This window comes from Mya arenaria, chromosome 12 (genome assembly GCF_026914265.1).
Source record: "Mya arenaria isolate MELC-2E11 chromosome 12, ASM2691426v1".
NCBI classification, from domain to species: Eukaryota; Metazoa; Mollusca; class Bivalvia; order Myida; family Myidae; genus Mya; species Mya arenaria.
This window is the reverse complement of record NC_069133.1, coordinates 56892192-56964280: the sequence shown is the minus strand read 5'-3', so window position 1 is coordinate 56964280 and position 72089 is coordinate 56892192. Positions and strand designations below refer to the sequence as shown.

The 72089-nt window shown below is 35.7% G+C and overlaps 2 protein-coding genes across 2 annotated transcripts; both read left to right on the top strand.

Moving 5' to 3' along the window:
• Positions 1 to 10004: 10004 nt before the first annotated feature.
• Positions 10005 to 21917, top strand: LOC128211963 (uncharacterized). Its single transcript, XM_052917134.1, has 7 exons — positions 10005 to 10161; positions 12758 to 12844; positions 13413 to 13475; positions 14707 to 14793; positions 17909 to 18184; positions 19909 to 19999; positions 20317 to 21917. Exons 1-7 carry the CDS (start codon positions 10095 to 10097, stop codon positions 21002 to 21004), a joined length of 1359 nt encoding a protein of 452 aa, XP_052773094.1. The 5' UTR covers positions 10005 to 10094; the 3' UTR covers positions 21005 to 21917.
• A 10138-nt stretch (positions 21918 to 32055) lies between these two features.
• On the top strand, positions 32056 to 67273 carry LOC128211864 (uncharacterized). Its single transcript, XM_052916972.1, has 16 exons — positions 32056 to 32479; positions 35938 to 35998; positions 37856 to 38015; positions 38332 to 38457; positions 42426 to 42499; positions 48668 to 48850; positions 50908 to 51084; positions 51406 to 51495; positions 52149 to 52265; positions 52482 to 52618; positions 52798 to 52895; positions 53150 to 53277; positions 53672 to 53755; positions 54528 to 54698; positions 64978 to 65134; positions 65503 to 67273. The coding sequence occupies exons 2-16, from the start codon at positions 35950 to 35952 to the stop codon at positions 65972 to 65974; spliced, it is 2223 nt and encodes a 740-aa protein (XP_052772932.1). The 5' UTR covers positions 32056 to 32479; positions 35938 to 35949; the 3' UTR covers positions 65975 to 67273.
• The last annotated feature ends 4816 nt before the right edge of the window (positions 67274 to 72089 follow it).

Below are 72089 nucleotides of genomic sequence, written 5' to 3'. Positions count from 1 at the left end.
GTAGTGACTTTACGAATGAAATTCAAATACATTTAATGAGAGGATTACTACACGACATTGCGCCCAATATATATTATAAATAGTACAAGCGTGACAACACATTGTATGTAATAGAAATACAACTTTACAAAATATACCCATCTGAACAACTGATACAAGCAAATAACAAAATGTCGATCGTACATTTAAAGGTTGACAACGATTCACAATGGACAAAAAGTATATAAAAAAAGATAGAAATTAAAGGTGAGTTAACAAAAATCTTCGAATTGATTCAAGACCAATGCATTTACAATCGTAATAGGGGAACTAGACGTATAATTGGGGAGCGACCCATTCTCCATATCTGTAAGATGGTTTCCTGGCTCGCCTCGGCCTGGGCTGCAGATGTTTTGGGCAACCGAACTAGCATATGAGCCTCGTCCTCAAATGATGTAGCGGAAGAAGACATGGTTTCAGAGGAAGACGAATCAGAATCCTCAGAAGGATCTGCTACAGCAACAGCTCTATATATTCTTATTTGTTTGTTATAAAAAACATAACCCCCTTAAAAATGTTACAAAATGTTAAATATGAAAAAATGTGTTGTTTAGATTTTAAGTGCAAATACAAATACTGCTTTAATTACAGAATTATCCAAACAATGCTTTCTATAACCTTTTTAAAATAGTTTGTGTTTGAAATGAAAAATGAATTTGACAAACATCATGTTTAATGATCAAAGTTAACTAAATTTCAATTAATTCATATTTTTTACAGCTTTGCTAAAACCAGGTATATACTTAAAGAGATCTGTTTAAGACATTTGACAGTTAAATATACATATACACATCTATTCTTTACAAATTTAGAACACCCACAGTGACCTTTTTGTCTTGCCTTTTGATAAAAAGGTTGTTTTTATACATCTAGTGGGAAATAGAATAGTATGAATAAATTCATGTTAACATTTTCTAGACTTTTAAAGGCCCAATGTGTTTCAGTAATGTAAACATATTATTTAGTGTATGTATATCTAAATGACCTCTCTTAACATTTTTGACATCAAGTATATTCTGAATTAAGCATGGAAATAGTCAAAACCAAATTACCATATCATGGGACTTTCTTAAAGACTCATTATGTTAGAGAAGTTTAAATGTTCGAGGCATGATTACAAACAAATGACTTCTAACCCTCACATAATATTTTAACTTACGGTTCGTACGTGTATGTAAGGGACTACTTCTTTTTGCCAGAGTGATAGGTATGAAACATTTTGGGCACCACTGAACTCTGAAAATGAGAACCAGAAAAGCTTGTCATACATTGCTCATTTAAAGCGCGTGTATGCCGGCGAGCAAATTGTACATGTTTTGGGCGGGGTTTGACATCCGATAACCAATGAAAATTCAATACGGAAACACCCGATGTACATGAACTTTTTAGATTGGAACTTCCATATATGGATAAGCGTTAAAAATGGTACTGCATTTCATAGGAAAGCATGTTTCACTTTGTGCAATACAGTATGTAGTAAAATGTTTTTTGTCATTTAAGCAGTTATTACATCCAACAAATTAACTAAATATGGCTAAAGCTAAATGCTTATGGAATCAAACTTGAATATATTAATCCGCATTTCACGCTTCAATGAACTTCAATGAAGATCTCAAGGGAGCATCGGACGACATTTTGTTTATATGGAAATGGAGCCGTAACAAATCATACTCCCAGTTTGGAAGCAGAGCAAATAAGTCTGATTAAATTCTGTAAAGGTGAGTTTATCTGAAATGCATGTTTTTGATTTTTAAGTTTTATCTATCTTCGCGTTCCAATCGAGGTACGGAGTTGACGAATATTTCGTACCAGTAACCACTACGCTCTCGTTTTTTAAGAAGCATTCGCCGACAATTCAGCTGGAAAGAATGTTCAAATATGACAGTGGTACGATATTGAATGGGTACGAATTCTCCGACATCCGTTTTCCAATACGCTTCTGACACCATGTAAATTATGCCATTTCTACTTTTATTTCACAGGGTTTTCTCAATTGTTGTTTGATAGCATCAGTTGAAACGGTTTAGTTTCGGTTTTACAACGTCTGTTTGGGATATTAAGCTGCTAAAAATGTTAAAAAAGATTCTAAAGTAGTAGAAATATTTGTTGATGTCATGCCGACGGCTGCGGCCATTTTGAATATTCTGAACGATCTGCATTATGACACATAACAAACAAAAACAAACCAGACACGTTACCTAGGCTATACTTACTAAACATGTGAGTCACAATGCTGTTCTTTTTTAAGATTGAATGAATTAGTGAATGAAAAAAAGAAAAGTAATTGGGCTAGTTTTATTTTATTGCAGTATTGTTTTTAACTGACAGGTAAACATTGCAAATTGTGATATTGTTCACAGGGAAATTATTCAGCGTCCATTTAATTTTTTTACATGTAGGTCGTATATTTTGTATATTCATGTGTCTTTCTGATCTTATATAAACAACTTATGCACTAGTCAATTGTAACTACTGCTACACCCCCCACCTCGGTCCGGGGAATAGCAAACTTAAACTGTCGGTCCAGTTAATCCCAAAAACATCCCTGCCCTGCAGAGACAAACTGCTGGTTAAATCCCCCCAAAATGCCCAAGCAACCCGGGAACATCCTAGGTAAGGCCCTTTTCCTGCTTTTTTGCAGCACGAAAACAAAAACCACCAGCATTTCCTCAGCTATCCCCGGACAGGCTTCAATAATGCGAGATCATGGATATTTTTTATCATTTGACATTTCTTATTTATCCCTGTCTCGAGTCTGCTTAGTTAAAACGTCAAGAGACTCGTTGACAGCCATTTAAGTGGACTAACCCCTGGACCTGGATTGATTGTGGTAACAATTGACTGGTGCATTACTGACTTTTGTATTGTATATAAGGGCTTTAATGATTGTAATTTATGGTAAGTATTTGCTGGTTGTTGGAATTACCGAAACTCTGCCCCATCCTCCAAAGCACACAATAGTCAGTACATTCAACAAGTGATACTCATTTTTCATTCCCACCAACAGTTCGCTATCGTTGCCAATACAATGAATTTATAGTTTCTTCGTTTAATGGAGTTTGGATTATATGTAACACAATGACCCTCGCCAATCTGCTAAGGTCATTGCTCGTTTTTTAGCTTCTAAGTGGTCAAAATGCTATAGCGTTATTTTCATTGGACCTTCATTACCGTTACCGGCAGGTGTCAATTAGGTATCCTAAGAATAGATGGAAAGGTTAATCTCTTTATTATATGTTAATAACGACCCTAAGGCTTGAATAATAATTATCAAATGATCTGCTTTCTGATAAAATCATATATTACTTGGTGCCGTCGAAGATCTATCAGCAACGGCCAAAGTCAACCGCTAATGGCTAATTTAATTACTGTCCAGATATGAGCTTAATTAGCTTGTTTACTTAAGTCCTATCAAAGAAATTTGGTCTAGTCCATTTTGACGTCACTAGACATATTGATTGACAAGCTCCTTTTTGTGGCGATAGCCAGTAAGATACTTAAGTATGGTCACGTGAGGTCAAATGTATCACCTGATATCATTAAACTATTAAGAAAAATTAGGAAACACTTCTGAATGGTCAACTGCAATTTGGGTCAATTGCGAAATATAAAAACACTTACCCAGAGCTTAAGGATAGAGTTTTTGAGAGTTGAAAGTTCTGGAGTTTGTAGTCGGCTTCTCGTTAGGATAGTCGAGAATGTAACTGGGTTTAAATCTTCAGGTCTACAGACCGAGGTCAGGCAGTCTGAGTCGAGGAGTTGGGCACCATTGCCTGTCCCAAATATACAAATCATGCGCAAAACCTTATGATTACCTAGAGATCATTATTTCACACATTTTCCGGAAAGCATGAATATAAATAAACAAACAAACGGCTAATGTTGACAAGTTTTCAAAGTTATAGAAAATTGAGAAGGTGTGAAAAACCGAGTTTTACTGTTTATATTTGACTACTAATACCTGATAAGGGCATATAGGAAGATTTCTACAATGCAATATGTAATCGGTGCGAAACTGAACTTTCAATTTTTTAAATTTCGAAATTACATTCTAAGACATTTCATAACAGACTAAAAATGAACTTTTGGTCATTCAAAACATCAGATCACTCAAGGTTTTAGCTCGGTCAATGGGGTCCTCGAGCAATCGCAGTTTTACTGTACAAAAAAAACCGTTAAGAACGTTAAGAACTGTATTTGACTAACAATTAACATACGGCCATTAAGGATAATAACGATTAACTTCTGAACAGAAAATTATTATTTCTTGCTTATCTCCTTAGACACGGAGTTATGCCGCTGGGTCATTAGATTTGACTATAATTTAAAGAAGAATAATCTTTCATGTGTTTCCGGTACAGATAGAAAAATCCGACCCGAGGGCACGCACGTAAGTCGTTAATGAGGCTTGCCACGCACCGTGCCCAAGGGTTAGATTTTTTTTCCCGACCGGAAAAACATGATTGATGAATACAACGTTGTTTACTGCGTCATGAAGCGCAGTAATTTTAATAACTATTGATATCAAATAGTGCCTCTAAAATCACATTTTTACGATTATTTATTTACAATTTAAATTTAAAGTCTTGCATATTTATGTATTTGATTGCGCTTTATTGAAATGGCATAATATACTTTTTGTAAACCATACAATAAAAGAAATTAAAAGTGTCACGTTGTTGCGCTCATACAATAAAAGAAATAAAAAGTTGCGCGTTGTTGTGCCTGACTAATCTTACATAGGGAAGGGGTGTAGAATGGGGTTTTCCAGCACTGGAAACATGACCGGAAACACACGTTCCTGTATGACAAAAAATGTCCTCAGAGTGCTCACGGAAAGTGGGTCCAACTCGTTGAGTGTGATGTACCCCTTCAAGAAATATAATGCCTGTTTAAACCAAAGCCTTCCACCCCCTTGCACACAATAAAATATATATATGATAATGAAAATTTAAGTGTTATGCGAGTAGTATTTGAGACCCTTTCATAGCACTTAGGCTTCCCCGCCCTCACCCATATTTGATATCGATCCCCCAACACAATTTAGTATAAACCCCAGCTTCACCAACACCACTCGAAACCTTTAGTGAAGGTCCTTATGAAAATAAGTGTTTTAGTAATTCCATCAACCAAGTATAGTGCATCTTTTTAGTAATCCAATTCCTTAATAACTTAATATAAATTTGTTATTGTTTGCGACAGGTTGGAGATGGGAATGATGTCAGACCAGCCAGCCAAACTTAAATTGGAGCAGACATCATGCGGTAATTTATTTGTATTTCAAAATTATCACTTTATGAAAATGTATCCAATCAGTTGCATTGTTTGAGCGAGTTTGATTCTTTTCAGTTTATCTTTTCTGTTTGTTTCATTCCTTATTGACTTTGTTTCATGCCGGTTATTAATTATTTCTGGTCGAAGCCATGAGATTATATCATCTTCTAATGAAACAACAACCTCTTCGTGTTTGTCTGTATTGTGAAACTATTTTGTTTGCTCTTTTATTTGAGCATTACATTATTAACTAATTCTATTAGCAGTTAAACAAAACTTCTTTTATGATGAAGATTGATACATTTGATTCCAGCTTTTGTACAAGAAAAACATATACTTCAACAATCAGGGCAACAAAATGAAAGGAAATTTCTATTTAAAAAAAAATACAACTAACTCTTTTCACCTCTCCAATTCACATATATTCATTTATTAAAGCTACACTCTCACAGATATACCATTTTTGCAACTTTTATGTTTTTTGTCTTGGAAAGAGCAATTCTTTTGCGTAAATAACTGCAAACCAATAATAAAAGATTACTGACAAAAGATCAGTCGCAGATTTTCATATTTCCGTTCGAAAATTAATGTTTTATGGCATAAACTGTTACTAACGGTTTCAGAAAAATGCATATCAATTTTTGAACTTAGATATAAAAATCTGTAATCTGATTTTTTCAGCACTCTTATGTAACTGGTTTCCATGGATTTTCGCAAAAATTGGCTCGTTCCAAAACAAAAATAAAAAAGTTACATTGAGGTTTTTGACTTATCCCTCAATACTTCTTAATACATTTCAACATTCTGTAAAAACACAAATGTTTTATAGCCACATGGTTGCTGAAGCTCTAGAGGACCTTTAAGGACAAAACTACTGCTCAAAAATAGTTCCGTCTGGAATTCCATTTCTCCTACCTCAGATAAGTAGATCCAATAACTTAACCATTCTAGAAATTCTTATCTTGCCCACGGGCGAAGAAAAAATGCCTGTATGGAACTCCTTGTTTATGGTCACCACATTGTAGTTACCTCCCTTGTTGAAGACTGTCGTCTGTAGCATCATGGAAACCTTGTCTTGTGGCTATATTTAGAACGCTAATTAATTATTTCTAACTTCAAATGTCACAATAAAACAATTTTCACGAACCTTTCAAGAAAAGAGCATTTTCAGTGAAAAGATATCCCCCGCCAACGATGGCTTGTTTGTGCTTGATGGCTTGTTTGTGCTTGAAGGTTAAAAAAATCTCAGAAAGAATAGGTAAGCACATTGGTTTATCCCTTTCCGAGCCAAATTATAAAATATCGCAAACAATGATTTTTTTATAAATCAAGGGCAATAACTCTAAGGAAAATTGACCAATCCAAAAGAAAAATAGACAGGCATCATCACAGTATGTTGGTTCTTATTTATTCCAAGTGTCATGAAATTCTACCAGCTAGTTGCATAGAAAAGACTGCAAACATGGATCTTTTAATAAATCAAGGGCAAATAACTCATATAGAAATTACACAATCCAAAATATAAATAAACAGGCATCATCGCAGTATGTTGGTTCATATTTATTTTAAGTTTCAAGAATTTCTACCAACTAGTTACTGAGAAATGGCTGTGAATGTGCATTTTTCAAAAAATCAAGGGCAATAACTCCAAGGACAATTGACCAATCAATTTTTTTTTGGACGGGCATCATTCCAGTATAGTGGTTTATATTTATTTTAAGTTTCATGAAATTATACCGGCTAGTTACTGAGAAAACGCAGGTGACGGACGGAAGGAAGGACGGACGGAAGGAAGGACGGACGGACGGACGGACGGACAACGCCATTTCAATATCCCCCTCCCTATTTCATAGGCGGGGGATAATAATGCTTTACTCTCCTTAGAACTATTTAAAGACCGATTTGACTATTAACATCATCTGAATCAGTGCGCGCATATCCATGACAGCCACAAATTATCGCATATCCATACTCTATTATTTTCACTAAGCACAAAAGAGTTCCAGCAAAAAATTCATTTTTACCTAATTTTGTTTAACTGAGGTGGGAGAAAAAGCATCTACCATAGCCGCTCGTGTAAGATAGGTTCATCCCGACCCTCGCGCCGGGTGTTTTGCGGAAACTCGGTAAACCTCGTTTCCGCAAAACACCCTTCGCTCGGGTCGGAATGAACCTATCTTACACTCTCGGCCATGGAAGATACTTAAAATCGCCTCAAGAAAATGTCTTCAAGTAAGGAGGATTTCTAAGCATTTGCATTTCTGACTTCTCCAAAATGCTTCTTTATAGTCAATTACCTTAGGAGTTGTTAAATACTCATTGCAAAATATCCAAACGCAATATATTTCATCTATTTTGTCTTGATCTTTGAATGCATGAAATTACACTATGTGACTATATCAAATTTATGACTACATATAGAATTGTGCATGCCTCAAATAATTGTTAACTGGCATTTTGCATACCTTCACAGTAGTAGATACATGTAGTACTTTTATTCTGTTAAAACATTGCTTTTATGTTATTTGCAGATTCTGATGTGCCAGCAGCCTGAAGTGGTCCAATAATCTGAAACTTGGAGTGGATGCAGCACAGACTCCCTTATTTCAAGAGAATGAAGATGTAAGACACCCCTGTCAAACTTGTTTGAATGTAAATAATACAACATGTGACATTTACAGCTAATATGTAATAATTGATCAACATATAGACAATTGCAAAACACAGTTCTGTTAATTTTGTGCAAAATTTAGCATTTAAGACCAGATACTTTCAGTTTTTGCTTGTTTGTTCGGTTTCTTTAATTGCATGATTTTTTTCAAGAAGCAATCAGTTCAGTATATAGTAGTTATGGTGTTTTGACTGTCAATGAATCCAAGATCACTATTTTTATGTTGTTGAAATGATATGTTAAATATTTAAGTTCCATCTGTCAGTAAAAAAACACATTGATTGTGGGGTCAAAATCAAAAATCCCAAAACTCAGAAAGGTGTTATTAAATGTTTAGAGATGGAATTTCTATAAGAAATGTGGCACATCCAGTAAATCTCGTTAGTACCGAGTGTGGCCACCATTTTCATGAATGCATGCAATAATCCTACGCCGCATCGACGTAACGTAACGCAATACCAGTGCGTTAAGCAAATTCCTTCATTCCTGTTTTAACGCCCGTGTAAGATCACGAACATTGTCAATCTGATGGTTAGCTCGTGCTTTGCGGCCGAGATGATCCCATATGTGCTCAATGGGGTTGAGGTCCGGGGAAACCGCGGGCCATGGCATGACGTTGACATTGTTTTGCTGCAAGAATTGAGTGGTGACCCTTGCTACATAAGGACAGGCATTGTCATGCATCAATGTTACACCAGGACCATGTTGACGAATAAATGGTAAGGCATATGCATTTAGCACGTCTGTAACATATTGCTGTGCATTAATTTTACCCTGTACAACAACAAAATATGTCTTCCGGATTCCCATGATCCCACCCCAGACCATTACGCTCCCTCCCCCAAACCTGTTCTTCTCAACAATGCAACAATCGGCGAATCTTTCATTCTTCCGTCAGCATGACTAACTGTGAACCAAGATTCATCGGTCAACAAAACTCGGTTCCAGTCAGCCCTTCTCAAAATCATATGACGTCGCACCCATAACAGCCTGGCAGCACGGTGATTTTGGGTCATTATCTGACCAGTGTACGGGTGGCGTGCCCTGATTGGTTGGGCGTTACGACGCAACCGGTTGCGAATTGTCTGCCCTGAGACACCGTATTGCCTAGCAGTGACTGGCTGCCAATTGACGTTGACGTAAGTGCGTCACCGTAATGAAACGATCTGCTATAGCCGTCGTTACACGAGGCCGACCTGGTCGCTGCCGGTCGTGAACAGCCCCAGTCTGCTGGTACCGGGATGCAAGACGATTAATCGTCTTCCGACAGCACCCGAACCGACGCGCGACTACTCTGGCGGACATCCCACCCGCAAGCATCCCAATTGCCTGATTTCGCTCGTTTTCGGAAAGCCGTGGCATATCGAAAACAGTGAAAAATTAAAGAAAAAAATTAATTTTCAGAATAGCCCCTATCGCATGAATGGTACGACATTAAAATATGGATGGCATGTATAGGGTGCACGTGCAAAACGTGCAAATGAACATCGCCAGGGTTTAAAATACATGTACAATGAACATGTAGCAACTACACAGATAAAGCTTCACCGGCTATAAAATAGGGACTTTTCTAGTTTTCCTGAGTATAGTATATTGGTTCTAGAAATAAGCTCAGTTGACACAGACGTGCCTTTCCCCTTTTTCTTTTTTCGATTGTTTCGAAAGATGTAGCTCAATGTTTGAAGCGTTTAAAGAACTGTCGATCTTATCCGGCTTTTGATATTGTGTAATCATTCCTATTATATTTTCTATTTTGTTTAAAGGTGTTGCCTGTTCGTTGTCACTTTACAATTGTTTTTAAGTACTATAGTAATTCTCAATGTTATAAACACTTGTTGTAAGCCATAAATAGCTTGAAATCCAGTAAAAAGCCGTAAACATTGTCAAGCTAATGATTTATATGCGTTGTTGCATTTATTCTGTAAGAGTTTCCCTTTTCTTCTCAAACACTTACACTTTACATAATTTGTTTAAGTAAGTACAAATAGGAAACTTGCTTACTACATTCTTTTAATTTAAGAATTTCCTTATTGATGCTCATTTAAAACTGCTATCAAATAAATAACATAGATGATTAATTCCATTCCTGTCGTTGTTGTGTTTTACAAAAATGTGTTCGACGAGCATAATTTTGGTTTTCCTAATAACGGAATATCTGATAATTTCTTCAATTATTGGTAAGATATTTGCGTTTATTTTTTACATTTTGTCTGCATATTTTTAATCGTTTAATTTCGATAATACTAAAATGTCCTTACCTCATATTTTCAATAATGAAACCTTATTTCAAAGTGAATAAACTTCAGGTAAACGCGCAACACATCGCTAATGGAATGGTGTCGCTTATAGTTAGCATTCAAAATCTGTTTGGAGTAATGAGGAATGCGGTAGTTTATCTCCTTACTCAAAACAGCTATTTCATAAGCAAGATTTACATTAAAATGTTCAATCTGAGACATACGCAGTTAAAATCATATTTTATGGACTAGTGTCATTCTATCCTTTAAATATTTATTTGTTTTCTTTTATTGCCAATATTTGTTTTTGTCTGGAAGTTTTAAAATCAGAGTTTAAAAATAGTTTAAATAAACACTAAAAGGCTAGAACCGTGCAAATTTATTTCAAAGAGTTGTAATTAACCATTGTAACACAAGTAATAGTATCGGATTGAATATGTATACAAATTGTTAAAGCAGGTACACGACTCCAACGGATTCGTTGTTTTCTTATCGTAACCTATAAGCGTTTTCACAATACAGTTATTTTAAAAGTAGAATTAACATTTAAATGGCTGGTGAAATTTGAGCCATGCGGCGAGAATTATGTTTGTTGGTAGTGTTTATTCTGAAATTTCAGTAAGTTTCCCTTCCAAATCTTTCACGAAATATGACTGCGAAATCGTTCTTCACTTATGTTGTTAGCTCACCTGTCACTTTGTGACAAGGTGAGCTTTTGTGATCGCCTTTTGTCCGGCGTCCGTCGTGCGTCGTCCGTCAACAATTTACTTAAAAGACATCTCCTCCTTAACCGCTGGGCCAATAATAATAAAACTTCATAGGGATGTTCCTTGTGTGGTCTTCTATCAAAGTTGTTCAGAGAATTCAATTCCATGCAGAACTCTGGTTGCCATGGCAACCAAAAGGAAAAACTTTAAAAATCTTCTTCTCCCAAACCACAAGGCTTAGGCCGATGATATATGGTTGGTAGGATCACCAAATGGTCCTCTACCAAGATTGTTCAAATTATGGCCCTTGGGTCAAAATTGGCCCCGCCCCGGGGGGTCATGAGTATTCTCTATATGTTTATAGTTAAAACTTCAAAAATCTTCTTCTCTGAACTTACTTGGACTAGAGCTTAGATATTTGGCATGATTCATCGTCTAGTGGACCTTTACAAAGATTGTTCAAATTATGTCCTTGGGGTCAAAATTGGCCCCGCCCCGGGGGGTCATGGGTTTTCTCTATATGTTTATAGTGAAAACTTCAAAAATCTTCTCCTTTGAACTTACTTGGACTAGAGCTTTGATATTTGGCATGATTCATCGTCTAGTGGACCTCTACAAAGATTGTTCAAATTCTGGCCCTGGGGTCAAAATTGGCCCCGCCCCTGTAGGGGGTCATGGGTTTTCTCTATATGTTTATAGAAAAAAAAATCAAAAAGCTCCTCTGAACTTACGTTGCTTAGAGCTTAGATATTTGGCATGATTCATCGTCTAGTGGACCTCTACAAAGATTGTTCAAATTATGGCCTTGGGGTCAAAATCGTCCCCGCCCCCTTGGGGGGTCATGGGTTTTCTCTATATGTTTATAGTGAAAACTTCAAAAATCATCTCCTCTGAACTTACGTGGCTTAGAGCTTAGATATTTGGCATGATTCATCGTCTAGTGGACCTCTAAAAAGTTTGTTCAAATTATGGCCCTGGGGTCAAAATTGGCCACAAAAACCTTAACTACTTTGAACCATCCAGATTTCTTATCAAACCAATGTGCAATATATGACAGGTGAGCGATTCAGGGCCATTTGGCCCTCTTGTTTTAATATCTTAACGTTGTGTAGAAGCAGGTTTACAATTGCGAGGCTTTCAATTTTCGTATCGTAATTTCGTTTGGAGACAAAGAAAATGTTAGATATTATAACTATTCTAAAAGCAAAATTATCGTTAAAATGTGTACCAAAATATGAGCTATTCAGTATGAAATATGCTATTAATTTATCTATTCGATGTGAATTTGCTTTTATGGGGTTATGTCTTTTTATCAATATTTAGTTAAGTCTGTCAAATTTGTAGTTGTTCGGTTATTATAAATCGGTGTTAGTTTAAAAATACATTTTAAGGCTAAAGCGTTGCAAACATAAAAAAGTGTTACAATTAACCATTGTAATTCCAGAAATTGCACTTCAATGAGTATCTTAATTGTCCAGGTGTATTCCCATTACATATTGAACAACCCTCGTATATCATATACAGTTCACGGATAGTTGTTTTATTATACACCCTTTTAAGCTGATAATATTAAAGAAAAATTGAAGGCCTTATTGTATAACTTTAAAGCTATTGCGCTCAACATTCTACTTGTACAGTAGTCTCTTAACTTGTGAAGATTTATCGTGATGTTAGACTCATTGTTTGCCCATGAAGTAGGACACTTAGATAAGCATATGTTATATCGAGGGGGTGAAAGCGATAAGGTTCTTTCTGCTTCTTTATTTAATGTCACTTAGAACCTTTTCGCATTCACCCTTCGAATCGAAAACTGTCATTTGTTGAAACAGGAATATCAGTCGCCATTGGACAAGATGAAAGCATCAGTGATGGTCATTCAGGAGATTCTCCTCCAGCATTAGATCTAGCGTTATCAGGTACATTCGGTTAATAATGATGATGTTGTATTTGATGTTATGTTTGTTGGAAGTGTTTATTCTGGTATTTCAGTAAATTTCCCTTCCAAATGTTTCATGATTTGTTCGGTGTGAATTTGCACTTATGGGCTTATGTCTTTTCAGCTATATTTATTTAAGTTTGCTTTCGCCAAATTTTGTGGTTGTTCGGTTATTATAAATCAGCGTTAGGTTAAACATACATTTAAGGCTCAAGCGTTGCAAAGGTAAATAAAAGTGTTGCAATTTACCATTTTTATACAAGAAATTGCACTTTTATGTGTATCTAGATTGTGCATGTGTAATGACATTACATATGGAACAATCCTCAAAAATGACATACAATTCACGGATAGTGCATCGATTATACCTTCCATTTTCTCTTGAAAGATAAAAGATCTTATTGTATGTCTTTAAAGCCATATCGCTCAACATTCGATCTATACATTTTCTATTAAATGCCACGTATTATCTTGCTATCAGAGGCAAGAAGTAATAAAATTGAACGAAGCATCTGCATTTGTGAAAAATGAATTCGTTTATAATACAGGAACATCAGTCGCATTTGAGAAAGATGGAGCCGAGGATATAGATTATTCGGGAGAACAATCAGGTACATTCGTAAGATAATGTTGTTGTTATGTACTCTGTTGTTAAGTTGGAAGTGAGTATTTTGAAATTTCAGTATTTTTTCCTCCAAATTTTCATGTAATGTAACTGTGTTATCACATTTTTGACTGTTGTCGCTTTGATGGTGTATATATTGTGTAGAAGCAGATATACAATTGTGACGGACGTTACCTATATTTGGAGTATAGTTGAAATGCATTGCATTGTTTTCGTTTACTTAATACTGCTATTTTAAAGGAAAATCATCTTTTAAATGTTTAAATATTAGCCAAATAGTGTGAAATTCATTTTTATGGGCTTATGTCATTTTAACCAATATTTCTTTTTTTCTTGAGTTTTCTTTTCAAAGTTTGCAACTGTTTAGTTATTATAAATTGATGTATAAAATTAGCTTAAAATACATATTTATGTTACACACTACAAATCAATTTCCCTATACATTCAAAACACTTCAGGTTGAAAATCAAATGCCATTTCAAGCGTTTCATGTATATGCTTACCGTACATTCCGTAAAATTCAGTTTAAACGCAATTGATTTGAAGAATAAAAAGTATGCCGCAGTTCTCCTAGGAATATTCACACACTTTGAACCGTATACTTTTTCAAGAATTATATGCTGCATCAGGCCGGAACACATTAAGTTCAGCTCCAGCAAAATCATTAATTATCTTTGAGAAATGAATGACATTTTTCTCTCTGAGTGCAGAAACTATGCGGAATTTACAAAAAAGATTAACTATAAAATATGTGCATGTCTTAGACATAAACAAATTATCAATCCAATGTAGCATTCTCAATCCTACATATAGAGAGGTAATCCAGGACCACATCCTATTATATTGGAATTATACCTGTACCGTGCATGTTTTATTAAAAAAACTTTCGATTAGTCCTTCATATATAAATACAACCAATACTAACTCCATCTTATAGTATTTGTCAGCAAAGATGTCATAAAATGTGATAACAACGTAAATCACATACAATTCACGGAAAGTGTATCGATAATACCCTACATTTTGCTAATAAGACCAAAGGATTTTTTGTATGGATTTAAAACCATATTGCTCAAATTTCTTAATGTGTAAATTAAAATGTAATTAAAATTTAAAACTTGAAATCTTATCTTCCTGTCAGACTCATTTTTGTACAAGAAGTCGGAAACTAACAAAACATCTGCATTTGTGAAAACGAAGCTTATTTGTGAATACAGGAGAGACAGCTACAATTGAGCTAGATGGAGAAGATGGAATGACTTCTCAAGGAGATTCTACATCAACATCAGAAGCAGCGGTACCAGGTATATTCGTCAAATATTATTAGGTTGTAATGTTTGTTGGTAGTAAACACATTTTGACATATCAGTAAATTTTCCTTAAAACGTTCACGCAATATAACTGTGTCGTCATTTTCTAAAGTCGCTTTCAATATGTTCACTATGTGTAGAGGAGGGCATACAAATGCGTCATATATTTTATTCCATTATTCAATATCTATATTTCAAGAGCAAAATTGTTTATCGGTTGTTATTATTCTCCGTCTTTTTCAATGTTTGTAATTGTTTAGTAGTAATACATCATAAAATAAGTTTGAAAATACATTATTCGTTAAAAGCTTAAACGTTGCAAACTTATTTCAAAACGTTGTATAATCAACAAAGAATTACAAGAAATTGCTGTTGTATGATTATCTAAATCGTCTAGGTCTGATAACATGTCATACAATTTACAGATACTGTCTCGATCTACTCTCCATATTGTATGCAAAGATCTTATATAAGATCTTATTGTATGACTTTAAAGCCATTATAAATGCGTTATTGTTAATTCCTGTTGCTACATGTTTGAAATACATATATATATATAAGGTATAGGTGCAGACTGCTCCGTCGACACAAGGCGTGTCATTTTCAGCATAGAGGAAAACAAACTTTGAGTTAGCTGCGTTTTTCGGTGAAATTGATATTTTTAGACATTGTGTATATTAACACTAGACGCTGAAACCGTGTGCAAAATAATTGATCAAAATATGAAATATAAACCAGAAACCTGACAAGTTGAAGGCAGGTAATCATCAGCGAGGGATTGTTTACTAGCATACCAGTGTATTCTGATTTTGCGACACCAACACCAAGCTTTGACAATTCCAATTTGTATCACTTATTGGCTAAAGTGCAATTTCTGAAAGTAGTGACTATGATCTCCATGATGTCTTATAGCCGTATTTCTGGGCTTTGTGAAACGCCAGATGTTTCTCGAAAAAGGAACAGAAGTGAGGGATAGCTGCGTGATATAATTGTTAGCCATAAGCCGTGGAATGTATCGATAATACTAAATATTTTGAACTTTTGTTTCAGCCAGGGTGTATCTTTTTTATTATGGGAGTTCAGAAGCTGCACAGCAGATTTGAGACCCAAATACCTGACACAATGTCATTTTTTCAAAGAAAATAGATCACTCATTTCAGAGTGTTGAGAAAGGTAATCATTGATGAAATGTTACCATGTTTATCCCAGCCTGTCAAACGCAGTATTGGGGACCCGCACTTGGAAGAAACGCTGAAGAGAAAACTACTTTAGCTTTTATTTGTTTATGTAATTGCACTTGCAGAAATTCATTTTTTGGTTTTAATAAAATATGTATGCGAACATGGTTTATTTAAAAAATTCGTAAAATTAAAATGTTTCCAGCAGGTAGTTGGGCAGATAGACTTAATGATTTACTTGGATTTTATTTAAATCGTGGATATAAAGGCAATATTTTGAAGAGCACTTGCTTTCTTGTTTTTGAAGATATATACCTGAAACAAAATATAGGGTTGAATATAGCATCCTTTCTTAACTAAACTTTCAGTGCTTTGATTTTTATGAAGATATTGCTAATTCATGTTATCTTTAAAACCTTCTTTTGCGAACACGTTTTTGGAGTGATTTGGCATGTGACTTCAATTTCTTCAAATATTTTACATTTTCAAATCATTTGGAAGGAAAGATTAGCGAATACATGTCGCTTTTATTTTTAATAATGTTTTCTTTATTTGTTCCCAATTTAAGTACACTGATGCTTTTTTATTATGAAACTTTATGATCGTACAGTTTTAAACCTTTTCTTTTATAAGGCAGGCTGTATGGGATATTTATAGTTTCTTACAATAACTGCATCGTACCTTTGAAAAGTTTTTGCATTAGGTGCTCTGAATTGTTTCCCTCCGTCTGCAGATAGAGTTGGGACCTCTTATCATAGAAGTACTTGGGGTTTACCTTTACGTTTATTATTATTTGTTTTATTGATAAAATTTCTCAAGTTAATGCATACTTTGATAAGATTTACCTTTTGCGTTTTATCTTTATTAAGGATTGTTGGGATAAGAGTGAGGTTGTGCACATAAACTGGTTTAAACCCCCAGTAAATTTACATATTACTGTCTTTGTTTGCCCTTATTGACGCTATCAACCATTTATTAATTAATATCGATCAAAGACTACATTCAAAACCATTTAAACATTTTGTATTTTTGTGTGGCGACTCCAAGCTTGAAATAATAAGACACTATTTTGACCTAGGCCTAAGAAGTGAAAGCTAAATTAGAAGCACAGAGTGCTGAAAGTGCCAGGTTATTTTTAATAGCTAAATGCAATAGTGTTGGCTGTTTTCCATGCTAAACCATATAAAACAAACTGTTTAACACTTGTGTTTTACTAGTAATAAGCTACGGTGCATCTATATGGGTTACTACAACTTATAGCTGTTTTAATGCAGTTCAGAATTCAGATTGTCCTCGGATGTTGTTAAATATTCTCATAAATCAAGTGTTCATAATGAAATGAATTTAGCAAGTGCCGAATAAATATAATAGTCTTTGACCTGTCATGGGACAAATGTAGTACAGTCGAAACCCGTTGGCTCGAATTCTATGGGACCGGCGAAAATACCTCGAACCTGGGGGAGTTCGAGCCAAGCGGAAAATTTAACAATCAGTTAAAAGAAATCGGTCCTTTAAATCCAGTTCGAGCCAACGGTGAAATCGAGCCAAGCGAGTTCGGGCCAACAGGGTTCAACTGTAATTGCAAAATCTGACCAAACATTGTATAGGATATATTAGATTACTTTGTGTTATATAACCAGAAAGAATCACCATTGAACTGTACACTTATCTGATGTAAGTTTTATTTATAAAATGTAATGCTCATTTTTACCAGGGGAATGTTATAGTGAACACAAATGAAAGTACAGTAGAACATTTGCACGTCATTTTGATGCAACGCACAAACAGCATCGAATTATTTTTGATCTACTCACAGTTGTGTCTTCACTTTTTCTACATTTCAATACATTCATAATGAAATCATAAAAACTAAGTTAAAATAAATTACAATTCTGTATTACAGCTGTTCCCCTCTTCGTTCTGTTTTACAGGATGCCCTAACGGTACATTTGGTGTGAACTGTGACCAGACCTGCTCATGCAACCAGACAAACACAGATATTTGTGACAAGGTCGACGGAAATTGCCAGTGCAACCCATCATGGAAAGGCACTTCTTGCGAAGAGGATGTTGACGAATGTAAGCCGCCTAAACCCTTTTTAGATCCATGCGTGATAAAGCCGCACACGGTGTGCGAAAATACCATAGGAAGTTATGAATGTAAATGTATTGCCGGCTACTGGGAAGAAGACGACACTGGCTGCACAGGTATGAACATTCGTTTACTCATACTGTGTAGCTAGAGAAAGATAAACCCTGATATTTAGGGAAAAAATGAATAAATTATTTTAATATGGAAATAAAATAGTCACTCTTCGCTGATGATGCTACTTATCTGATTGATTATTCGGACTAAACTGTCCAATCCTTCATCAAAACATTTCAATCCCTTTCAAAATGTTGAGGTTCAAACATCGACAAAAACAAATCTTAATTTATATAGCATACGGTGTTTATAAACGCAACAAAATTTTATTAATACGAATTATGTGCAGCAGCATTCTGTATTACTTTCTTCAAAAATAAACAAAAAGCACTCGACAACATACCAACAAATAAGTTCGTTAATGTAGTGCAGTATTATTAATGAATAAGGGCATGAGTTATTCGTTGGATCGTTCATAGCTAAGTCATGGGTGTTTCGCTCAGACATGACTTATACAGGCATTTTGTATGCATATTCAGTAAAACTCTACGACGACCGTCGTAATTGGGTTTAGTGCGTATAATCCCCTTCCCGACACCCTTTTGGTAATTGGGTTTAATGCGTATTATCCTCCTCCCGACACCCTTGTTGGTTATTGGGTTTAATGCGTATAATCCCCTTCCCACACCTTATTGGCAATCGGGTTTAATGCGTATTATCCTCCTCCCGACACCCTTTTGGTAATTGAGTTTAATACGTATGATCACCCTCCCGACACCTTTTTGGTTATTGGGTTTTAAGCGTATGATCCCCCTCCCAACAACTTTATGGTTATTGGGTTTAATGCGTATGATCCCCCTCCCGACACCTTGTGGGTTATTGGGTTTGATGCGTATGATCCTCCTCTCGACACCGTATGGGTTATTGGGTTTCATGTATATGATCCCCCTCCCGACACCTTTTTGTTTATTGGGTTTATTACGTATTATCCCCTTCCCGATACCTTTTTAGTTATTGGGTTTATTGCGTTATATCCCCCTCCCGACACCTTGTTGGTTGTCGGGTTTGCATGCGTATGATCCCCCTCCCGACACTTTGTTGCTTGTCGGGTTTGAATGCGTCGGGTTTCCCTCCCACCTTATGGGTTACCGGGTTTCATTGCGAATGTTCTTATTGTCTCTCTTATGTGTTCTCGGGTACATATGTGTAGGTCCTCTCCTCCGTATTGCTTTTTGGGTTTGTACGCATTTGATTCCCCTCCCGACACATTTTTGGTTATAGGAATTGTATGCTTTTGGTTCTCCTCCCAACTTATGGGGTACCGAATTTTTATCCCTCATATGTGTTATCAGGTAAGTATGTGTAGCACCCCCCCCCCCCCTCTCCTCCGTATTCGGTTTTTGGTTTTTATGTATTAGGCTCTCCTCATCTTTATGAGTATAGTACTTGTGTGCGTATGTTATCCCTAGTCTTAATTAACTATCGGGTATGTATGCGTATGGCACCCCTCCATCTAATGGATTGTAATTGTTCATTTTTCCACGGGTTTTCTTTCGGCCCTGAACAGGATAAAAGCCACCTATTAATTTGAATCATTGAAGGATTTTAGGAAAGTCAACACTTAAGTTGTCGTTCACGTGATATCACCGGCCACTCTAGTGATCGCTAAGGCAATTGTCCAATAATGTTGTATTATCAATCAGATTTAGTTTCAACGGATGTATATGGTTTTCTTGAATTGAATGTAAAAGGCGATGTAAATTAACGTTATACTATGTCATTACAGCAAAAGATTACTCCATGATCTGGTATATTGGCGGCGGTATTGGAGGCGCTATCGTGCTCAACGTCGGAATCGTCTGTATTGTCTTCTTTGTGTACGTTATGTCATTTCATAAGTTTAGATGAAGGACAATTTTAAGCCGAATAGAATTTGTCCTCGATCCATAGTTTAGAGTGATTAGAGTTTAACATTTAGTATGAACTTTGTGGTGACGTCGAACTTTTAATGATTAGTGTAAGAATTGATAGAGTTTGTCCATTTTCATGAATGTATTTTTTTCTCAAATTCAAACAGAAGCAGAGCCAGAACATAGAACATAATTTTAACACTAAGCCCTGCCAGACTATGCTTTGATAAATGCACATTAACAAACACCAACCTATATTTACAAAAGTACAATTGTCTCTTCAGACGGAGACGGAATCGAGCTAATGATAGTTCCCGGTACAAGGATGACAGTCTTGGCTTTGGGAAGCACCAGTTCAAAAAATCTCTATCTGTAACGGAAGGTCAAGCGAAGGAATATCAAGAAAACAATGCTAATAATAGCCCCAAGAACCATAATGACCCCTTCGGCCTTGAAATACACAAGCTCGAATCCTTTCTACCTGTATCAGAAGTTAAACCAAAGGAAGATCAAGAAAACAGTGCTATTAATAACCCCAAGAACCTGAACGACCCATGCGGCCTTGAGATACACAAGCGCGAATTCTTTCTACCTTTTAAACCAAAGAATGATCAAGAAAACAATCCTAATGATGGCTCCAAGACCATGAACGACATATGCGGCGGTGAGAAACACGAGCTCGATTCAGTTCTACCTTTAGCGGAAGTTCAGCCTAAGGAAGACCAGAAAACCTGTGCTAATGATGACTCAATGAACCTGAACGACATTTGCGATATGCAGCTACACCTCTTCGAATCATTTTTACCTCTACCCGAAGCCGAAGTTCAGGCAACGGAAGGCAAAACCACCAGTGATTATGATGCCCCCAAGCTCGAGTCCTTCCTACCTATAGCGGAAGATCAGACAACGGTAGGCCAAGAAACTAGTGTCAATGACTGCCCCAGGATTCTGAATGACGATTGCGTCGTTTAGACACATCTGTTCAAATGATTTATATCTTGAGCGGAATTTCAGGCAAGGGAAGACGACCAGAAAAGCAGTGGTGACCCCAGTATCTAAAGGACGTTCACAGTCTTGATATAAACCAGGACGGTTTCCCTCTATCCGAAGCCGAAATTTAAACAAATGATAAGCACGAATAGTTTAGCTATGTGCACCTGAAACAGCAATTAACATGAAAATAACATGCACATTTCACATGTTTTCTTTTCTTTTTAATATGTCTCATGTTAGATTGTTCATTCACCATTTCCCATCTGTCATTATCAATTGAATATTTCCCATGCTATATTTTCTATTCAACATTTCCCATGTGTCATTTTCAATAGAACATGTGCAATGTTTCATTTTGTAGAATGTACGAAAAATGATCAATACATTATTAACATTTGTGCATGCTAATCGTTTTTGTATAATGCTTTCAATATTACGGATATAAACTAGCTATACATTATAGACCATTAAATCTAAGAATGAACCTGTAAATAATGCATTTTATATTGTTGAAACATAGCTAAGCTTAATAGCTCGGACGAAGTTTTGAATCAATACAGTAATACTGACATTTTCCTTCTTTAGTTTTATTGTATTTTGTATGATTGTTGTATTTTCAATAATTGTTATTTATACTGAAATAGTGCAAGTTTTGTAAAACAAGAATTTGTTGTATGTGGGTATATGATATAAACTATGAGCATCTGTTTAACCGCATATAATAAGCGTAACCTTATTGCTTCTACTACAATGTACATGTGGTGTTACCGAAACATGCTTACTGATAGCAGCATACTTCTGAATATTTCAAACTAATGTTCAAGCTTTTTATGAAAACGAATATGTGTGTATCCTTTCCAGCCTCGAAATAAAATCCTATTCTTACTTGAAATGAAGGCTGTGAGGTTATTTCATTTTAAGCGTTCCAAGGAAAAAAGGTCTCGCCATTTAGCGTTTTAGCTATATCGATGCGTGTCTGGTCTGTTTGCGGTGTTTGTATGTGTGAGCGTTTGTTACGCTCGTTCACTGTCATTTGAGCCCTAACCTTGTGCCTCTAAAGAGGTTTTGTTATCAGAGGGTTTGACTACTTGACTTGTTCCTGTAGTTTTCATTTGATTCTTAAAAACCGATCATATGGACAACGTAATTATCGTGAATAAGAGAAATTATATTGCAACTATTATGCAAACGAGCTTGCTTAACTGGTTGTATGGGCATTGGAATTTACATCTAGTTCAGAATTTTAGAGCTTCCCTAAATGAAATGATACTGCAAAGGCACAACCTAAATGTTGCAGTTTCATCTCGGTATTACTAGAAGTGAACATTACTGTTGCTTTAAATAAATGAAATCTTTTCGGCTGTCTATGTCTCCACCTGTATAACTTACTTAACACATAATATTTAACGCTAATACTCCCTTTCTAAGATAAACAAACCATATATTCGATACCAATTTTCGTTATGAGTCCCTCTCTGTAATTCTATTAACGAGTACAGTAAATACATAAATATTGTTTTACAAATATAAAGCTAACGATTAATTGTTACATTGTGATAACAAAACTGACCATGCTGAAAACCAGGAAGATCGTTGCTGAGTATGGATTCAGGGCTATAGTGCATGTGTCACCAGGGATTAATATAATAATCAAATGTCTGCGTTTTTCATATAATTATTTGTAAGTCGAAGATAGTTTTCTTCATCTTCGTCCTTACTTTTAAATGATGCTACACCTAATCATTATTTTTGCAAGGCTACAATTATAGAGTACCTTACGGATATGCAATGCGGCAATAACGATGACGACGATCAAGATGATGATGATGATAATGGTGCTGCTGCTGATAATGATTATAATGCTGCTGCTGCTGCTGATGATGATGATGATGATGATGATGATGAACATTAGACGCGTCCTGTTCACCTGTGATTCAAATAAATGATATATATGACATTGTCCATGAGTTTTCTTTCATAAATAAGATAGTAATGACCTTAAGGTGCAGCGCGAGGAGAGGTAAAAGAGAAGAGCGTTCAGATAATGACATTGTTGAAAGTTTAAACAATGGTAGAGTATCAGACAGGAAGGGATTCTTGACAATGATAAGTTTGAGGCGTGGAATTGGTATAAGCATTGTGCAGAAAAGGGAAGCGTCAAGTACGACGTCACGCTGTTATTGCTACTTACGTTGTAAAAACATGACAGAGCGATGGTCGATCATTTTGTATAGTTTGGTTGAGTTTTATTCAAATTAACATTGGCCTTGCTGACGATTTTCCTGACGACCTTGGACGAGTTGGTCACATGATATGTTAAATATGATCGAATAATTCCACACATGATAGGTTATTCCATAACCGTTCTGTATAAATGCCAACGTCCTGACACACCTGCTTAGTCTCATCTTGCCTTGCCCTCAACGTACCTCCGAACATATATATTAAAAATTACACTGGCGTATACATACAGCACACTTAATTTGGGAGTTTACACTAAAGTGACGCATTCATGGAACTCGAGCTCACTGGGCGTTTAAACTAGACTCGCGAATTCATGGAACAGAAGTTAACTGGGGGTTTCAACTAGGCTGGCGCCTTCATGAAACAGAGGTTTACTGGATGTTTAAACTAGATTGGCGCCTTCACGGAAAACAAGTAAACATACTGGGTGTTTAAACTAGACTAGCGCCTTCATGGAAAACAAGTAAACATACTGGGTGTTTAAACTAGACTGGCGCCGTCATGGAAAACAAGTAAACATACTGGATGTTTAAACTAGACTGGCGCCTTCATGGAAAACAAGTAAACATACTGGATGTTTAAACTAGATTGGCACCTTCATGGAAAACAAGTAAACATACTGGGTGTTTAAACTAGACTGGCGCCTTCATGAAACACAAGTTTACTGGGTATTTAAACTAAACTTGCCCATTCAAAGACAGGAATTTACTTAGGGTTTAAACGAACCTGGCGCATTTATAGAAAACATTTTTACAGGGGGGTAACTGGCGGATTCATGGAACACGAAGTAACTGAGGTTAAACTAAATTGGCGAAATTATAGAATAAGAAACTGCTGGATGTTTAACCTTAACCTGCGCAATCATGGAACACGAGTCTACCGGGGTTCTGTTAAACTTGCGCATTCATTTAAAACGAGTTTACCGGGGTTCAGCTAAACTTGCGCATTCATGGAACACGAATTTACCAGGGTTAAGCTAAATTCGCGCATTCATGGAACACGAGCTTACCGGTGTTCAGCTTAACTAGCGCATTCATGGAATACCAGTTTACTGGTGGTCAGCTAACTATGCGCATTCATGGAACACTAGTTTACCGGTGTTCAAGCCTAACTTGCGCATTCATGGAACACGAGTTTACCGAGGTTCTGCTAAATTGGAGCATTCATCGAATACAAGTTGACCGGGGTTCAGCTAAACTGGCGCATTCATGAAACACGAGTTTCTCGGGGTTTTACTGAACAGGCGCATTTCTAGAACAGGTGTTTACTGTGGTTTAGACATAACTAGCGCATTCATGGGATACGAGTTTCTGGGAGTTTAAACTAGAATGGCACTTTCACTGAACACGAGTTTAACGGGTTTCATATATAATCTGGTGCATTCATGGCACAAGTTTGCCAGGAGTTTGAACTAAACTTACGCATTCATGTGAAATCTTGTGGGCTAATCTACTCAGTAAAAGCCTTGATGGGTTCGATATTTATTTCTTTATATATATAGAGAGAGAGAAGAAAACCCTATATTAAGCAAAGAGTATTTAAGAACATTATACGCACAATAATACACAAATACCAAATACAGAAGCACAAAAATACACAACTACGAACGACATACTAAATAGGAATTAAGATAGTTGGAAAGATTAAGAGGCTTACCAGAATAGCTAAGATGTTGTTTTTTATAGTTTTGTCAAATTTAGTTCAGAAATAACGAACTGTCTCATACGAGAAAAAAATGAAATGTAACTTGAAGAAGAAAGAAAAGAGACAAAGGATTTAATAAATACTGCATATACCTAGAATATAACAATTATGTTAGTCATAGTGTTCACTGTCATGACAGGATAATAAGTATTCGCACTGAAACAAATCATACATAATGGAACTTACACGCCTGGGAAACTCTCACACTAGCTATAACTAGACACCTGGTTACATATTCCCCCCGCCCGGGAGAGCATTTCCCCCGAAATGTAAATTAACCATATTTTAACAGAACAGAATGTTTATTATTTTATGCATATACAGCATATCGATTAATCAATAGAAAGTTAAGGCATAACGTAAAGAAATGTACAAATAAACACGATAATGAATGCATGTACAAAGTTATATTATAAACCCTGGTCTCCGATTAAAAAACAATACAACTAAATTTGTTAAACGAAATTTAACAAATGATAAAGTAAGTTTTATGAACATTAGAAATTATAGCATAAAGCAAAAGTGGCAATGGCATGATGAATATGGGAGATAATTGTTTATGATCTGTAACTTTAGATATTGCAGTTGTCGCCCTTGTAAACGAAACGGACAGCAGGTTATGATTAAATGATTTCAATTAATTGAAATACACTTAATTATACACACTTCAAGGTGAAAAGAATAATAATGGTCATCCTGGGTAAAACTTAAAAAAAAATGCGAATGTTTATCTTTTCAAACTAAATAGAACAAAAATGAGAATAATTTAATTTATCCATTTGAAATGTTATAACACAGCACAGAAATGATTTCTGCTGCAATTTAAGCAAAATAAAATAAAACACAGCAAAGCATATAACAATTGAACTAAGAAGCAAAATACACAAGAATTATAGAAACTTGAAATATTAATGCGAAAAATAATGTTCGCAAAGAACAATTTGGCAATTATATAGAAAATTGAAATTTAAGAGACACCACAGTAGTACCCTTACGAATGAAATTTAAATATATTTTATAAGAGGACAATGCGCCCAATATCTATGATAAATAGTTCAAGCGTTACAACATGTTCTATGTAATAGTAATAAAACTTTACAAAAGATACACATCTGAACAACTGATACAAGCGAATACCAAAATGTCAATCGTACCTATAAATGTTGACAATGATTCACAATGGACAAAATGAAAATATTAAAAAAGGAGATTAAACAATACTCTTTGGATGTATACAAGAACAATCCATTCACAACCGTAATAGGGAAATTAGACGAATAGCTTCAACTAGGGAGCGACCCATTTTCCATATCTGTAAGGTGGTTTCCTGGCTCACCTCGGCCTGGAATGTGAATGTTCTGGGCCTTTCCTAGATTCTTGCTTAACTTTGAAGACCAGGACATCTGGATAAGGGATATAATAGATTATGTATGATATATAATCCCATCTACCTCCCATCTCTGGCGTGTTTAACTTGTAACTTTTCTGCCGCCTTATCAAATTGTGATCTTATCCCTGCACTCTTGGCTGCAACATCCAATGCAAATCTTCTTTTTCAGTAGATCGACATTGTGAGTGTGACTCTGTGAAGTATTGTCATCAAGGTTAGGATTAATACCAAGATAAGAGTCAATAGAAAGTCGAGGATGACGACCTGAAAAAAAGAAAGTGAGGAAAGAAAGAAGTAGAATCAGGTCTTGTAGAATTGTAAGCTTGGACTAGAGGACCAATGTAACTTTCTTTTCCAGTCAGTCTTCTGATGCTCTTCCAAGGTACCAAGCATATTTAGAAGAGTAAGGTTAAACCGCTCGTAATTTTCATTGCTGTTGGGATGATACGGGTAAGTCCGAGACTTCTTGACATTGGCCAACCTGCAGAGAGCTCATTAATGAGCGTACAAGCAATAAATTTGCCTTGATCAGAATGTATCTGCTCTGGAAATGGAAAGAGAGCAATAAATTTATCAAAAAGAGCCTTTACCGTGGCAACACCTGTAGTCTTTTACATGGTATGGCATAAGCAAATCAAATAAAAGCTACAGGGACAAGCCAAGTAGTCAAAATAATACTCTTTTAAGAGGCACATGGCAAGGGCCCACTGATGATTCATTCAACCATGAAACGCCTTCCTGTATGAATCAGGGTATGATGATCCAGACGCCAGAGAGACAAACAACCATGTTACGTCGTCCGGTACTAATATAGGGTATGATGATCCAGACGTTTAAGAAACATAAAACCCTGTAACGCCTTCCGGTACGAATCTACGGGATGATTATCCAGACGCCAATGAGACATACAACCATGTAACGCCTTCTGGTACGAATCCATGAAATGATTATCTAGACGCCCAGGCGACATACAACCATGTAGCGCCATCCGGTACGAATCTAGGGTATGATGATCCAGACGCCCAGGAGACGTTCAACCATGTAACGCCTTCCGGTACGAATCTATGGCATGATTATCCAGACGCCAAGGTGACATACAACCCTGTAACGCCTTCCGGTACAAAACTAGTGTATGATTATCCAGACGCTCAGGAGACACACAACCATGGAATGCCTTCCGGTACGAATCAATGGTATGATGATCCAGACGCCTAGGAGACATACAACCATGTAACGCATTTTTGGCGAATCTAAGGGATGATGATCCAGACGCCCAGGAGACATACAACCATGTAACGCCCTTCGGGGAGAATTAAGGGGATGATGATCCAGACGCCCAGGCTACATACAACCATGACACGCCTTCCGGTACAAATCTAGGGTATAATGACCCGGACGCCCAGGAGACATACAACCATGGTACGCCTTCCGGTTCGAATCTACGGGATGATGATCCAGAGGCCCAGGCAACATAAAACCATGTAACGCTCTTCGGGGAGAATTAAAGGTATACTGACCCAGACGCCCAGGATACATACAACCATGACACGTTCCGGTACGAATCTACGGGATGATTATCCAGACGCCAATGAGACATACAACCATGTAACGCCTTCTGGTACTAATCCATGAGATGACTATCCATACGCCCAGGCGACATACAACCATGTAACGCCTTCCGGTACGAATCTAGGGTATGGTGATCCAGACGCCCAGGAGACATACAACCATGTAACGCCTTTCGGTAAGAATATAATGGATGATGATCCAGACGCCCAGGAAACATACAACCATGTAACGCTTTCAGTGTGAATCTACGCGATGATTATCCAGACGCCAAGGAGACATACAACCATGTAACGCCTTCCGGAACGAATCTATGGGATGATGATCCAGACGCTCAGGGGGCATACAACCATGAAACGCCTTCCGGAGCGAATATAGAGAATGATGATCCAAACGCTCAGGAGAAATACAACCATGAAATTCCCTCCGGAGCGAATCTAGGGAATGATGCTCCAGACGCTTAGGAGACATACAACCATGAAACGCCCTTCGGAGCGAATCTAGAGGATGATGATCCAGACGCTTAGGAGACACACAACCATGTAACGCATTCAGGGCGAATCTAGGGGATGATGCAACTGACCCACAACTTACCTGTTGTTCAGTTAAATCGTGGCACATATGCAATTGACCGTACACAGTTCCAAACCACTTCCTACGTTATGTGGAGAAGACTTCGTTCTTTTCCATTCTAATACTGGGAGCAGCAACCAATTCCGTTAGAAGACTAGGCACTCGGTGGAGCGAAAAACAGAGTTGACATCAGTACGTGGTCACTTTTAACGCGCTTAATAAATAAGAGATGGCAAATCTCTATATCCGCAAAATTGCCATTTTAATACCTGTTTTCACCCTGAGTTTCCATGAGAACCTCTTGTTAGAATTAATATTATATATCCAATCGTATCCTTGTGAAAAACACATCAATGATCGCAAAGAGTCGCTGTACGATCGATTTCCTCGAGCGATTATCTCGTATCCGTACAGTGCATAAATGTAGGATTATTTGTTTAAACTTTATTTATTTTACAACAATTGTGACAAAAGTTACATAACCTTATACTGAGTCATTCCTGTTGCCACGATATTGCACGAGCGTGATGTGTTTTGTTGAGAACCCAGAGAGCACCCACCGTCCGGCTTGGTGTCCACCAACTAAACTCATAAGCACCCATCCCGGGAATCGAACCCTTGTGTTAGTGTTAGTGAGAAGGGAGTGTTAAAACCACTGCACTGACCGGAAAACCTGGAGGGTCATAGAGAGATTATAACACTCATTGGCAGACGTTTGACCTAGCTGATAACCGAAAAGGCCGCTTCAAAAACGTCTTGTTAATATCAAGTCGTTCAGAAAAACTACAACTACTACTACAAAAATATTTTAACTCCCAATCATGTAATTAAAACGGTTAACTCTATAATATTTAATTTCATTTGGAAAGACAAAACAGATAAAATTAAGCGTACAACCTTAATAGGAAATAAACTCGAAGGTGGTCTGGAAGTTCCTGACTTTAAATACTATTCTAAAAGTATGAAACTTAAATGGATAAATTTCTTAAAATCAAAATCAAATGCAAATTGGAAAATAATCGCATCATATTTTCTTTATCGATTCGGACCAAATTATCTTGTCTTCAATATGAATTTAGACTCACTTAAATTCCTATCTGGACAAAACTTAAAACTCTCTGTTTTCTATCGAGACTTTATCAACACGTGGTGAGAATTTAAATCAATTTCAAGGTCAAACAATATTCAGAATGACTTTTATTCAATTCGAACTCAAGTTTTTTGGGGAAATAAATATATTAAATTCAATAATAAATGTCTACTATTCCAACACTGGATTGACTCTGGATTTATGTTTCTAAACGAAATAATTTCATTATCTGGTGAGATAGACGTGAGAAGAATTGTGCAAACCTTAAAAGTGAAATGTAACTGGAATTCAGAGTAAACACAATAATAAAAGCTATCCCAAACGACTGGAAAATTGTAATTAAATCGACTGAATCTGTAAACACACAGGTTAAAACGTGTTTAAAACTCAAATACGGTCAAAAGCAGTTAGACGGCGATCATGGTATTTTATTTTATATTGGATAATTCCAGAAAATAAAGTTAAACAGTTCAAGTTCAAACTACTACATAACATAATGGCTACAATTATAAACCTATTCCGCTGGAATATCTCGGCAAGTCCTCTTTGTCATCACTGCAACCAAGTCGAAGACTATGACCACTTTCTTAATAGTTGGCCGTATCTTTCTCAATTTTGTCGAAGATAAATGACACCTTTTAACATTGTAATATACATAAACAGCTGAAAAGCCTCAAAATACTTATAATTGGATATAAAATTAAATACAAAGAATATAATATTATCAATACTATTCTATCTCAAATAGGTTATTGTATTTACAAATCGTACTTTTTATCTGAAAGAAGGCAGAAATTTGTTAACTTATGTGCATTATTAAATGCCGACCTTTTGATTATTCAATTATTATATAAGAATAAAGGAGTTCATTGTCCTGTTCTCAATAGGGTCATTATGAAATTTAAAAGCAATAAAGAATATTCTGTTAAAAAAAAACACAAGTTATATTAGTTTAGTAAAAATGCAATGTTTTAAGATGAAATAGTTGTATATCATGATTTTCTTGTTCATTATTTGTCATGTTTATGATTTGTATATGTTTTTAAGAATATAAGGATCACCTCTTAGTGATTCCAAAAAGAAAGAGCAACTACTACTACTACTACTACTACTGCTGCTGCTGCTGCTGCTGCTGCTGCTGCTGCTGCTGCTACTGCTACTGCTACTGCTACTGCTACTACTACTAATACTACTACTACTACTACTACTACTACTACCTACTACTACTACTACTAAATCTATACAGAGGCAAAAGTACAGACAGAACCTCCAAATAAAAAGGCTTTTCCTAAGCAGTCATAAACATACACCTAGATGAGATCACAGATGAAATCACTAAATTACGGGAAGATTTAATGAAAAAAGATGACATTGAACATTTGATTTCGATAACAGTTAGAAAAAAGGAAAAAAAACGAGCAGATAAAAGAACTATGTAAGCAAGCAGTTCAAGGAAAAAATTAAATCCGTAGAATATGACATAAAACAGCTTAACGATGAACTCACAAAGACAACCAAAAACACAAAAAAACAAATTGATGACCTTAAAGAAAAAGTACAATTTAATGAAACAAAAAGCACCGAGGCCATTAAAATGTCTAACTACAACGAGCAGTATTCTCGTTAGACCAACTTCAAGATAATGGATGTGAATGAGGAGCAGGGCGAGACAGGGGAGAGGCTAGTCGATAAAGTTGACGAGATATTGAAGGGACAGGGTACCGAGATACGTAGTGAGGAAATCCTGGCTATTCACCGAATGCCAACCAGAGGGGGTGGGATAAGGCCAGTGATTATGAAGACCATTAACACTAGCGTTAGGACCTGGGTTATGCGAAAGAGGAAGGAGCCAAGACCATCAGGGCACCAAGTTACAGATGACATCACACGCCTCAACACAGCTCTTATTAACAGACTTTTTTCAGAACGATCAGATCGAGACGGCCTGGTTCGTTAATGGATCAGTTTATGGACTAACACATGGAAAAGAACGAGTGCGATTTGAAATTTATGATGATATTCATGAAAGCATAGTCAACTAGAAACTGAGCCGAAACGAGAAGTAGGGGTGTATTACATTTTGCTCCATCTGAATCTTTTTATATTTCACTAATTGTTTTGATATCATATATGTTTTGATTTGATTTGATGTTTTGATTTGTTTCTGATTTCTAGTCACTGTTACAACACTTTTACATCTAGTCGTGTTTTGGATAAATTATTTTGTAACCTCAATTACGTAAATTTCAAACAAAGTAAGGCATATTTCTTTTTTCATGTTTAGGTTAACCTTTAATCATTAAAATCAATAGTTACAGCTAATCATAATACAAATATATTGCTTACAAGATTGTCAATGTATACCCAATATGGAAAAGCAGATATACTCACTATAGAATAGAGAATGTTATTATAGTTTTGGTACATCGAATTCTCGAGGTGTTTCTATTTTATATAAAAAGAATATTGATGTGAAAATACATGAAGCTGATTGTGATCCAAATGGAGATTATGTTATGCTTGATTTGTCTTATGGATTATAAGTGAATATTGTGTGCACTTTATGGCCCCAATTTAGACAGGCCTAGCTTTTATACAGATGTAAGTTAAAAACACTCTTTTTTGGTGGACTCGACTAGTTCAAATTATATATACATCAACGATTACGCAAAAGCATTTTCTTTCCTTATGCAATTCGATCACTACCTCCTAGTACGCTGACATGTAAATATGTTTACAACTGACTCCAAAAATGAATCTTAAATCAAATATGTGCACCAACACGGAAAATAACTTTTTTAAAAGACAGGGTAAATAAATTAAACAGTGTAATGGATCAATTATTTTAAATGCAACCCTAACTGATTTAACAGGAAAGTTTTAATAGGTAAGATTTTCAAATTTATTAAAAGTCTTTGTTTAAACAAACGTTTTTATGTACATCGGAAGAAATGTTCTTGTGTATATATATTTGATTAGATGATATTAGTTAAAAGTACTTTTCAAAGAGTTAAAAACAAAACTAGCGACTATAATAGGTACCAACCTTTACAATTGTCGTAAGACATTTTTTCCAATAGAAGCGTTGATCGTTAACGTACCGATCAGAATAGCGACCAACTTTACGACAACATCAAAAGCCGCTTCCAAAACGTCTCATAAATATTAAGTCGTTCGGAAAAAAACTACAACTACTACTACTACTACTACTACTACTACTACTACTACTACTACTACTACTTCTACTACTACTACTACTACTACTACTACTACTACTACTACTACTTCTACTACTACTACTACTACTACTACTACTACTACCACTACCACTACCACTACCACTACCACTACTACAACTACAACTACTACTACTACTACTACTACTACTACTACTACTACTACTACTACTACTACTACTACTACTACTACTACTACTACTACTACTTCTAATAATAATAATAATCAAAGTGATGATTATGATGATGATGATGATGATGATGATGATGATGATGATTAGGATGATTATTATTTTGATGATGATGCTGATGATGATGATGATGATGATGATGATGATGATGATGATGATGATGATGATGATGATGATGATACTTTTGATGATGATGATGATGATGATGATGATGATGATGATGATGATGATGATGATGATGATGATGATGATGATTATGATGATGGTGATGATGATACTTATTATTATCATGATGATAATGATGATGATGATGATGATGATGATGATGATGATGATGATGATGATAATGATGATGATGATGATGATGATTATGATGATGATGGTATGTTGGTAATTGAACTATTTTCTGACAAATTTCAATCAAAACAACCGGCATAAACTTAATTATGGAGTTAAGTTCATATTTAACGTTAAAGTTATATATGCACTTTTACCAATACTGTTACTGAGTGGTATTGCATTGAACAAACACTGTAAGACGCGGTCAATGTACAGATATGTATTGATTTCGATCTCAATTTTAGGTAAAAATGTCCCGGCTAAACATAGTGAGGTGTGTCTATAAAGTAGAATCCGTTTAAGTGTGTTGATAAAGTAGATTGTTTCGTTACAAAAAAATAAGGAAAACGAAAAACGCACTGCTACTTTACAAGTGTTGATGTAAACTAATTTGGACACCCCCAACTGAATAGCTACATTCTATCGCAATAACTTATTCTTTTGGGAAATCACCACATATCTCGGTTTACTCAAATTATTACTGATAATATTTACAGCTCCTATATGTTTATAGCTTTTGTATTGATGGTGACATAAGGACTTGATAAGTAAATAGCATGGTTTATCTAGTTTCCGTTAGCTGCACCTCAGCTCAGTCTAGGGAAATTGCCCATCAGCTTCAAATCACCAGAATATTACCAGTCAATTAATCACCACTTAGCAGGCCATCCGGCTGGGATTTTCACTGTACTATTTATGCAACGCAACACATTTTAATTTAATGTCTGTATCTGCACTGCTTTTTAAAACTTATTTATAACCAATAGTCTAAGCTTGAAATTCAGTTGAAAAAAACAACGACATCAGTTTTTTAAGAACATTATTTTAAGCAGGCATACATTTAGGCCTAATATCATAATTCAGAGATATCCACTATGAAAAGTTTACAATTTGTGAACAATCTTTTCGTTGGCATGCCAAACTACGCAGTCACAATTATTATAACTTATTGATGTATGAAATTAAGATGTTGAGCATGCAACATAAACCCTCTAAGAAATGACGATTGTTTGTACGACCTCTAAGTGTGTATCATGTGGTACACATAGCACAATTCAGTGACACTCCTATCTGTCATTCACCAAGCTGTGTTTACATAGTGTCTCGTGCGCACGACTCATAATGTAGTGCGCTCGACTAAGCATGGCGTGGTCACGAGATTAATTAAAACATACACATGTCACCTCTGTGCCACCGTACTTTGTTGTCAATTTTGCATCTTAGTTTTTATTGTAGAACTGCACACTACATCAGATGATAAGAAGTTACATTTTTCATTGAAAAATACCTTGGAAAAACAAGTAGCCTTCACAAGTTCAGAATAATTAAAAGGATTACATTGTGACATGATATTGTGTGTGTTATTAAACTACCCAACAATCTAATTGATCTTGTGGGACATTTTCATAACAAATAGTTTACAGCGCTGTATTTGAAACAATCAGAAAAATAATTGAACACTTTATATCAAGTAACAATTTGATAGTAATATATTTCACTTACTACATGCATCTTTGATAAAAGCAGGTGATATAATAACATCGAGATATTTGAAATGTACAGTAATTTATTTAATCCGAATTAAAACGAAAATATCGGAAATATATGAAAAACACGAAGCTGTGAAATTGTGAAAAGCTAATCGAAAGTCTATCACATATTCTATGTTTCAGATGTACGAATTATCGGTGCATTAACTAAATGTAACAAAAGGTTTACATCATTGCAGTTAACATTCTACATTTGATAGATCAGCGGAAATATTACAGTCTTTGAGTTAGTTTAAGACATGGTTTGAAAAAAATCCACATCAGCGAACGAGCTACACGTAAAATTATACTTCGAATGCTGATAAAAAGCAAAATATACCTTGACATGGCGAAAACCTTCATCCGTTATCTTGAAGCCTAAGTTAACGAGTGCCTTTAACCGATCGTAGGTTTAAGATCAGAAGAAACAATAAAGCAGGTCGTACTAAAAAACATCAACGAACAATCTCCTTTATGAGAGTTTCTTAAAATCACACATGGTTGTACGTCATCATCATCATCATCATTATCATCATCATCATCATCATCATCATCATCATTTGTTGTTTGAATAGTCACAAAGACTTAAAACATAAACTTTTATAAACATATTTGCGACCATTAAAATCCCCATTACCGTCACAATACATTTACTAAAGAAAACTGTTTGAATAAATCACTAAATCACGCCTCCAACATAATTGACGCAGCGCCATTGGTCCAGGACTGGTCACGTGCTGAAAAGATATTTTTCCATATTGGGCAACAAATTTGTATCGTACCAAAATGGGGTCTATTTTCCAATTCCAATAAATAATTTAATCATGTAAACAGGTTGTCGGCGTGATATATACGATACGGGGTTAGTAGGTGATCATGACCCGATATGGATTATACGGGGCGCAGGAAACCATATTCGGGTTTGAGCTTCGCTCTCACATGCAATATATCGTGGTGTGTTGCTTAAATGTAAACTATAATAAGCACTAGTAAAATGATGCCGTTTGTTTTCCGATAGTTAATATCTTCATGTTCTTTTTCTTTATGCAGCATTTTTCCAAAATGGAAAGACTTGGTCGCTGTCAGGTACTCATTGTACTGCTTGTGATTTGTAAGTATCTAGCCAGACCATTTAAAAACATCTTTGTTGCATCTAAATAAAACAACGCATAAGTATTTTATTATCTTGCAGATATATTATTTTGTGGTATAAAGAACTTTTCGCATGGTTTATGCCACATTTTACATCGCTAGACTTGTGCTGTATTTTTATAAACCAACTTCTAGGATATGTTACACTGTATCATTATGTATATTGTTACAGGTGGAAACTTAGTGTAAATATAAATAAAACAAAGGTGATGATATTTAAAAAAGGTGGCAATGTTAGAAGAAATATTAAATTTATGTACAAAGGACAAGAACTAGAGATTTTAAAAAAGTTTATATATATATATATAAGCTTAATTCAGATCTTACTAAGTTTCCTGGTATATCAATAAGCCACTATTTGTCATTATTTGATAAATTTATATACCCAGTGTTGAATTATGGCTGTGAAGTCTGGGGGTTAAACGATAGCGTAAAGATAGAACGAGTTCATTTGAAGTTTTGTAAAGAGATTCTAGGTGTAAGAACTCAAACACAGAACAATTTTGTTTATGGAGAACTAGGAAGAACACCATTAGTCACTAAAAGAGTTGTAAGCGTTATAAAGTACTGGTTAAAAATTTTGCATTGTGGTGATATCAAATATATGTAAGAGCAGTTTATAAAATATTGTATAGAGACTGAGAGAGACTGCCTAATTGTAAATCATGGGCAAAGAGCGTTAGAGATATTTTACAAACATTAGGATTTAATGAAGTTTGGTTATTTCAAACTGTTGGTGACGTTGATAAATTTATATATGAATTAAAGCAGCGACTGCAAAATGTTTATGTACAAAACTGGTTTGCAAAAATTAATAACTCACCCAGAGCAAAATCATATGTGCTGTTTGCAGATTTTAAGTTACAATCTTACTTGTGTGATGTAAATATTGTAAAATTTTGGAAAGCCCTTACGAGGTTAAGACTCTCATCACATAGACTAGAAATCGAGGCCGGTAGATGGCATAAACCTGAATCTATACCTGTTAGTGAACGAAAATGTCAAATTTGTTATATATTCGAAGATGAGTTTCATTTTTTTGTTAGAATGTACATTGTATAATGATTTAAGAAAACGATACATCAGTAAATATTATTGGAAAAGACCAAATGTACTGAAATTTGTTGAACTTATTGCCAGTGATAGGAAAGCTACATGTAGAAAATTATCGATGTATGTACATAAAGCTTTTGAATTAAGAAATTCATTTGTTTATATCTAACATATGTAATAAGTTTATATCTGTATAACAGCCACTGTCTCCTCACTGTGATAATATTATAGTATTATATATATTATAGTTTGAATTATATAATAATATAGTGTTATATATATTAATTTCTGAAATATATAATAATATAGTGTTAGTTATTGTAAAAAAAAAATTAATAATGTATCTATGAAATTGTATTTGACCACTGATCTATGAATTGTCATGATATGTGTATATATGCAAAAAATTTGTATGCTTATGGGCCTATGGCCTTTATGCATTTGAAATCAACTATAAACTATCAAATTAGAATTCAAATTTAACATGCAAGCAACCATTGACCCAGCCATATGTATGTTGTAAGTATGCGGTTCAGCTGTAATGGCTGAGTGCTGTCTTCTGCGTTTCGTCTCTAGGCTGAAATAGGACGTCCCGTAAGCCGCTATAATTCAATGTATAAGTCAACGCCTTGGATTGGCTAAATGAATTCGAGCTGTCTTAGATTTTCTTCCCGATTTCTCACCTGTGAATTCGTCAAATATATGAAATCATTTTGTAGAGTAGATGTTTGAAAATAATGAATCGTGGTGGTGTCTTTTACAGTGACTATTGAGATAGATGAGAGTGAGGAAGTCTCTGCCGTTGTCGAAGATAGGAATGGAGATTCTACCACTACCACAACCGTGAATGTTGACAACCCAACAGACTGTGATAAGGTTTTCCATATTATTGTGACAGGATCAGGACTGTTCAATTATGTGATGTATGTTGTTTTTTAAATAAAGAATGTATTAATATTTTTTATACCAATGTAGTAAAATAATAATGTTTGTTCATTATTATTGAATGTTAAATAAGAAAGTAATTCTTTTCATCGAACATACTCAAATGAACTGTTTTGGCGCGAAAACACACACACATGCACACACGCCCTCTCACCCTTCCCCCCTCCTATACACATACATGGTTTATAGTTGTCATTATATTGCCAGAGCGATTTAACTTCTTTGATAGATGCATTAATCAAACTTTAAAGAAATGCTTGCCTAAATGTCTTATCATGTATGTTGTTTTTCTAGAGCTACTGGCAACATAGGTAGTGTCTTTACCACTGCCGTAGATACAGATAGCGGTGATGAGAAACTACAGTGTAACATGGCAACTATTAGAACCAATGCGATAGCGTCATACAGCTTGTCAATAACGTAAGTTCTTATTTAGTTACATAAATCATCAGTCAATTGCACGACACTGGTTGTTAGTCAACAACTTTGAGTGACAATAAAGGTGCTAAATATTTAATTAAAATAAGATTAAGGTACTAAGTATTATATTTCGTTAGCTCGTTGTTGTATATTCCAATGGTTTCGCTATTTGTTATAAAACCTGTCATTCTTATTATCCGTGTCTGACACGTACAAAGATTCATAGTGAAAGTGAAAGTATATTTAATGTTCTTAAAATATTAGCACTGCTTTCGTTTTAACCCGTTTCAATGCATCATGTAAATAGTAGTATACCATACAATGGTGCGATCTGATGCTCATTAACGGGAAGGGTCCAACAAATAGACAGGATTTCATAAATAGGCATGATCTGTTTATTCATAGAAATTTTTCCCAAAATGGGCATGTTATAAAATAGATTTACACAAATGGACATATTTCAACTGTACACAGATTGCGTATAACTAGGAATTCCATAAATTATTTTTATGCACGAGAAAACTCCCACACGCTTCTGACGTCAAATACGTCCACCGCCGTCACAAAGTAATCCCTTAATGAGCGTCAGACGTAACAACATGAAAGCCATAATTCCACGCCGTTTACTTCACAGGCTGATATTGTCACATCTTCATACTCAAATTGGTTTAGGACTTATTTTTAAAGAAGTTAAAGGGTAATAATTAAGTATTACTGCTGAATCTCATCATGAAGATGAACTTTTAATGCTAAATAAAAGAATGACTTAATTGGATTATTTCGATTCTGATTTTGTTTTTAAATAATTGATTTAACTGATAAATTTAACCAAAAACAGAACCCGACACATTACTTCGTCCACATGTTTAGACTCGAGGTCTGTTCTTATTTCGATATCATATTGCACGCGATATTTTGTACAACCGGAGATTATTTACATTCCATGCATGCTTGCCTTGTTATCGTCATATTTATCGTATGTCATTTATAATAGATCAAAATAATAAGAGCAGAATAAGGAACACTAATTATATTTTTGTTTTGTTTTGGAGTAAAATCAAAACTCCCATAAAACCATAAGCACTGATAGGTTTTCACGAGCACAATAATTACGGTTTCGGAAATACGTCATTGTATTTGGCTCCCTGCTTTTTCTGTGCAAACGTTTGTTTATAACAGCTTCAATGGGTATCACGGAGATGTGTTTTATTAAGATCAGGTGAAAACCAAACCTCTTCTCGCTCATTATAATTGGACAAAAATAGTACAAAATATGCTCGTTTGTGAGAATCTATTTTTTAAACCTGTGCATGTGTGAGTATTTAGACCCAAACCTTTCCGTGTGTGAGACCCTACCCGTTTCTATGTCTTACATTGAATAAGTTACGTTAAAATTATGGCCATAAACTCACGTACCTTCATGCCAATGAGAGAAATCAATTGGAACATAAATATATGAAGACTTTATTCAACTGTAGGCACGTGCTAAGAAGATAATTTAATATAATGCTTTTATATAGTGTTCCCACCATACAAGGAGAGTTATCAATATATTGCAGTCCTCACTCCCATTAACATCTTGCCAAAGAGAGTAATCAATATTATGTTGCCCATTTTCCCCTGTAATATCCTGCCATGACGAATTATCAATATAATGCTATCCACACTCCCCCGTAAAATCCTGCCAAGGAGAGTTATCAATATTATGCAGTCCATACTCCCCCGTGACATCTTGCACAGCAGAAATTTCAATATTATGCAGTCCACACTCCCCCGTTACATCCTGCCAAGCAGGGTTATCATTAATATGCAGTCCACACTCCCCCGTAACATCCTGCCAAGTAGAGTTATCATTATAATGCGGTCAACACTCCCCGTAACATCCTGCCAAGGAGAGTTATCAATATTATGCAGTCCATACTCCCCCGTGACATCTTGCACAGCAGAAATTTCAATATTATGCAGTCCACACTCCCCCGTTACATCCTGCCAAGCAGGGTTATCATTAATATGCAGTCCACACTCCCCCGTAACATCCTGCCAAGTAGAGTAATCAATATAATGCAGTCCACGCTCCCCGTAACATTCTGCCAAAACGAGTTATCAATATAATGCAGTCCTCACTCCCCCTCCTCCAGCCAAATAGAGTTATCAGTATAATGCAGTCCACCAGTCCACACTCCCCCTCCTCCTGCCAAGGAGAGTTATGAATATAATGCAGTCTACACTCCCACTCCTCCAGCCGAGTAGAGTTATCAATATAATGCAGTCCACACTTCCCCTCCTCCAGTCAAGTAGTGTTATCAATATAATGCAGTCAACACTCCCCCTCCTCCTGCCAAGGAGAGTTATCAATAAAATGCAGTCCACATTCCAACTCCTCCTGCCAAAGAGAGTTATTAATATAATGCACTCCCCCTCTTCCTGCCAAGGAAAGTTATGAATATAATGCCGTCCACATTCCCCCTCCTCCTCTCCTGCCAAGTATGGTTATGAATATAATGCAGTCCACCAGTCCACACTCCCCCTCCTCCTGCTAAGGAAAGTTATGAATATAATGCAGTCCACCAGTCCACACTCCCCCTCTTCCTGCCAAGGAAAATTATGAATATAATGCAGTCCACACTCCCCCTCCTCCTCTCCTGCCAAGTAGAGTTATGAATATAATGTTGTCCACCAGACCACACTATCCCTCCTCCTGCCAAGGAGAGTTATCAATATAATGCTATTCACACACCCCCCTCCTCCTACCAAGGAAAGTTATCAATATAATGCTATTCACACTTCCCCTCCTCCTGCCAAGTAGAGTTACCAATATAATGCTATTCACACTCCCCCTCCTCCTACCAAGTAGAGTTATCAATATAATGCTATTCACACTCCCCCTCCTCCTACCAAGTAGAGTTATCAATATAATGCTATTCACACACACCCCTCCTCCTACCAAGTAGAGTTATCAATATAATGCTATTTACACTCCCCCTCATCCTACCAAGTAGAGTTATCAATATAATGCTATTCACACTCTCCCTCCTCCTACCAAGTAGAGTTATCAATATAATGCTATTCACGCTCCCCCTCCTCCTACCAAGGAGAGTTATCAATATAATGCTATTCACACTCCCCCTCCTCCTGCCAAGGAGAGTTATCAATATAATGCAGTCCACACATACACCCTCCTCCTGCCAATGAGAGTTATCAATATTATGCAGTAACAACAGTTAATACATGAAGACTCTCCAGTAAATTCGGGTCAAGGAGAGTATTATGCTTTTCTATCATGTCAACCACACAACATTAATATATAAAATCACAAGAAATCATGCTAAAGAGAATTGCCCACATAATGGTGATATATAAAGTTCCCCAATAATAATATTAATATAACATTTAATGAAAAAACTCTTACCAGCGTGCCAACAAGAGGAATTCATACAAATATATAATATCTCCTTTCCCTTAAACACATTCAAGGTGCATTCAAGACTCACAATATAGGTTGATGCAAAAACAATGGAAATGCACTATCGTGTTTAACTTAAATCAAATGTTTTTGTTGTTGTTGTATTTTTGAGTGTTTTTTTACATTAAAGCCACATGACAATGCATTTAAAACATGTCGGGTCCTCGCGGATATTTGGCGCCCAGGGATATTGTGCCTTCGTTCATATTTGGCCCTCATGAACATGTGGGGCCTCAAGACAATTGAGTTCACGAGGATATTGACACCCGAATGGGTATAGGGCTCCCATGAATAGTTAGACATCATGAATAGTGGGGCCTCATAAATATTGTGATCTCATGAATCTCATGAATATTTGGACCTAATGAATATTGAGGCTCATGCATAGTATGCACTCATGGAAATTGGGTGCACATGACCGGCTGGACACGTTTTCAGTAAATCGACAAGAGAAATAATTAGTATATTTATTTTTCCATCTTCACATTCCTCGCTTTCGTTCCAGTGTCACAGATACTGGCGACTCATCCACAGCCACCACAACTGTTACCGTGACTGTTGAAAACCTCGTTATACCAAGTTAGTAGATCCTTATATTTTGTTTAAGTGTAAATATCTTGCAGCCATTTGGGAAACCACAATGTCAGGGTTTGATGTATGATTATGGATTACTACAACTGTCTTATATTGTGATTTCTCATGTCATTGTGTCTAGCTGTCATGTTGTATTGTCTAACTGACTTGTGTTAATGACAATCGAAAATCCTGTAAGCATGTCTATATGTCATATTATTATTATTATGCCTTAATGGCATACAATATTATGTCAAATAAACATGTTATTATGGCTACATTACTTGTTTTATGTCCCTCTGTCAAGCGTCTTTATTTGATGTGGCAGTATGGGATGGTAATTGAATGTTAGGTTGTTGATATCACATTGTTATGGTCAAAACTAAATGAGTCAGTTAAAAATAATAGCATATCCTACAGAAATCATAAAATGCCACGTGGGCATCAAAAAAAATCATGTGGGCATCATAACATGCCATGTAGACATCATAACATGCCATGTGGGCATCATAACATGCCTTTTAGTCATCATAGCAAGCCATGTAGACATCATAGCATACACTGTAGACATCATAACATACACTGTAGACATCATACCATGCCATGTACACATCATAACATGCAATGTAGGCATCATAACATACACTGTAGACATCATAACATGCCATGTGACATCATAACATGCAATGTAGGCATCATAACATGCAATGTAGACATCATAAACATGCCTTGTAGACATCATAACATACAATGTAGACATCATAACATGCCATGTAGGCATCATAACATGCAATGTAGGCATCATAACATACACTGTTGACATCATAACATACACTGTAGACATCATAACATGCCATGTAGGCATCATAACATGCAATGTAGGCATCACAACATACACTGTAGACATCATAACATGCCATGTAGACATCATAACATGCAATGTAGGCATCATAACATGCAATGTAGGCATCATTACATGCAATGTAGGCATCACAACATACACTGTAGACATCATAACATGCAATGTTGGCATCATAACATGCCATATAGACATCATAACATGCAATGTAGGCATCATAACATGAAATGTAGGCATCACGACATACACTGTAGGCATCATAACATACAATAAATACATCACAACATGCCATGTAGACATCATAGCAAGCCATGTAGACAATATAACATGCCATGTAGGCATCATAACATACAGTAAAGACATCACAACATGCCATGTAGACATCATAGCATACAATGTAGACATCATAACATACCATCTAATCATCATACCATACCATGTAGAAATCATAACATGCAAAGAAGACATCATAACATACCATGAAGACATCCTAACGTGCCATGTAGACATCATAACATACAATGTAGACCTCATAACATGCCATGGATAAATCATAACATACCATGAATACATCATAACATACAATGTATACATCATAACATGCCATTGATGAATCATAACATACCATTAAGACATTATAACATGCCATGAAGGTATCATAACATACAATAAAGATATTATAACATGCCTTGAATACATCATAACATGCCATGTATACATCTTAACATGCCATGAAGACATTATAACATGCCATGAAGACATCATAACATGCAATGAAGATATAATAACATGCCATGAAGACATGAGAACATGCCATGTATACATCTAAACATGCCATGAAGACATTATAACATGCCATGAAGACATCATAACATGCCATGTATACATCTTAACATGCCATAAAGACATTAAAACATGCCATGAAGACATTAAAACATGCCATGAAGACATCATAACATGCAATGAAGATATTATAACAAGCCATTAAGATATCATAACATGCAATGAAGATATTATAACATGCCATGAAGACATCATAACATGCCATGTATACATCTTAACATGCCATGAAGACATCATAACATGCCATGAAGACATCATAATATGCAATAAGATATTATAACATGCTATGTATACATCTTAACATGCCATGAAGACATCATAACATGCCATGTAGACATCATAAAATGCTATGTAGACATCATAAAATGCAACGAAGACATAATAGCATATAATGTAGACATCATAACATACAATGTAGACATCATTACATGCCATGTAGACATCATAGCATGCCATGTAGACATCATAGCATATAATGAAGACATCACAACATGCCATGTAGACATCAAAACATGAAAATTGAGACATCATAGCATACCATGAAGACATCATAACATGCCATGTAGACATCAAAACATGTCATGTGACATCATAGCATGCCTAGTAGACATCTAACATACAATGTTGACATCATAGCATACACTGAAGACATCATAACATGCCATGTGACATCATAGCATGCCATGTAGACATCATAACATACAATGTAGACATCATAACTTACAATGTAGACATCATAACATGCCATGCAAACATCATAACATGCCATTTAGACATCATAGCAAGCCATGTAGACATCATAACAAACAATGTAGACTTCATAACATGCCATGTAGACATCATAGCAAGCCATGTAGACATCATATCAAGCCATGAAGACTTCATAGCAAGCCATATAGACATCATAGCAAGCCATGAAGACATCATACCATACAATGTAGACATCATAACATGCCATGAAGACATCATAGCAAGCCATGTAGACATCACAAAATACCATGTAGACCTTATAGCATACAATGTAGACATTATAAGATACAATGTAGACATCATAACATAAAATGTAGACATCATAGCATACAATGTAGACATTATAGCATACCATCTAGTCATCATACCATTCAATGTAGAAATCATAACATGCAAAGAAGACATCATAACATACCATGAAGAAATCATAACATGCCATTGATAAATCATAACATACCATGTAGACATCATAACATAACATGAAGATATTATAACATGCCATGAAGACATCATAACTTGCTATAAATACATCATAACATACCATGAAGACATTATAACATGCCATGAATACATTATAACATGCCATTTACACATAATAACACACCATGTACACATCATAACATACCATGTACTAATCATAACAGGCCATGTAGACATAATAACATACCATGTTGACATCATAACTTGTCACGACGACATCAAAAGAGGCTAGGTGGACATCATAATATACAATGTAGACATCATACCATGCCATGTAGACATAATAACATACCATGTGAACATCATAACATACCATGTGAACATCATAACATGCCAGGTAGACATCATAACATGACCTTAGGACATGAAAACATGCCATGTGAACATACTACAGTGGCAGGTTGACATCATTACATGACATAAAGACATACCATGTAGATATCATATCATGACATCAAAACATACCATGTAGATATCATAACATGACATCAAAACATGCCATGAAGACATCATAACATGCCATGAAAACATCATAACATACCATGTATACATCATAACATACCACGAAGACATCATAACATGCCGTTTCATTGTTTTCAAATGTTGCCATTAGCATTCAAAATATTTTATGGACAATAAAATAAATAATAGATGGCTGATGAGGTGATAGTAAAATTGGAAACTTTGGGAAATACTGTCAACTTCTGCAAATCAAACAACTAATATCTATAACATGTCATTTGAAAATATATATATATTGATATACAGGGTGTTAATAGTGATCTTTAAAAATTGAAAGTTCTCAAGTATGTATATTAGTTCTCGCACAAACCAAATTGTAAATGCCTTCCATGGCGTGTATGTAAACTTACATGATTTTTCGATACATGCAAATAATCGCCTACCTTTTCGTACTGCAATGGAAAAGAAGTACGTTGCATACGTCACAAACTAATCACACACGCTTTCTCGTTTCAACTTTATAATGAACAACCAATATATTGGCGCTTCAACCAATATCATAAGTACGGTAAACTATGGAAATAAAACGCCCAATATCTGGGGTAAAATATTATCCCATAGATATAAAGAAATTATAGTAAAACGAAATGAAAAACACTATATAAATATTAACTGTTTATCCCCGATCTAGGTAAAAACGAATACTAATTAGAGTCAACATTGTTCCTCATTGATTTTAAAAAAAAGATCAGCCATTTGTCTGTGTACAGCATTATGCATATAAGTATTCGCACATGAAACACAAAAGACACTGCTTTTCATTAGCACTGTTGAAGAGACAATAAAACATATTTACTTTTGCATGTTCAATGTCTTCATTTCAGAAATAGTTGTTGCATTCAATTCCTTTTAATAAACGTCATATAAGAGATAAAACGTAACAATTGAACAGGAAATAAAAATGACCTCCAACACCTGTCTTTGTCTACCACTCAATACATATTGTACCATGTATCCCTGACTGACGCTATATGGGATATTCTAACTTTATAATTTTGTATCTCATCATTTTGTCTGCAAATATTATTTAAATTGTAGATTAAATCAGAACTTGACTACGGAGCGCCTAAGCTATCTGATACAATCAATTTTGATTTGCATATATACTTGATTATGTTCAGGTATAGCGTCTGTATATGTAGATTATATATAACAACTTGAAGCTTATACCTTATTTTATAAGAATGAAACGTCATGGTAAAGCTAAGTATCCGATTTATAAAGCTAAAAGCGCATTATATAAAGATAAAACTTTATTTTATAAAGCTAAGACCTTGTTATATACATGTAATGCTAAAATCTCAATATATAATGATTAAACTTCCTATCTAAAGCTAAGACTTCCCTTTATAAAATTTAACCCTCATTATACAATGATAAAGCTTCATTAAATAAAAATATAAAGCCTCCTTTGTAAAGCGAAAATGTATTAAAAAAATATGATTCTGAATAGGTTATGTGTTATTCGATGGTTTCTGAAATAAAGAGTACGTGTTTTATTACTAGATTACAATATACAAAATTCATTTCAAAGTTGACAATGTTTACTTTTTGAACAGAAAAATACACGGAATAGGAAATTAAAACCTTAATTGCGAAGAAAGCTTGATATGAACATATTCTATCCTATTTTGAAACTAAATGGAAAACATGCAGCATCCAATTGAACATTGTGATACTCGAAAAGGTATTCCATTTAGCTTCCATTTTGTAGGAAAAGTGTGGACCTTCTCAGTATAACTGGTTTGTTCAGCAAAACACCCCTGAAACAATCACAAAGTGCCGTACAAATGGTTTTCGGGCGGTTTATAGCGGAATACATATCTCGGTCAAGTTGACAAAATTCTGTCTAGATGACATCTTGTCTACGATTAGTACGCATGTTAAAAACTATTGTTATCTAAAATTGGTCAATCTATTATTGTACATCAACCGTTCTAGAGATGTTGTAATTAGAATCGAAAGTCTGTTTCCTCCACAACAACATTTTATCTCTTTTTAACCTTTTATACCAATATTCCGGAACATTTGTTTTTCAAGAAAATAACACAACGGGAAGATTTTTACATATTCTTCCTTGGACAACGATATGTCAATATGATTTTCTTGCGATGAATTAATTTTGTTAATGGTCATATTGAGTAAATTGATGACTGCTTAACAGATTGAAGGATATAGATATAATATATTCCCGAAAATATTTTCAAAGTTTCGGTATTCCCATTGAATCGGAAAACGGGCAAGTTAAAGGAGAAGTCAGAAATGAATGTGTGATGCGCATACGGATAAATGTTTCGTCTTAGTCGACACTGTAAGCATTCTCATAATTGGAGATGCAAAAAATCAACATATGGTTCTCGTCCGTCGCAACTTTGTCTAAATTCTGTGATTTAAATGTGTTTTTTTAAGTCGTTTTAAAGTGTATGCAAATCACAAAACGCTTGGTTGCAAATTAATACATTAACCACCTTTGCACGACGTCCCTGTTCCAGTATATTCTGGTATCAATCTATAACAGACACTCAGGAATGCACATTGCATTTTCATTACTTGTAATAAAGGCGCCGATTACATAGCCCGCTATGAGACAATAACTAGCATTTAAATTGTACCATTGATTGATCTTCTACATTCATTTCGATTTTGAAGCAGTTTAACACAGTTGCATGACTTGATATGTCATTTCAAGTTTTTTCTACAATATGCCTTTCTCATATAAGGTGCAGAATGTGACCACGTTCCAAGTGTACTAAATGGAAGCATTGTCGGTGGAGATCAGTCACCTTATGTCGAGGGTCAGAATGTGACGTACAATTGCACAAGCGGGTACACTATAAATGGTACTACGACGATATCCTGTAACGGCTCTGGGGTCTGGTCGGAGACACCATCTTGCCTTAAAGGTAATCTCAGATAAATATAATATTGTGGTCGTATGTTCTTATGTCGAGTTGTTTTACTTGTTGTGTGTTGTTGTTATATGCTTGTTTTCACGAAAAACATGGAAGTTTGTTCAAGGTATGTTCAGTAGCTTGATAACAAGATCACATAAAAGTCATAATAAATCAGTTCAAATAGCCCAAATTATATTTTACACATGCTTAAGCATGTTTATCATCAATATAATACATTGCCTTAAGCATAAAATGAGAATTTAAAAGTACCCAATACTGATTTGTTTGTCAGGAAAAGCTTTCGGACCTCTGCCATTTCTGTCAAGCTTCAATGTGCTACCTCCTAAAAGAGGTAACTAATGGTACGAAACGTACTATGTCGCATGAAGCCCAAATGACACCTGGTGTCATCCCAACGTTTTAATCTGAAATAAGTGTCGAATATATATTGAAGAAAACAAGAAAGTTTCGAACGTTCAATAGTACACACCAAATGTAAAGCAAATACCTCCCAAGGACACGGGCCATCTTTCCAATGTGAAAGTTGACAAACAACAGGCCTGTGTCGATCACCCAGTTTTGGTGTGCGCTACTAGAATATTTTATTGTCAGTTCAATCATGACTTTTCTCGAGGTCAATAATAATCTTACTTGCTGTCCATAGTAAAAGAGACAAACACAGCTGTTAAACACTAATATAAGTATTTGAAGAGTTTGACCGTGTCCTCATCGATGCATATGCATTACGAATAATTATGGAGTACCCGGCAATATCAAAACCTTTAAGGATTAAATTCTTCATAACAATTCACTATCAGCTAGTATTTTGTAAAGGAATGCACCTAGAAGAGTTCCAACCGTTAGCGATGTGCCTCATGGTACTGTCTTGTGTCCGAAACAAAACATGATTGCCAAATTGCTTTTAAAGGCGATGTTATCAAGATAGCTTTGAGTCCAGGAAATATATCTTAAGACTAATAAGGCCAACAACATGCGTGATGTTCTACATCGATATAACCATTATGAAACAACATCATTTAAAACCAAGCCCATGTCACCGGTGTCTGATCAAACCTGTACGTGTCATATCAGCATCCCTCCAAAAGTCGGTCTGCACCCATTGGACGCATTATAGTGTGAACCCATCGCATCATCCGTGCAATTGTAAAACAAGGATTGACCAGTCTAAAATGGGCGAGTTCCTTCACCATTATACAGAAGGATCTGTTCCCTCAGTATAAAGAGGGAGTATTACACTCAACAGTACAAAGAGTCAGTTGTACCTTCGCCAGAATAAAGAGAGCGCTGTACTCTCATCAGTTTTAAGAGGACGCAGTTCCCTCACCAGTATGAATAGGAAGCTGAACCCTCGTCAGTGGAAGAGCTATTATGCCGTGGGGAACAAATATATACCAACTTTTTGAATAACATCTTTTGAAAAAGTAACATGAGGTTGGAAAAGCTTGAGGTTAAGGAAGGGTCGGTTTTAAAAGAAGGCCGAGGAATTCGAGGTACAAGTAGTCTAGGCAGGCTCAAGTTAAGACGACTTGCCAGGTTATAGGTTAACGAAGGCTAGCTTTGCTTGAGCTGAAAGAAGGCCAGGTCTGGCTCGAGGTCAAAAGAGGCTGACCAGGGTCGAGATTAAATGAGGTTTTCCAGACTTGATGTAAAAGTAATCTTGCTAGCCTTATTTAAAAGATGCTGACCAGGCTGAGGTTTATTGAGGCTCGCCAGGCTGGAGTCTAAAGCAGGCTGGCCAGATTCGGTTGTTAATGAAGGCTGGTCAGGCCCTACCTTAAATGAGCATAAGTTTGTATCAGCTTGGTTTACATTATATCTTTACAACAAGTCTGTATTAATAACATGAGTTTTATAATTATGTCAATGCTAACTTGAGCTATGGCCATTTGATGGCTTGACACAACGACATTTCGACTGATTCCTGTTTATCAGGTTCCCGAACGTTACACAAAAAGCGATTGGTTACTGTAGCTTATCAGAATTGCATGTATGTATTATGCATTCCGTATTAATTCTGTACAACGTAATTTACAATTATTTTACAGATTGTGACTCAGTGCCTAGTGTACTTAATGCAGAAATTGTCGGCGGGAATCTGTCCTCTTACGTCGAGGGTCATACCTTGACGTACTCCTGCACTAACGGTTTCACTATGATGGGAACACCGACAATAACCTGTGATGCAACTGGGGCCTGGACGGTACCTCCATCTTGTCAAAAAGGTAAGGGATAAATTCCGCGTATAGGTAAATTAAGTAAAAATGGGTATTTTGTCATAATGGTAATTCAAGTGCAAGATATGATTTTTACTTTATGATAATGTATCGAAATAGAAGAGAGAATTTTAGAGGAAAACACTTTTCTAAGCCTTAAGTTGCGATAAAACTATTTCATATCTAAGCCACCATAATCTGATAAACAAAAGAACAAAATACGTTATATTGTTATTTCAGTGGCTGTTTAAGTATCATAAAGTTGAAAGAAGTAATTATTGTCGTTTCAAACGAAACAGTATTAGTAAGCAGGTTTTTTTTTATTTTCAGATATAGGCTCAGCTTGCTCCTCTGATGCTGAATGTCAGAACAACTTGCACACACCGCCCTATGTTTGTGATAATACTGTGTGTAAATTTGGTAGGTCACCTGTGGTCTCGCACATCTTAGAAAGGTTCCTACAATAGTTGTAATTCTTAAAGGATACGAAACACATTTTTACGTTAGACATTCAATTGTTTCAGTGTAGGGTCGCAATATATTCCATCCGATGAGCAATCAAAGGTGTAGTTTATAAGTGGCTTTAACACGAGTAATATAGTTGTTTTTGGTTACTCTAGATTTTCTTTTTATAATATACCTATCAAAGATGAAATGAATCTAATTTGTAGTTTTCAAATTAAAGCCCTTAATGGTAACAAGCGTAAAATCATAACGAAGATTATTTTGTCGAAAATGTATCTTAGCCCTTATGGCCCTGACGTTTGACTCAGTTTTCAAAACGATGTATACTATTAAGCGGTGTCGACAAGTACATGTTAACAAACATAATTCTACTTCAGGGAAGCGTCATTTAATTCCGTGCCCAATAAAAGCTACTGATTAAACTTTATAAACCACAGGAAAGCATAGTATACAATTTTTGTTATGTTGTAACTTGTATTTATATATTATACATTTTTTGTTATGTTGTAACTTGTATTTATATAATATCAATGATGTTATTGTGTAACAAAAGCGTTTAATTTGATTGTTATGAAAAATATATCTCTAACAGATTATTTTCATTTCAGGGGTCGGAGGAAGAAATTGCACAGTATTGACGAACTCCTGCCTAACAAATGGTCGATGTACGTCAGATGCTTGTGAATGTGTTGACGGCTTTGACCCTGTTGACAACAAGTGTTACGGTGTGCATATTAATTTAATTCTTATGTTAACAAATATTCCTAAATGTTAATGCGCACAAGAAGTTGTAAATTTGTTTTGAATGATTGACAATCGAATTGTACCTCACCGTAATCACGTGTTTATCATTCACGTGTGTCGTTCTGCAAAATGCTTACTATGTCCACAATACTTTTAGTTCTATATTTCTGATAATAGAAAAACAACATTTATTTTAGAGTTGATACTGCAAAGTCCAAATAACGGTAGCAGGATAGAAATCTGCGAGACAACGGAAATAAATGAAGTGATTGCAAATCTTTCCGCTAGTTTCGCTCCAACAAGTACTGACTTCGTGTTCAACATTTCCGACCCGGTAAGATAGTCGATGGCAAAACATATTTAAATCATTTATTTTGATGTTATGTTAGGGTAGCTGCATTTGCAAATAGATAAACATTCATTCTGGATTTAAACCAGCTATACGGGCCTAAACCCTACACCTTTCACTGATTATTTGAATGTCAAACAAATCAATCCAATGTATCTTTACAGTCGAACAACTTTGCGATAGCAGACGACACCATTATGGTTGTTTCGGATTTAGACGTTGACGTTGAATCACCCGTCACTTCCTACGTATTCATAATCGAGTAAGCTATTTTAACGACATACATAGTCCTAAGCCCTTAACTAAATGACAATATAGCTGACTAGTCGGAATCTTTTTTTAATGTCTATCGTTTTGATGAACATGCATTTGTTCGGCGTAGCGTAAGGAATTATGCTACAGTTTTTCATAAAGGAAAACGTAAACATCATACCCGTGTAACCCTTTTCGATTTTCATACTAAATAATACTAAGAGTGAATTATATCATATGTGAACCGCTTATTTCTTTTTGTAGACTTTCGCATCCAAACAGTTCCCGAACAGCTTCATCTACAATCACCATACGTGTAGAGGATGATAATGATAATGCCCCTGAATTTAGCAGTGACAGTTACACATTCGACATAAGTGAACAATCTACAGGTAAAAGTTGATTGGTGTTTTTATAATTAATGAAACAATAAAAAGTACAGTGATAGAGACTAATCCGATACCAAACAAGGAATCTCAACGCTACAAGTCACAACACTTTACACACTTTAAAATAACATCGTTAGGTAAATGTTTTGCTAACCGCCTTGGTATGGACAGTTTAAGCTTAGTTAGGATTGACTGGTAATTTTGAGCGACTTACGAATTCCTTTACGATCGCTCTCTGGCACAGCGTTAATACGATTTAGGCATGCTGATCATAACTTTATTTCAATTTTGTGCAATTTGATATGCACGGTTCGTGCATCAACTTTAATTATTATTAGTGAAAATCAGCCGAACAATGGTTTTCTTGTGCTACACAAAAAGTTTTGTATTATTTCAGCATCAACTACCGTTGGAATGATAGCGGCTACGGACAAAGACAGCACGTCACCAAACAACATGATCGCTAACTACACAGTTATTGGTACCTTTTCCGTATACTCTAATGTTATCATTTTTTATCATTATCAGCAACCCCGTTTTATACTACAGTAAGTTTGTCATATATGGAACAACTGCTTTTGCCAGTCATCGTGTTAAAGTTATCTTTTTTATACCTTTCTACAAAGCTTACTTCCTGGCTCAAATTTTCTAAGATGGCTTAGTTGCCCGATGCTAAACATAAATAATAAAATGTTAACAAACATCAGGACGAATAACACGTAGTCAAATTTAGCAAGCATGATTCAATAAGTCAAATTTACGAGTGTCCACTATTTATATGATAATGTATGCACTTTTCCTGGAATGGAATATCGAGCATTAATATCATGCAATATTACTCCACATCAGACTTAATGAATCTTTCTTACAATAATTCTTCTCTTAATATGTTCGTCATATACTCGTGTTCCATTCAAGATGAGGTGTTTGCAAAATGTTCATTTGATATATTATTTATAAACCATCAATAAAAAATAAAAAGGAACTTGCTATTCCTGTCCATTGTCAAAACATCAACATCAATATTTATCAGTTTTATACCCCTTTATCGACTGAGACTTTTAGTGTGTTGTGAAATGGTGAAATTCCATTCCATTGATCGTGTTTTTAGTGCACATTAAGTGCTAATATATAGGCGTTTTCTAAATATGTGAAAGGATCTTTTCCATTTTACTATGACTAGAAATTCTGCTTAGACGTGTTTTACAACCGAACGCGACTGTCTATTCTTATTGTCAAATTCAATATTTAAGGGACCAATGAATTTGAAATCACCTCGGACGGGGTGTTGAGGGTTTCATCTGGTGCATCGTTTAATTACACTACGACGCCATTATACACATTTTTTATCATGGCAATGGATGGCGCGCTTGAAGATGTGGAACTGTCGACAAATGTGCCCGTTACTGTAAACATTATACCAGGTATGTGCTTAATTTATTAATAGCTACTTAATTTATTAATAGCTACTGATTCTTGACTTTTCGCCTGATACGTATAAAAATATATACAAACACACCTATTTTGAATACAAAAAAAGCCACACATTTGTCCATCTAACTAATAATATAAAAATTAATACTTTTGTTTATTTTGTTTTATATTAACGGATATTATGTCCAACCAAAGAAAATTATGCTACAATATCTGATTTCTTATCCTTTTGCTTGTGACACGTCGCGTGCAGAGTTCTTTAAAACATAGAATTATAAGATAGTAATCACTAAAATCAAATTTATGCAATGACCTTTTGTCGAGTTTAAAAATCAATATAAACTATTTTGCCATAATGATTGTGAATGTATACATTGAATCATTATCCTGGTTAAAGACACCAATTTTAAAGCCAAAAATGGCGACACAAGCGATACCACGCCAGACATCAAATATCGAATAGTTCTGGTTTAGTTTTAAAATAAATCTTTTAAACGCATATTGAAAAAATTGATACGGTAAACTTAAATCAAGAAAAGACATGAGTCGTAGACGAAGAAACGTAACCCCTTTCAAATATACCAATAAAATCGTTGCGCATCAAATCTAAAATAATGAAAGTTCGTAGTAAAGTCATACAACATAAAGAACCTCATTGCACCAGTTAACGACATTCGCTAGTCCATCAAAAGAAAATCTCCTCTGCAATTACTAAATGCTTTATGTTAAGAAAATACCGGAATGTCGCCACTCAAGGAAAAGGGCTTGTCATTGTTCGAGTCGACTTGGTAAACTTTATTTATAGACAATACCAACCTAGTTGTTTCCACAAAATACGTTTGCAATCTTGATTGTACAAATAGTTATGTTATTACTGAATGACTTGGGAAGGAAACTCCTCCACAATATCATCCTAAGAAAAGCATCGGTAGCATATTTTTGCGTGCTTTCTCAGAGAATGTTCGAATAAAGAATCCATCGTTAACACATTTTTGCGACAATTACATCAACCTCGCAAATAATAGCTTACATTTACAAAATTAGTTCATTTTTTCTTTCCAGAATTGTAAAAAAAAATACTTTCATTTTAAAATTTCTTTCTGACCCATGGTTTATAAAGCACGACCTGACCGTTATCGGAAACAGTTTATCAAATTGCATCACAACAACGGGGGAAAACTAATCAATTCAAATCACTTTTAAACGTTTGAAATGCTAATGACAACAATACAAAAAATGTATCATTAATTTGCATTTTACAAATTGTTGATATCAGTTTTTGTGCCTCGCGGACACATGACAAACAATAACAAGATAAATTTTTAATTTACATGTGTATAAATGATTAATGAGTCGCGATCCGAACATATCCGAAGATGTTGAGTTCATCGGAAAATGTTCGCATTTGCGGGAAGGCAGTTCATTTAAGGAATGGAATATGATGTGTTAATGTTAGGAAATGGTGAATAATCTGCATTATTGTAACAACCGGCATTTGTTAAGATCCCGCAAACCAGGATGTCTTCGTCGAGCCCCCAGCATCGAAGTAGCACTCGAAAGAAGTAACTTTTTGCTTTTCAAAACAAATAAATAATTTACGTTGCTTATTCCCGCTTAAACAGGACGTAAAATACCTATTTAGCCATCTTTAGAGGCAAAAAAAATCTTGTTTGAAATTATAGTTTCGATGTAGTTTTTATACATTCTTTCTCTACTTCTTACTTTAGGGTACATCCGATACGCAGTGGTGTACAAATACTATTATGAACAAATAAGCTTCTAAATTATTACATAAAGATAACACAATCTTAAAAGATGCGTTGCAGTCACACAAATACCTCTATTGAAAAAACTTTTTTTTAATGAAGACAAATAATGCATGCATCTTTGTACAAACAAGAAGGAAAAAACAAACAACTAAAATGGAATAAATCTAATAACAAATGTTGTCGAATGTTCTATGATAAATATGAAAATCTTATTAAATAAAAATCCTTACTAACAGTGTTTTCATTTGTCAAGACTGCGTTGAAAACAAATGACATTAAAGTTTATTATTAAAGAATTTTAGCAAAGGTAGAACATTCTTCATTGCATTCAACATAAAATAATATGTACTTCATTTGGTTTAAGTGTGAGCTGATATGGACACGCACACGCACACACCCTGTTTGTTTCCTGATAGGCAAACCTTGGTTATCGGATGTTATGTGTATGGTCACCGTCCTCCTAATAGATTATTGGATTTGTATGTTTATGGTCCCCCTCCATCTAATAGCTTATTGGGTTTGTATGTTTATGGTCCCCCTCCATCTAATAGCTTATTGGGTTTGTATGGGTATTGTCCCCCTCCATCTAATAGCTTATTGAATTTGTATGGGTATTGTCCCCCCTCCATCGAATAGCTTATTGGATTTGTATGTTTATGGTCCACCTCCATCTAAAAGCTTATTGGGTTTGTATGGGTATGGTCCCCCTCCATCTTATAGCTTATTGGATTTGTATGGATAGTGTCCCCCTCCATCTAATAGCTTATTGGATTTGTATGTTTATGGTCCACCTCCATCTAATAGCTTATTGGGTTTGTATGGGTATTGTCCCCCTCCATCTTATAGCATATTGGATTTGTATGGATATTGTCCCCCTCCATCTAATAGCTTATTGGATTTGTATGTTTATGGTCCACCTCCATCTAATAGCCTATTGGGTTTGTATGGGTATTGTCCCCCTCCATTCAATAGCTTATTGGGTTTGTATGTTTATGGTCCCTCTCCATCTAATAGCTTTTTGGATTTGTATGTTTATGGTCCACCTCCATATAATAGCTTATTGGGTTTGTATGGGTATTGTCCCCTCCATTCAATAGCTTATTGGATTTGTATGTTTATGGTCCCTCTCCATCTAATAGCTTATTGGGTTTGTATGTTTATGGTCCCCCTCCATCTAATAGCTTATTGGGTTTGTATGGGTATTGTCCACGTCCTTTTTATAGCTAATTGGGTTTGTATGTTTATGGTCCCCCTCCATCTAATAGCTTATTGGGTTTGTATGGGTATTGTTCCCGTCCTCCATATAGCTAATTGGGTTTGAATGTTTATGGTTCCACTCCATATAATAACTTAGGCCACAACAAATTGATCATTTGTTCTACGGATTTTGCCAAAAAAAAGGAGAAGCGAGCGAGCGAAATAAAAATAAAAATATTTTTTCCTAAATTTAAGGCAAATCAGAGGCGAGCGCAAGGCGAAAAATTAAAAAAAAAAAAAAGTTACCAAATTTATCATACAGTGTATGTCAAGAAATGCTTATGAATTGCAAACATAGGTTCAAGTATTAATGAAAAGGTTTTGATTGTATCACATGCAAATCTGTCTCAATATTTAACAAATGGCAATAAGGTCCAGTGCTTTACTATTAACTTCAATTTAAACGTGGATTTATTGTAAAGACAACATTCCATAGTAACATACATTTATTTGAAGACCAAAAAGAAAACTATTGTATTCATTCCGTAACTTACTATTACAAAAAAAAAATTTTAGACTTGTAAGAGTAATTCATGATTTGAATCAGGTCTAAGTTTGAACCTCTTGAAGCACATGATTAAATTGTAGTGACTTTGACATTGCAGAAGATCGAAAATGTAAATAACACAGAGAACATATCTAAAAAAGACACTGTGGATTAAATCGCGGGAAAACATAAATGAAGCAGTATCAAACAAATCTGCAAATGTGGCACCAGTCATTATATTAGAGCAGGTGGTGGAATAAAGATATTTCCCTTTAAAGAACCCTCCTTTACCCCGAACCTATGGTTTATAGGTCCGTGCCTTAAAAAAGAATATCATGTCGGCCTCCATAGCTTCAATGCCCATAAGAAACAGGCCACTTTAATTACAGGCCATTTTATACAAATTGATCAAAGAAAACAAGTGGATAAAAACGAAGAATTGAGAAAATTAAAACAGTCACTTTACTTATAAAAGGTTTTATTTTCTGGTTTTACTGATGTTTTTTTATTATACTGTCCATGTGTATGTAATGCACTAGTCAATTGTAACCACGCCCCAAGGTCCGGGGAATAGCGGGGACTTTGACTTTCGGTCCAGCCAACCCCGGGTAAATCGACTGCATTCACCCGGCACTGTGGGGCCACCTGGAAGGTAAAAACTTGGCCCATTTCCCCGACTATCCCTGGTATACCCAAGGACCTGGGGGGAGGGGGCGTGGTTACCGTGGATTGACTGGTTCATAAATATAATGTACAGGCTGGTTCTAAAACATTTACAAGTCCTACTATTTTTATCTGTTTATAACGATAATGATTATATGAAAACTGAGAAATGCATTTTAGAAAATTTAAAAAACAACTCACGAAAACATGTTCAATTGTTGTAAGTCGTGTGTCCGTGTATTTTTATATAAGTTTTGCACTCAAAATTCGATTTAGTTATTATTTAACACAAAATTTTGAGTACAAAACAATGAATTACTTAAAACACACATAAATAATTATTGCTTTCGACTCTGTGAAACTGTTGTTGTTTACTTAAGACTGTAATCCATTGACTTTGACACTGATTTTCATTTAAAACGTGTATTTTACATTACGAAAACCCGAAAGTAACCCGAAAATTAATACCGGAAATAAATAACAACGGTGCGTCCTGCAAAATATTCCCGACAAAAAAGACTGTCAACAAATATCGGCTGTTTTGCGGTTACCCGCACCTGATTTTGTCCTGACACGAGGAAATTTTGCTCGCGAAGAATGTAAAGCATGGAAATACCTTCAAAAAAGGCGAAGTCGACGTTGAAGGATTGAATTCTTAGTGAAAGAATTTCAGAAAATAGAGGAAATTCAGAAGTAAACAAAAAAATAATATGCGCGGCCAAATAGTAAGTGCGGGCGCAAAAAAAAGAGTTTTTTTTAAATTTTTTCGTTTTTCAAATTTTAGGTGCAGCAAATCCGACGAACAAATGATCAATTTGTTGTGGCCTTATTGGATTTGTATGCGTATGGTCCCTTTCATCTAATAGCTTATTGTATTTGTATGTTTATGGTCCCCCTCCATCTAAAACCTTATTGGATTTGTATGCGTATGGTCCCCTCCACCTAATAGCTTATTGGGTGTGTATGAGTATTGTCCCCGTCCTCCTTATAGCTAATTTGGTTTGTATATGTATGGTCCCCCTCCATTTAATAGCTTATTGGGTTTGTATGGGTATTGTCCCCGTCCTCCTAATAGCTAATTTGGTTTGTATGTTTATGGTCCCCCTCCATCTAATAGCTGATTGGATTTGTATGGGTATTGTCCCCGTCCTCCTTATAGCTTATTTTGTTTGTATGTTTATGGTCCCCCTCCATCTGATAACTTATGGGTTTGTATGCGCATTGTCCCCCTCCATCTTAGACCTTATTGGGTTTGTATGCGTATGGCCCCCCTCCATCTAATAGCTAATTTGGTTTGTATGTTTATGGTCCCCCTCCATCTAATAGCTGATTGGATTTGTATGGGTATTGTCCCCGTCCTCCTTATAGCTTATTTTGTTTGTATGTTTATGGTCCCCCTCCATCTGATAGCTTATGGGTTTGTATGCGCATTGTCTCCCTCCATATTAGACCTTATTGGGTTTGTATGTGTATGGTCCCCCTTCATCTAATAGCTTATTGGGTTTGTATGCGTATGGTCCACCTTCATCTAATAGCTTATTGGGTTTGTATGCGTATGGTCCCCCTCCATCTAATACCTTATTGGGTTTGTATGCGTATGGTCCCCCTCCATCTAATACCTTATTGGGTTTGTATGCGTATGGTCCCCCTCCATCTTAGACCTTATTGGGTTTGTATGCGTATGGTCCCCCTCCATCTAATAGCTTATTGGGAGTTTTATGCGTATGGTCCCCCTCCATCTTAGACCTTATTGGGTTTGTTTGCGTATGGTCCCCCTCCTTCTAATACCTTATTGGGAGTTTTATGCGTATGGTCCCCATCCATGAAATAGCTTAATTGGTTGTATGAGTATGGTCCTTCCCCATCTAAGAGCTTATCGGGTCTGTATGCGTATGGTCCCCGACCATATAATAGCTTATTGGGTTTGTATGCGTATGGTTCCCCTCAATCTTATAGTTTAATGGGTTTGAATGCGTATGGTCCACCTTCTCCTAATAGTAATTCGGGTGTGTATGCGTATGGTACCCATCAATCTAACTTTTCGAGTTTGTATGTGTATTCCCCCCCCATTTCCTCGTAATAGGTTGTTGGGTTTGTATTCGTATGGTCCTCCTCCTCCTCCTCATAGATAATCGGGTATGTATGGTCGTATGCCCCCCCCCCTCCATCTAACAGCTTTTCGGATTTGTATTTTTATGGTAAGCCTCCATTTAAGAGTTCTTCGGGTTCGTATGCGTACTGTCCCCCTCCATCTTATAGCTCATCGGGTATGTATGCTTATATATATTCTCTTTTATTCCACTTTTCAGTGATTTAACATATGATATAAGTGACAAGGCATACAATGTAGTTAATAATATAAATAATACATGTTCAAAAAGTACATTACTTATACATATTATATAATTGTATGATTATTTACAAATGATTGGTTATAATGATTGAACCAATCTTTCAAATTTTGCATTCAATATGTACACGCATGCATACTGTATATTTACCCGTCATATAACTAAGAGCTTATCGAAAACGAAAAATAAGCATTTAGTGGCAGGTTTAAGGTGTGTATGTTAGGGTACGTATGCAACAAAATGCAAGCAATATTTTATCACACTTACACACTATTATTTTTATTGTACAGATTGATAGTGTCGTGAACAAATTTGCATGCTTTTTTAAGAAACATCTTAAAAGTTTTCTCCGGGAGACTGAAAGCAGTGATGAAGTTTGGCTGGAAGAGTGAGCACATTAGATATTCATTATCCGAATTTACGAGCAACGTATATATGTGCTGACCGCATAATGTTTTAGTTTCGTGTAGAAAAGTTTTTCTGAGGCTGCCAGTTTTTGAGCAGATGATAATGGTATGCATTATAATATCACTTGTTTCAGTTTTGCAGAGTTTACACGTGTATTTCGGGTTGAAATTGTCTGTAAACTAAGGCCTTGGTTGCACTTATGGCGTGAATGATTTCCGTGCGTGACTGTGCATTCAACCAAAGAATGGATGGGGCAATAGACTCATGGACGCTTTGGAATCTTCGGAAATCCTCGTCAGAGTTGGTTCTTCTTCGCCACTGAGTTTTGTGATAATGTTCGATTGACTATTTGTTTCCACTTACTTTTACTTGGGAATATTGATGTTTTAAGGTACACATTCAAAGACCCAATCAGTTCGTATTTTTGCAAAAGTGAAATTATGTCCGGAATGTAGCCTATCTGATGTTGAAATCCCTTTGCTATGTATAGGTTCAGTCTATAGTTGAATATTTGACGAGTTAGCAATGAGGTGGGCATAGTACAACGTTTTTGCAGGAACATGAGTTTACGTTTATGGATGTCGTATTCCATTGTGTACCAGCCTAGGATGCTTAGGGCCATATCCGTGCGTGTCGATGTCGGTAAATGTTGAATTCGTTTAGCTGCTAGGCACTTGAATCTTTCTAATCGCAGCATTGATGTAGCGAAAACGTTGAACCATAATTCTGCGCCGTACAGTGCTGTGGGTATGCTTACTTTTGTCACGAGAGAGGCTATTGTCAAAGGGTTAACATCGCCCTCGGGTTTTTCAATTGATAGTACACTGAAAAGGGAGGAGTATCCTTTTCGTAGACGATTGTAAATAGTTTCACTGCAACTTAAATTATACCTCAAGTTCACACCGAGGTGTTTAGCAGAGTGTACGCTGACCAGTGTTTGCTGCCCAAATGGTACTGTTGTTTCACGAGGAATGTTTTTCTAGAATATAACGAGTTGGCATTTACTGCAATTAAATTCATAGCCCCATTTGTTGGCGTATTCAAGGACAACAGCGACTTGATTTTCAAGAGACATTTTGTTCGGGCAAAGTAGAGTTAGATCATCGGCGAGAGTGGGGTTCCCATAGGGGATATCATGCAGTGATAAACCATGGCCATTATTTTCAAGGATGTTCAGTATTTCATCAATGAAGAGGAGGTAACTCCATGTTGATAATATTCCGCCTTGCTGTACACTTTGAAGAACAGGAAAGGTTTCGGATAGGACTCCATTTGCAAGAACACATCCTTTAAGAGATGAATATATATTAACCATCAGCCTCAGGAAATTGCCTTTTAGACCAAGTGATTTCATTTTCATAATTATGGCACTGTGCCGAACGGAATCAAAAGCACCCTTGGTGTCCAGTAGGGCACAGGAAACACTTGATCCGAGCTCCAGTCTATTCGCAACTGCTTCTTGTACGTTGAACGATGTTGTTACGGGCCCGATATGCTTTTGGTATGCATTTTGCTGTTTATTAGGGAAGTCGATGCCACTGTCAGCACACCATGTATTCAAACGGCTATGGATGAAATTTTCAAATAGCTTGTATAGCACCGGCAATAAAGAAATAGGTCTGTAGCTACTTGGGGAGGACCTTGGTTTTCCCACTTTGTGAACTGGGATAATGATACCAAGTTTGCATTCTTCCGGAACGTAAGCACATTTGATCATTAGCGTGAATAGTCGTGCAATATATGCCCGCAGAGTTTTACCGCCGTATTTTATGTGCTCCAGCGTTACTTTGTCATATCCGGGGGCTTTTCTCATCTTCATTTTTCTAATAGCATTATTTAACTCTTCGATCTGTACGTTTTCTGTTAAATTTGGGTCGAACTCATAGTCATTCGATTGTATGAATGCATTAACATCAGAATCTAATTTGTTCAGAAATTCGTTGTCAAAATGTGGTGCACTCTTAGGTTTGAAAGTTTGTGAGTAGTAGTCACGAAAAGCATTTGATATTTGGTATGGGTGCCTCAATGAGATACCATTTATAGCTAGCTCATTTATTGGATTCGATCTAGAAGTACGTTTCGTCTTTACTAAATACCAAAATAGACGCATGTCGCACTTCGCAGCCTCGTTTAAGTCATTATAAAACTTTTCATTGCAATTGTATATAGCAGCCTTTTGGGTGTTGATGAATGCTCGTTTTGCCGATTTGTAACTGACATATAGTGGATTATCACGCTCTCTGGGTTTTCCTGCAGAACACCATTTTTTTCGTTCATCTTTTTGTATCATATGCGCGCATTTTACATCACTAGTCCAATAAGGCTTAGCATGCATGTTATATATGGTCCCTATCTTCCTAATTGCTTTTCGGGTTAGTATGCGTACTGTCCTATCCATCTTATAGCTTATCAGGTGTGTATGCTTACGGTCCACCTCCATCTACAAGCTTATCGGGTGTGTGTGCGTATGGTTCCCCTCCTCCTAAACACTTATGGATTTTGTATGCGTATGGTCCCCTCCTCCTAATAGCTCATCGGGTTTGTACACGTTTGGTCCCTCTCTTCCTAATTACTTTTCGGGTTTGTATGCGAATGCTATCCTCCCCTAAGGGGTTATAGTGTTTGTAATCGTATGGTCCCCTCCCCCAACTTGTCATCAGGTGGTTCCCATTCTCATCACTGTCTATTTTGTTTGTATGTGTATTCTCCTTTTCCCGTTATGGGTAATAGGGTTTGTTTGCGTATGCCTACCAAGTTTCTAATGGGTTTCCGGGTTTTACGGTTTTCGGGTCCTATTTATAAGCGTTTGCCATCACCTCCTCAATTGATGATTGTGTGTATGCGTATCCTCATTTGAAGGGTTATCGGATTTTGCATGAGTTATCGGTGCTGTATGCGCATGGTCTATCTTCCCTTTCCCTGGTCCCCATTCACCTCAGGGATTATCAGATGGGTTATCGGATATTCCGATGCGTTATCGGGTTTATATGCGTAAGGTTCAACCCCCCTAATGGGCTTTGGGTTTGTATGGTACTGTCCCCAATTCCTTATCGTGTTTGTTTGCGTAAACTGCCCCTCCTCCTAATGGATGGTCATAGCTAACATAAATTCATCAGTGTTGTCATGTGGCTACTAAATAGGGTAGGAACCTCTTTTAAAGGACCTTATTGAGGGGTTTTGCTTAAGTGGCCGTTTATGCGAAATGACCTGTGACTTATGGGGACCGTTAGGACACTCCCTATTCTAGTTGTTGTTTTTTATTCACGGTCAGTATCAGCGAATGTCTATTCACTTCCTGGTTTGAAAATAAAATGCGTTTATTACGTTATTACAGTTACCAAAACAACTACAAAAACTCCGTCAACCTCACCACCAATCGAAACTAAGACACACGCATCGACCAGCGAAAAAGATGCTTATATAGGCGGCGGTGTTGGAGCCGCTCTTGTGCTCATCATCGTCATCATCGTCATCGTCGTCATCGTCTGTGTGTACGTAATAGAAATTCACATGTTGGGATGCGATGCAATTTTAATCAAAATGGAATTTATTTATATTTATTTAAGCCACATCCTAGAGTGATTAAATACGAGTTAATTATGTAGCACGTACTTCTTGGTGACTTTAAAGACTTAACATGCTAGTGTAAAAAGTTATATAGTCTGTAATATTCAATGGAAGTTTTTGCCAAATTCGACGTTATATTGTTTATCAGCAGTCAGGTGTTATTGATTTTAATCCGGTAAATCGGCTGATTTAAACTCAAATTGTGCCAGCGAATAAAATATTATTTTGAGCAATAAGCCAGACAACGTTTTGATCAATACTTATGAATCTTGTACACATCCCTTCCCTTTAGACGGAGAGGGGAGCGAGCTGATGATGAAAACCGGTGCCTGACTGACGTTTCCGGCCAGTATAAATCGACTTTACCTTTAGTGGACATTCAGGCAAAGGAGGGCCAGGAAAACAGCGATATTGATGACCCTAACAACCTGAATGACATTCGCGCCACTGAGATACACCAGAATGATTCCCCCCTTTCTGAAACGGAAACTCAGACAAAGGAAGACCATGAAAGCAGTGATAATGATAACCACAAGAGCCTGAACGACATTCGCGATATTGAGATGCACCAGAATGATTCCCCCCTTTCTGAAACCGAAACTCAGACAAAGGAAGACCATGAAAGCAGTGATAATGATGGCCACAAGAGCCTGAACGACATTCGCGCCATTGAGATACACCATGAGTCCCCCCTATCTGAAGCGGAAATTCAGGAAAACGAAAACCATGGATACAGTAAACTTGAATTGGCAACTAGCCTCTAAAGAAGCATCGTATATTCCCAACGTTTTAATTTCTATTTAACACTTCCTATGCAACATTGTATATTCAACATTTCACTTGTGTAATTTTCTATTGAATATTAATTTTTTATTCAACATTTCCCATTATTTATGTCCTTTGGAACACATAATAACTCCCTACAATATGAAACATTTTCTGTTCAACATTTCACATGTTTTATTTTCTATTTTACATTTTGGGTGTGTCATGTTTCACATGAACGTGTACAATGTTTCATATTGTAGGGAGTTTTTATGTACTAAATATAATTGATACACGTTTAACAATAGTGCATGCTTAACTTTTTGTAGTATGCTATACATATTGCCGACTTATACTAGCTATATATTATAGACCATTTCATTAAGATATGATTGCGTTCATATCACCAATTATGACATCAATCACGCAATTCATTACTTAAATTCACACCAATAGTTTATTATTTCTGTTCAGAATTGTTTAAAAAATGCTTCATTTCATTTAAGAAAACCTTACGGTAATTCTTTCTCACCCATGCTGTAAATTAAAACCCCGACTGTAACCGGAAACAGTATATATCAAATAACGTCACAATAACGCGGGAAAAAATAATATAACTTCTGTTATTTTATAAACGTAAACTTGAAACGCTTATAACAACAAATAATTAATCTATCATTAATTAACACTTTACAACAGGTTATTTTAAGTGTTCGCGGCATGCTGGCAGAATTCAAACAATAACACAATCAGCAATTTACATGTCAATTAATCTGGGATGATTCGCAATCCGAACATATCGAAAGATGTTTCGATATTCGGGAAATATTCGCTATTGTCGAAAGGCAGTTTGTTGAAGTGTAAATATTCTGAGAATGAACCTGCAACTATTGCATGATATGTTGTTAAAACAGTTCAGATAAAGGACTCCGATTATACTTTGAATTATTCAAGTTATACAAGCATATTTTTATTAGGTTTCATTGTACTTGATTGATTGCTACATATACCCATAAGTTATGATAGCAAAAGTTTTGTTAAATAAAAATCTGTTTTATGTGGGTCAAAATTGTTGAATAATATTGATAAAAATTATCAGAATCTCCTTTATATTTGTTACCATAGCGCTACAATTACATTGTGTGTTTGTAAAACATGCTTATTTATAGAAGCATACATAGGGAATATTTGTCGGTTGATCCGTGTTGTTGTTTCTCTTCGAGTTGCTTGTGGAAGAATTCCAAGCAACGTGATCATCTAACTCCTTCAAACTATTTCTTAATAAAAATAGCAATCTTTGTTGACGTTTAATTTCATAGAACCCACAAACACGTAAGCAACTAGATACAATAGTACCAAGTATAGATATACGATACAAAATATGAATGACGTATGCATGTAAATTATTTACGCGACTGCGACGCCACTTATGCATTGATCAAAACGAAAGTAAATGTCCGCCATTTTAAACAAATGAATGGTTTAGTGTTGGACAAGCAATTGTGAGTTTTATTTAAAAAAACACTAATAACTTTATGGGCACTCAATAACTGTCACTGTTGATTACACAAATCCGTCTACGTTTGTTTTTCTCATGCGATCTGTCGTAGTGGATGATAGTGATGTCACAGTTAAGTAGTTAAGGGTTTGTGAAAATTACTTCGGACATGTGGTTTGTGATATTGGTTTGCATTGGGGCGGAGATATCATCCGATCGAGCCGGAACTGCCAACATTGTATTGCTAATTTTTTTTTAGTTTATTGACAACTGAACAATAATACTATTTCAATGATTTATTTATATCAGAAGTAAACCAGTTCAATCTTCTAAGTGTTCTGGTACAAGGGATGATGTTCATTCCTACTCTTGACAAATCGTGTACGTTTTAGCATGTCATGTGATTAATTTAACAAACCCCAAATAACTCTTTCTCTCTCTCAACTGGCGCATTCATGGAACACAGGTTTGCTGGGAGCATAAACATAAGTTTTCAAGACACGCGAGTTAACGCGCGATTTAAACTAAACTGGCGCATTCATGGAACAGGAGTTTACATGGGATTTAACTGAAGCATAAATTGTAAACGAATTAACTGTGTGTTAAAATAAACTGTCGCATTAATGAAAAACAGATTTTACTTGGTCTTCAACTAAACTAACGAATTCATGGAACAAACCTTCACTAGGCAGTTTAAACCAAACGGGCAATTTCATCGAACACGAATATTCAGGGGGTGGGGAGGGGTCAAATCTAAACCGGCGCATTCATGGATCGCGAAGTAACTGGGTGTTTAAACTAACTAAACAGGTACATTATTGGACAACGGGTTTTTATGGGACCTTAAACAAAGGAAGGAATTCATGTAATACGGGTTTAAAAGGGTTTAAACTAAACTGGAACATTTATTCAACATGAACTTTAGTCGGGGTTTACCTTTTGCGTTTTTTCTTTATTTAGGATTGTTGGGATAAGAGTGAGGTTTGTGCACTTAAATTGGTTTAAATACCCGGTAAATTAACATTTTACTGACCGTTCCAAGGCGGTACCTAACAATCCTTGATAATAATACTTAGTTTTTTTTATTATATAAAGTATGTATACTCCGTGCTGCTGGTGGAGTTTTGTGCTGTTCTTCCATGCTTCTTGTTTGTGATTATATGTCCTATGTCTTTAGCTTTAGTTATTATTTATAATATAACTGAAATATGACTACAAACATAGGTTATAAGTGTTGATAGCACTAAAGTATGGCTACAAATATATGAAGGCTATTTCTGATACTAATTCAAGTTACCATAACAAATTAGTGTATGTTATCACTAAAACTAGAACAAGCATATTACGTCAATAAATATGAAGAATATTACAGATAAAAGTAATAAAAAGACTTCAAATAAATTTAAGTGATTACTGGCACTAGCAATAAAATAGAATCACATACACTAAAACTTGTTTTAAAGTATAACTACAAATATATTCAGGTTAAAACAGGAACTTGAACTAAGATATGACTACAAATATACGCAGGTTTTAAAAGGTATTAGAACTAAACTATGATTGCAAATATGTGTAGGTTACTAATGATTATCCAACTTAAGGTGCTCTGAATTGTATTCCTCCGTCTGCAGATAGACATAGACGTCGACATAGCGAGTTTGGTGTAATATAATTTACACCCGACATCTAAATTGGATTTATATATTAAATCAATAGTCTTAAACAGTTTACACAGAATATGTAACTGTACTAAAAGATCATGGTAGAATTGAAACAAGTTGTAAAATTATGTTTAAAATCACGTAATGGTCAAAGATTATTCCTGGTAAAAATATGCTTGCTTGAAATAGTGTGTTTTAAGTGCACGTTTGAAAGAGCACAATGAACTTGAGTCTCTCATACCGGATAATAGGTCGTTCCACAGTTTCGGAGCTGCATATTCAAATCGTCGGTTGCCGTAGGTTACAGTTTTACTTTTAGTTTTCACTTAAGTAAGTTCTTTATTTTGAGATCGCAGATTCCTTCGTGGTTTGTAAACACATAACATAACTTCCAAATATTCTGGTGATTTCCGTTTAAAGCTTTGTAGGTATGCGTTAAAATTTTAAACTGAATTCTGTTTTTTACTGGAAGCCAATGTAGCTGTTTAAGTACAGGTGTGATATGATCGTACCTGAAGGTTCTGGTGATAATGCAGGCAGCTGTATTTTGAACGATCTGCAGTTTGTTGATTAATGTTTGAGGTACTCCATACAGTAGTGCATTGCAGTAATCTAGGCGCGAGATAACAAATGAAGTCACATGTTGTTATGATATTTTGTCTACAATGTAAATAACATGATCTGCATACCGAATTAACGTGATCTTCCATGTTCATGTTTGAATCAAAGATGGCACCTAAATTTCTTACGTTAACAGACTGTTTAATTTTTGAGTCACCGACGGTTACCGATAGATCTTCAATGTGTTTGGAGTTATTAGGAGATGAGAACATGATGACTTCTGTTTTATCAGTGTTAAGTTTGAGCATGTTTAAATTTATCCATGATATTATGTCTCGAAGGCACGATTGAATGCGTTGTAATGTTTTTTTTTCTTAGAAATGTCGTCTAATGATTTGAAAGATAGATACAGCTGTGAGTCATTGGCGTAGAGTTGGTATTGCAGCCCATGCTCTTCGCAAACGGCACCAAGAGGTTTAGTGTACATTGTATAAAATTTCGGCCCTAATACGGACCCCTGTGGAACACTAAAACTGTGTATGACCGGGTTTGACAGCACACCATCGATGTATACTGTCTATTTTCTATCTTGAATGTATGATGTTTTTTATCCATTCCAGTGTTTTTACAGCGATTCCGAACACATTTTCAAGTCTTTGTAACAAAATTTTGTGATCGATTGTGTCAAAAGCTAATGATAGATCTAGCTTTACTAAGATGGTTGCAATGCCATGGTCAAGAGATTTGAAAACATCGTTTTGGACTTTGATAAGTGCTTTTTCTGTCGAATGGAATTTACGATAGGCTGACTGATGTTTTTCTTGAAGTTGATTTTCTTCATCAATGCGAGAACTCACTACTTTTTCTAGTGTTTTTGATACAAATGATAGATTTGAAACAGGTCTATATATTTTTTTAATATTTTAATACAGTGTTTAATTTTTCAATCGAGGTCGAACATAAGACCTTTTAAACTCTGATGGTACGTTTCCTGTGCTGAGCGAAATGTTGATAATGTTCGAAAGAAATGGTAAAAGTTCATCGAGGCACAATTTTAATAGCCATGTTGGTATCGGAACCAGTTCACATGATTTATTTGAAGATTTATTTATTTATTTATTTCTAACATCTTCTTCTGCTGCTGTTTCAAAGTGAGTCAGACTATTTTCAACACTCAATTGTTCTGTTTCTGATTCGACTGAGGTTTAGAACTAATTTTGATTTTATCTCATCTCTAATGGTTTCTTTTTTCTTAACAAAAAAGTCACTAAACTCTTGTGGCAATTTATCAGTTTTTATGTTTGTAGGTAAAGATGTCTCAGTTGGACAGTTCAGTTTTTATGATTTTAAACAATTGTATTTGATCTCGACCACAAGTTGCTACCTTATCCAAATAATGGTTCGCTTTAGCCTCTACCAGCATATTATTTACTTTTGCACATTGATTTCGGTATATTTCGTGGCAACAGTCAGTTTAGATGATTGCCACTTTCTTTCTAACTTACGCCGCAGATGTTTTGCGCCATGTAACTCCTGAGTATACTAAGCACAAGAAGGTCGTAACACTATTGTCTTTGTTTGTTTCACATAAGTATTAATTCTGACTACAAAATCATGCAGGTTATAACCGGAACTTATTCTAAAAGATGATTATAAATATATGTAGGTTTTTTGCTGGTACTAGTTGTAGAATACAACTACAAAGATATGTAGGGTATTGCTTGTACTAGTACTAGTATATAACTACAAAAATAGGAAGGGTATTTACGGTACTTCTACTAGAATATAAGTTCAAATGTGGGTAGGTTATTACTGGTACTAGTACTTAAACATGGCTACACATGTATAAATGTTATTGCCGGATTTAGTACAAGAATATAACAACAAAGATATGTAGGTTATTGCCGGTACTAGTGCTATAACATAACTACAAATATGTAGTTTATTGCCTGTACTTGTACGTAATCCCAACTACAAATGTATGCAGGTTATTTTTGGTTTTTATTGGTACAAGTACTGAATCCTGCATGTTAATAGCAGTACTAGTACTGATTCTACTACATGTACAACAAAGTGACTTCAAATATACGTATATTATTCCTAATTATAGTTCAACGTTATGAATGCAAATATATGAAGTTTTTTAATAATACCAAATTATGAGTTCAAATATATGTAGGCCATTACTTATACTAGACAACATATATATGTCATTTGCAAAAGAAAAACTAAATAGTGGTTAAGCGTCGGCCTACGGAGCGGGAGGTCGTGGGTTCGATCCCTGGCCGCGTCATACCAAAAGACGTTAGAAATTGGTACAAGTAGCTCCCTTGCCTAGCGCTCGGCATTTAAAGGGTAGTGCTTGGAAACGTGGTGTACTCAGTATTGGTTTAA

What these genes read in the sequence shown, in the direction of transcription:
- LOC128211963 (XM_052917134.1), top strand. Translation starts at nt 10,095, where the DNA reads ATGTGTTCGACGAGCATAATTTTGGTTTTCCTAATAACGGAATATCTG. An exon ending in GATAATTTCTTCAATTATTG is followed by an intron (nt 10,162 to 12,757) that starts GTAAGATATTTG and finishes TTGTTGAAACAG; the next exon opens with GAATATCAGTCGCCATTGGA. An exon ending in GTCTGTATTGTCTTCTTTGT is followed by an intron (nt 20,000 to 20,316) that starts GTACGTTATGTC and finishes TTGTCTCTTCAG; the next exon opens with ACGGAGACGGAATCGAGCTA.
- LOC128211864 (XM_052916972.1), top strand. Translation starts at nt 35,950, where the DNA reads ATGGAAAGACTTGGTCGCTGTCAGGTACTCATTGTACTGCTTGTGATT. An exon ending in TGAAAACCTCGTTATACCAA is followed by an intron (nt 42,500 to 48,667) that starts GTTAGTAGATCC and finishes TTCTCATATAAG; the next exon opens with GTGCAGAATGTGACCACGTT. An exon ending in CGCTAACTACACAGTTATTG is followed by an intron (nt 53,756 to 54,527) that starts GTACCTTTTCCG and finishes TCAATATTTAAG; the next exon opens with GGACCAATGAATTTGAAATC.